Source organism: Amblyomma americanum, chromosome 2, assembly GCF_052857255.1.
Source record: "Amblyomma americanum isolate KBUSLIRL-KWMA chromosome 2, ASM5285725v1, whole genome shotgun sequence".
Classification (NCBI taxonomy): Eukaryota; Metazoa; Arthropoda; class Arachnida; order Ixodida; family Ixodidae; genus Amblyomma; species Amblyomma americanum.
The window spans coordinates 38,569,371-38,634,158 of record NC_135498.1 but is presented as its reverse complement, the minus strand read 5'-3'; the positions used below and the strand labels follow the sequence as shown (position 1 = coordinate 38,634,158).

General features: G+C 46.7%; 1 protein-coding gene and 1 pseudogene across 1 annotated transcript; one reads left to right on the top strand and one right to left on the bottom strand.

The window, feature by feature from the left end:
- Window positions 1-1,788: 1,788 nt before the first annotated feature.
- On the bottom strand, window positions 1,789-1,962 carry LOC144122343 (U2 spliceosomal RNA; annotated as a pseudogene).
- A 5,408-nt stretch (window positions 1,963-7,370) lies between these two features.
- Window positions 7,371-50,779, top strand: LOC144121037 (uncharacterized). Its single transcript, XM_077653944.1, has 6 exons — window positions 7,371-7,603; window positions 31,495-31,625; window positions 39,683-39,814; window positions 43,135-43,230; window positions 45,234-45,326; window positions 47,333-50,779. The coding sequence occupies exons 1-6, from the start codon at window positions 7,537-7,539 to the stop codon at window positions 47,447-47,449; spliced, it is 636 nt and encodes a 211-aa protein (XP_077510070.1). The 5' UTR covers window positions 7,371-7,536; the 3' UTR covers window positions 47,450-50,779.
- Window positions 50,780-64,788: the final 14,009 nt, after the last annotated feature.

Sequence of the window (64,788 nt, the reverse complement as noted above, 5' to 3'; positions counted from 1 at the left end):
CGTTAAAGATCCCCAGGTGGTCGAAATTATTCCGGAGCCCTCCACTACGGCACCTCTTTCTTCCTTTCTTCTTTCACTCCCTCCTTTATCCCTTCCCTTATGGCGCGGTTCGGGTGCCCAGCGATATATGAGACAGATACTGCGCCATTTCCTCCCCCCCCCCCCCCCAAAAAAAATCAATTATATATAGGTTAGACAGGCCTAAGCGCAGCAAACGACTGCTGCAGTAATAATAATAATAATAATTGGTTTTTTGGGGAAAGGAAATGGCGCAGTATCTGTCTCATATATCGTTGGACATCTGAACCAGGCCGCAAGGGAAGGGACAAAGGAGGGAGTGAAAGAAGAAAGGAAGAGATAGGTGCCATAGTGGAGGGCTCCGGAATAATTTCGACCACCTGGGGATCTTTAACGTGCACTGACACCGCACAGCACACGGGCGCCTTAGCGTTTTTCCTCCATAAAAACGCAGCCGCCGCGGTCGGGTTCGAACCCGGGAACTCCGGATCAGTAGTCGAGCGCCCTAACCACTGAGCCACCGCGGCGGGTCGACTGCTGCAGGCGTTGTAGGAATGAGGGCGCGTCCAAGGGGGCGGAGAGAGAGAGAGGAGGGGGGGGGATCTGGACGAGGTAAGTCCGCATATAGAACGGTGGTTACGTAAACTAATTCAACTGTGGCGCACCCCAAATCTCCTTCGCATGCAGAATGAAGATCCAGAAGGACAAGCGAAAGTAAATGAACACAGCGTGCCGTGTCCTGACGCAAATTGAAAGTACATTTTTGAGGAAAGGAAACAACGCAGTAACTGTCTCACCTCTCGGTGGACACCTTAACCACGCCGTGAGGGAAAGAATGAAGGAGGGAGTGAAAGAAGAGGAGAGAAAGATGTGCCGTAGTGGAGGGTTCCGGCATAATTTCCACCATCTGGCAACCTTTAACGTATACTGACATCGCACTGCACACGGGCGCCTTTTGCGTTTCGCCTCCATCGAAACGCGGCCGCAGCGGTCGGGTTGGGACTTGAGTACTCCGGCTCTAGACGAGCGTCCTAACCACTGAGCCACTGTGGCGGGTAGTCGCCATAAGCTATGATTGCTGCCTTAAGCTGTCTGTAGAAATGATCGACAAGTCCGTTGCCCTGGGGTGATAAGCAGCCATTGTGGTGGGCTGTGCGCCAAGTCGGGTGGAAAGTTGAGCGAAAAGTGGGCTCTCAAACTGTCCGCCCCTGTCGGTGATAACTTCAGTTTGGTCAGAACCTGATATCTAGGTGCTCACATAGGCGTCTGCCTCAGTTTAAGGCGTGATGTCTTGCACTGACGCGGCTTCAGGCCATCTGGTACAGTGGTTGACAATTGTTGGACCGTATCGGTATTGTTTCCTGTGGAGGAAGGGGGCCGATGATGTCGGTGTGAACTTTTTGGAAGCGTCCTCTTGGCGGGAGCAACGACTGCAGGAGGCTTAGGGCGTGGCGATAGACTTCTACTCTCAGGAAAGCAAGAGAAGATCGTTCCCATGCACGCATGCACGCAAGCATTCATACTTGGCCAAACATATATCGTTCTAACCGCAAGCTTCTGGGAAGCCTTGATGCCACGAGAAGTGAGAGAAAGCCAGTGCTCTAAAATGCGGCATCTTAGATGTCTGTCTGTCTGTTACTGCCAGGGAAGAAAGGAAGGAAATGCACAGGCCTGCTCACTGGCTCAAGCCGAGCCACAATCGCTACCACGTGCAGATAGAAGGAGAGTTGAAAGATGGGACATAGAGAGACACGATAGTAAAGACGCGCTAAAGACAAGACCGATCCCGGAGGTAGTGCAATACCGGGCCAACCGGTGGTGGGAGTGAAGCATCCTTCAAACTCTCCGCCACATTTCCAAAAATAAGTCCAACTTGGACCCGTAACAGATATTCCACGGGGTCCGGACAATCGCTATGGCATCTTAAATGGGTCTGGAAGCGATGGGGGGCGCGAGTAACAACCTAACCCTCTTTACCTGCATCCTGGACGCTTTGTAGGAAATATGCTATAGCGTTGTATTGCTCCGCAAGCGGGCTTGCTGGAGTTTAGTCGCCATGAAGACGCAGCTTTTTTTTTCCTTTATATTCGGGACATAATCCAAGAAAGAAGGCACTGTAAACATGATCGGGCCATAAAAAGTGCGGCATCGCTACAAATATGTGCAGGCGGGTTGCAAGAGACACGTGTCTTGTTATCATCACGACAGCCACGGTAACCGCAAACCTACAAGACAACCTAAACGTATAGGCAAGCCGTTGCTATAGCTTTTTTTACGGGCTGACGCTCTTCTTCTAATAGTGCATAAACCACAACAGAAAGACCAGCGCCGTTCAAAGCTACCGTTTTGTGCAGCTGTAAAGTAATTGTTGAAAAGGTGTGAAATCCAGGCACAACACTCATCGTGTAATTGCATTAGTCAACCTTAAGTCTATCTTTGGGGCTTCAGGGGTGTTAGTTGCAGCCACGTCAAAACACCGTAAAGAATATCTTTGCAGCGTACTCCCGGCCTTCCTGGATAGCATCCTCATTAGACAACCGGTAAAAGCGGCAGTTTTTTGCGACGACATTATACGACGTCACACTGGAGCCACTTTGCTCCAGGGAAACTCCTTTAATAATAATAATAATAATAATTGGTTTTTTGGGGAAAGGAAATGGCGCAGTATCTGTCTCATATATCGTTGGACACCTGAACCGCGCCGTAAGGGAAGGGATAAGAGAGGGAGTGAAAGAAAGAAACTATTACAAAGAAGACGCTTACAAAGAAGAAGAAGAAACTGTGTTACGCTTCCTCCCACGCAACGGAAGCGGAACTTTCGCCCTGATTCAAACGCCCCGTGTGCCGCAGCGTACAAATGTGAAATATCACGCAACGGAAGCGCCGGTCCCCCTGCAATTGTGCACACTGCAAAGTCCGCGCTGTCAAGAACGCTGAACCACAAGCGCAGAGTGAAAGATGCGATTGTTTCAGCTACGCTTTGTTTGGAAAATGAAGCACACGCCGCGGGCGCGACTGATGTCGCCGCACGTACGGCACGGTACGTCACTCAGTCGAATCGCATCCGGCGTCCCCACTGTTGTCGGCGACGTGGGCACCGGTTGCGCTCGTGCTGAGTGGAAAGAGCGCAAGTAAGCAGCCCTTGATCCACTTCGTGAGGTGAAAGTGGCGCGCGTGAACGCATCCGTCTATTGCTCTGTAGCCGCTCGTTTCTCCGCACGATGTGCCCTCTATTTCCCTGGGTTGTTTGTTTGTTCGCTGCTGCTTCGCTCGATGTTTGTTATTCGCCGCTTTCTTCTTCCTTCCTTCGTTTTCTCCCTATCGTTCGTCCGTGACGGCAAGTTAGCAGCACACACGAGTGGGTCGACTGCGTCGTTTACTTCGTCGTGCTCTGAACAGCCAATCCGCACTTCGGTGATCGAAGTGGTTCTTTTTCTTTCTTTCTTTCTTTCTTTCTTTCTTTCTTTCTTTCTTTCTTTCTTTCTTTCTTTCTTTCTTTCTTTATTTCTTTCTCTCTCCCCCCCTCTCTCTCTTTCTTTCTTTCTTTCTTTATTTTTTTCTCTTTCTTCTTTATTTTGCCTTTATTCTTTCTTTCTTCTCTTCTTTCTTTCTTTCTTTCTTTCTTCGTTTCTTTCTCTCTTTTTTCTTTCTTTCCCTCTTACTTTCCTTCTTTCTTCGTTTCTTTCTCTCTTTCTTTCTTTCGTTTTTCTATTCCTTTACGTTTTTCTCCTTACCGCAGATCATGAGAGTCGTCATTCTTATCTCATCTGTTGCTTCTGCGACAAAACGCAATAGGCCGTGTATGAAGAATTAGCAAGGTGCTATGAAAAGTCACAGAAAAACTGTACCTTGTTCATGAACGCTCGCGCAACTAATAATAATAATAATAATAATAATTGGTTTTTTCGGGAAAGGAAATAGCGCAGTATCTGTCTCATATATCGTTGGACACCTGAACCGCGCCGTAAGGGGAGGGATAAGAGAGGGAGTGAAAGAAGAAAGGAAGAATTAGGTGCCGTAGTGGAGGGCTCCGGAATAATTTCGACCACCTGGGAATCTTTAACGTGCACTGACATCGCACAGCACACGGGCGCCTTAGCGTTTTCCCTCCATAAAAACGCAGCCGCCGGGGTCGGGTTCGAACCCGGGACTTGCGCAACTGCAATGTTGAGTCTCCAGGGTGTACATTCGGAAGCGCTGAATTCTGTGGCGCTGCCACACAACGGTCCCAAGCACAAGTAGCTCGGAACCTCCCGCGTAACCCGTAGACTTTATCTGGCCTTCTTTCCCTCTACAGTGCTGTTCCATTCGTGAAATTTTTTTATGCAATTATCGGAATAACATTTGGCAAAACGGATATTTTTGTGAGTTTTGAGGGAGCTTTAAGAACCAAAAGTTTCTCGCTTTTCCCCAAATTCCTGGCTTTTCCAAACTGCTGCAGTAAAAAAAGGGCCAGAAAAGGGATTTTTTTAGTCTAATTAACCGATATTTGTTTACTGTATGGATCTTCACTGTCCTATCCACCATTTCACTCCCTTCACCCTTTTTCTCACTGCGTGGTTCAAGTGTCCGTTCCGAATGAGGCTGTGACACGCCCCTTTCCGTACTTCGAAAATACACCATCTTCTTTTCCAGAATTCTGCGCGCGAGTTCGAAAAGCGTCGATCCCGTTTCGCGTAGCTAAAATTTTCCCACAACAATGTATAGAGCAGTGCACAACAGAAAAATTCCAAATATTAACAGTGCATAATAGTAAACAAAGATAGTTACATCAAAATTCAGTATTACAGCACAAATATTACATGCATACACAGAGAGCAAACCATAAAGTCATGGCGGTCTATAAGCATGGAACGAAATCACTAAAGATAAGACTCGCACAATCAACTTGACATGAAAACTAAAGATGCTTCGCTCAAAAAAAGTAATTATATTAGGTCAGCATTGATTAATTACTTTTAATGTCTTGTTTAAATTTGTTCTTAGAGAGATCAAACATGGCACTTAAAGATGGGTTATTGAGAACAACTGGAATTTGGTAATCGAGTTTTCGTTTTACGTTATCTGAACATGAGTACGACGTGTAACACCTAGAATTACAACTGGTGGTCTAATACAGTGCGATAGGATAACGTGGCAGCGGCTTGCGCAAAACAGGAACAATTAGAGACCATTGAGAGAGCCTCTGTCACGTAGTATACAGCTGGGTTGATTGCGATAACGAAGCGATATGTTATATGCACAGCGCTTTGAAAGCACAAACACATTTTTTTTTTGGGGGGGGGGGGGGGGGGGGGGGGAGGGGGGGAGGTTGCACCTTTCCTGTCCAAACGAGTAAATCTATGACACTGAGCATCCTCCTGAGGCTGGCTCAACTTTTACTTTCAGTGTCCCATAACATTCAGGCTCTAAGAAAGGGACGCCGACCATCCGTTTCCCCTGTCACTGCGCAGCTGACTACGAAGGAAAAAAACTAATAAGCGGTGAAGAGAGCTAGGACACCTTAGCGAATACTGCCTTCACCGATGATGCCAGGGAAAAATGGAAGCACTTTCTGCTGAGACCAGCGCGCTTATTTGATTGCTTAGTGAACTATTGGCTGTCAAAATTTTTGCGTGCATTGAAGGGTTGTCAAGAGAGCCAGTATTAGAGAGAGAGAGAGAGAGAGGAACAGAAGGACGGAAAGGCAGGGAGGTCAACCAGGCGATGCCCAGTAGGCTACCCTACACGTTAAGAGGGGTACATAGGGGGAAAAAAAGGGGAAGAAAGAGCGGCAAGAAAATGAGTTTCTCACGCGTATCGACCACTATGACAAGGAGACAGAGAGTGCGCACTTAAAGCTCAAAGTTTACAGTCGAGAACTCAAACCCGAGTCCTTAAATAACTTCAGGAGCGTCTTCACCGCTTTCCTTTGCGGTGAGACCGGTATTAGACATTCCGCTAAAATGCGGGCCTCCTTCTGACGGAAGGACGTCGAGAAGTTCGTGCGCTAATTGAACTGTTCAAGTTGAAACGACAGGATTTGCTTAACAAACCGTTTTCTTATGCGTGTGCGCCCATAGGGCACGCCACCACGCATAATCTGCGGGAACGAACTTATTAAGCCCTGCAGCTTCAGAATTAATGTGTTGATACCAGTGCATCTTTGGCCCAGTGTTTCCAGACAGCGGGGTAGGCTCTTGTGCTGCATAGTGGGGCACTTGCGACATGCGCAAATCTTCGAATTATCGGAAGTTGAAGATATCTGTCAGCGGGAACCTTCTGGAGCTTTAAGTCTTCAGAACTGCCGTAAGTTGCCTACTACAAGGCTTAAGAGTGAATTATATAGCCGTTAACCTTTTGAGTTTTTAATTAATTAATTGGTTCTTGGGGAAAGGAAATGGCGCAGTATCTGTCTCATATATCTTTGGACACCTGAACCGCGCCGTATGGGAAGGGATAAGGGAGGGAGTGAAAGAAGAAAGGAAGAAATAGGTGCCGTAGTGGAGGGCTCCGGAATAATTTCGACCACCTGGGGATCTTTAACGTGCGCTGACATCGCACAGCACACGGGCGCCTCAGCGTTTTTCCTCCATAAAAACGCAGCCGCCGCGGTCGGGTTCACGATGTGCATTTTCCGATAATGTTAAGTGCTTTACAACACGTACCACGGGCTGGGAACAGGACATTTACATAGTATTTCCAGCTGAAAAATAACGCTTCAGAGAACTTTACTCGTCGCATTTGTAGCTTCCGTTCTCGCCACGCCAGTATTGTCGAACAAAAAAAAACAGAAGAAAACAGAGCTTGCTGCGTTAATGATACATTTTTCTCCGCTTACCATGCGTAGGGTAGCTAATTAACCGGGCACATCACCCGTTAGCGTCCCCGCCTTTTCTTTCTTCCCCCTCTCCTTAAGACTTTTCCAGCTGATTATCAGCGAGCAAGCTCATTTTCAAACCTTGTTTTCGTGAGAACAGGAGGCCTCCATTGTGACGGCTCCACAATTGACTGGGCTAGAAGCACTGCGGTACTGCTTGCTGATGACGTTAATTACGAGTTACACCGAAAGCTACACGAGAAAAGACGAGAGAGGGAAAGAGAGTGAAACAAAGGGTATCTCAGACACCAAACAATGATTACCGCGACGGGTGACAGGCGGAAACCAGCGCGCTCGCAGTCCCGGTCTCTGCACACCAACACACGCGCACAAACGAACACAGAGGGTACAGTCAGCCAGGTAGACAGGCGCGCACTGCCGCGTCCCAATTGTATTCCAATCGCCTCAGCGGGTCCCATCCGATGGAGGGTGTGCTAACATTCCCTCCCCCACTAGGCTTCGGGGGGAACGTCGGGGCAAGGCCAGAGGCGCGGGTTCCGGACCGCAGCGCTCTGAGGGACGCATCGTTCAGTTTTTCCCTCGTCGGTGTCAGCGCAGTGAGCTGACGAGGCTTTGCAGCATCCAACGAACGTTTTTGTTCAGATAGAGCATCGGTTGTTCGGCAAGAGCTGCTGGTGTTCTGAGACTGAGCACGAGAGATGCCCGACAGTGCGCAGGATGCGATTCTCGTCAGATTGCTCGTCGTCTTCTCAGTGATCGCCACAGGTGAGACGCCGTTCGGCAGTTAGCCACTAGGAAAACAGCATTACGAACACATTCATCGTGTCGTCAGTGTCTTCGAAGAGGAGAGTTAAATAGCAAAAGAAAAATAACAAGCAGCGATGGAAATGAAGTGATAAAGATGGATTCAGATGACTCAATGACGAATAGCATAGCGAACTGAAATAATAATAATAATAATAATAATAATAATAATAATAATAATAATAATAATAATAATAATAATAATAATAATAATAATAATAATAATAATATTAATAATAATAATAATAATAATAATAATAATAATAATAATAATAATAATAATAATAATAATAATAATAATAATTGGTTTTGGGGCGAAAGGAAATGGCGCAGTATCTGTCCCATATATCGTTGGACACCTGAACCGCGCCGTAAGGGAAGGGATAAAGGAGGGAGTGAAAGAAGAAAGGAAGAAGAGGTGCCGTAGTGGAGGGCTCCGGAATAATTTCGACCACCTGGGGATCTTTAACGTGCACTGACATCGCACAGCACACGGGCGCCTTAGCGTTTTTCCTCCATAAAAACGCAGCAGCCGCGGTCGGGTTCGAACCCGGGAACTCCGGATCAGTAGTTGAGCGCCCTAACCACTGAGCCACCGCGGCCGGTCGAACTGAAAGTCAGAGCCCGTTCGCTAGCCGGAATTAGAAGTGAGATTATATGTGTGCGGATTTTTATTATTCGTGCTTAACGCAACATTCTCTACGGAGAGTAAAATTGTAGGCCAGTTAGTGAGAGATAACTACTAGAACCGCAGCAGACACAGGACCGAGGTGTTGTCGCCGCTCTGTGTTGTTGCCTGCCTCTGGCCCGTGTCTACTGCGGTTTTAGTAGTTATGCAACATTCTCCGGCTCTCTTATTGCGAGGTCCGTTTTTTTTCTCAGACACGCATCTCACGCTATCCACCCAAAAAGATTGGTTCCACCTTTTTGGATGCTGGCTTTGATGGACTAACCGTTGAATCAGTGCAACGCCGGTTTCAAAACCGAGGAACCGAAGAGTCAGTTCCGAGCTCGATCTGTGGTGCAGTTTTATATTTTTAGGTGTCTTGCTTAACTACCGATTAAAGGCCGTTATTGAGCGAAAAACAGAGAAACGTATGTCTGCACACAAGCGACGAAGTGTAACCAAGACGTTGGCGCGTGCGGTCATCGCCCTCTGCCGCATCCGGTCAGTGCCCTGTTGACCAGCAGCAGAGCGTCGTACATAAAAGGCTTGTCAGTCGTGCCATTGCACAGCTCATTATGACAATATCGCGAGCGGCAGACAAGTAAACAACCGCAGGAACACAATATGGCAGTGTAAATAAGACTGTAGTGGAGGTGTTAAGCTGGGCCTAAACTCCGGCGAACCGTGAGGCTTGAGTTCGGCTGCTAACGCATTGGGACAAAACGACCCCGGACGACTTTTGAGTTCGAATTCTTGAATTACACCCAAATGTATGGATATGAAGTTGAGCTTTGAATATGATTGTTCTTACTCGGCCAGGGAAGTGCACTGTCTCGGCGACGTATCCGTAGATTGGTAGAGATAGAAGGGAGTGACACTTGGTGCTAGCAGTTTGATGAAAAAAAAGTAAATTTCAAAACTGTTTTTTTAACAAACTGTAATCTGGGAATTAGAAATTTCTACCAGAGCAGCGTTTATAACTGAATGCCCTGAGGGAATGACATGAACAGGACGCGCATTTTTTTCCCATCGAATTCCATATTGTGTCATATCCAGCTGTTGTGTGTCCTTGTCGTCTCTGTCCGTCACCTGCCAGCGCTGCACATTACACAATGACAGTCTCCCATCTCGATTCGAAAGATGACTGCTCGGGCTTGTTGCGTTGTTGCGAAAAGTCAGGGTAAGGTCTGTCGGATAGTTGAACTATATATATATATATATATATATATATATATATATATATATATATCTTCTTTTTCTCTGCTGAATATTGGTAAACTTGAAGGAAATGATTCACCCAAGCCGCACCTATAATAAAACCGTGTACGCTTTCAGCAATCTACTCTTACTGATTGTTTCGTAAAGGAAATATGAAGGTTTTATGCGTTTCTGCGCAAGTGCACCAGCTTAAACATTATTCAGTCTTTGAGTAGTAATGCTTGGTTTTATGCGGTTTAACGTCCCAAAGTGACATACGCTATGAGGGACGTTTTAGAGCAGGGCTCCGGATAATTTCGACCGCCTGGAGTTCTCTAGAAATGAGACCATCGCGGCAGGTATCGAACCTGCGTCCTTCGGGTCAGCAGCCGAGCACCATAACCACTGAGCCACCGCGGTGGCTTCTAAGTAATGCATGAAAGCACTAATTGCCAAAGCATGCTGCGTATTATCGTGGCACCAATTGCAACCTTCTCGGCACTGCTGTTTCATTTACAGCCGAGTGTTTTCACCTATCTCGTTCCAAACAAGCCTCCAATAAATGTGCGCTGCGCCACTCTCTCAACGCCCACGCAAAAGCTCAGACAGACGTCCTCCGATGTTTGCGTTGGCCTTGCGACGGCGCAGCTTCCGCCGCTTGCTTCCGTTGGCCTTTTTCCGCCGGCCTGTTAGGTACGCGTTCCGTAAACTTGACACGACGCCACGGTCCCCCTTTTCTGAAGAGTCACGGGCAAAATTGACACGCAGCAAAAAAAAAAAAAAAAGACGTACGTCCCCAATACACTTTACTGTACCGATTTTTGCTCTGCCATCCAGAGCAGAAGATGGTTTATGGTTTATAGGGGTTTAACGTCCCAAAACTACCCAGGCTACGATAGACGCCGTAGTGAAGGGCTCCGGAAATTTCGACCACCCGGGGTTCTTTAAAGTGCACTGATATCGAACAGTACATGGGCCTCTAGAATTTCGCCTCCATCGAAATTCGACCGCCGCGGCCGGGATCGAACGCGCGTCTTTCGAGCCAGCAGCCGAGCGCCATAACCACTCAGCCACAGGTGCGAAGAGGTGACAGCCATTGTTGTATATATAGCTATATTATGGTGGAAACATATAAAAAAAAAACGAAGAAATCGGGCAGAAGAGAAGGTGATGACTCAGGCGTCAAATCGCAACTGCTTTATTAGCAAAAAGCGGTGTTGTGCATGATGTAAGAAATACACCCTGGTGCCAAGATTCATGTGCCCTACATAGAGGCAGAGTATTTTTTTTCTGTAATAAACCATTTGCGATGCAGCGGAATAGAAGGGGGCACTATTCCCCTAAACATTCTCGTTTCTGAGCTGATTTACCAGAATGTTTAGGAAGCCACACCTCGCTATTTGGCGTAAATGATTGATGGCTGGGCGGTATCATTATTTACTCTGTTTTAAAACGCTCACACTGATGAGTGTAGAGCTCCCCTCAACAGTACCCTCCTTAACCCTCATAGTTATTCTAACTTAACTGTGTCGCTATATATATAACCCCTTCCCCCATTTTGCCTGTGCCACATGGCTTAGCCCTAAAAACACTCGACACATACTAGACACGTTTCCGCTTACGTCGAGATGCAAAGAGGGCACTGCGAACAGCAGCGACCCTCTAGCTCAACTTGTCATCGTCTCGTTAATGCTTAAAGTCCAAACCTTAGCCGTCTAACGGATGGGGAGGACAGACCCGCCTGCCCCCTGCGCAATATTTCAGGCGAGGCAGACGCTTCCGGTTTTCAGTAAACGACAACACACCTTTTGTTCGAGGCTCTACGACAGCGATGCAGAGATCCGGGGGTATAAATACGCTTCAGGAACAAAAGCGCGGGCAGTCGTTACGTCGACATGATTCATCGAGTACAAAAGCGCGCCGCTCGGCGCCGCACGGTCGCAACGTTTTCCCGCATGCTTGCGCGAAGCTCACGCATATCCGCGGCTAAACGCGGGGCACCTTGCAGCAGAACACGCACCACCACCCAGCAGCTCCAGCCACACGTGAGGCTTGTCGATTGTCTGAAGTCTTCGCCAGTGTTTAAAAATAACCGCCGCACGAGAGAGCAGGCGGCCTCTCCGAAAGGGTTGCGCATGCGTACAGCACACACACACAGGTATAGCCTCTCCGAATTGCGAAGAAAAGCAAGAAAAAGAACACCGAGGCCCCTCATTGTGCTGACGAGGAGACGGCGGGACCGCAGGAAGGCCGCGCGTAGCACAACCTCCGCCATTTCACGATGCACTGAGCACTGCGCAGTCGGGAAAGTGTTACGGGAGGCCACGTGAGTCAAAGCGGAAGAAGCGCTGAAGCACCTCCGGCGGAGTTTTCTGGTTTCCTTCCGTTCCTGCCTCCCTTCCGGTGTGGCTTCCTCTGTGCGTGGCATTAAGAGGCGATATATATGCAGCCCGCGATGGAGGAGGACCTCCTCTAAGTATCGAGATTGCACGCCTGCGTATACACCTGCACAGCTAGGGGCCGACCACGACCACTTTACGCGACCTGCATCGGCAGCGGAGATGATGCCGCGGAATAATCTGGGAGGGGGGAACTTCTATATCTATCGGTCACGATCTCTCGCACTGGCCGCATGCAATACAGTGGGTACACACTCTAACAAATGGACTACAGGTGCTCTGTCGACAAGCGTGAGTTTTTACAACTCCGCGCCGTGTGAGCGAACGCCAGGTATAGGGCTGGGTCACCACACGGGGTCATCCCACGAACGACGTGCGCCCTATAACGCCGCTGCATATGCGAGCGCAGTATTCGAAGTGGCTTTGAGTCCAATTTAGAAGCGACCAAAGTTTGGGGAGGTAAGCTTTAAACAAGTCGTGCACCTCTCGTAACTGTGCGGGGCCTTCGCGCGATGAAGTGGGCAATCCAAACGATGCTGTCTGTATGCAAAGTACCGCAACGACTAAGCAAAGAGAAAAAAAATTGAATTCTAGACTGGTTTGCGTTCTGTCGTTGTTCCGCTGATTTCACATTATTTTTAGCCCCTGCTCGTCTTCCCGCTTTCTCATTTGAAGCAGGAAGTCGCGGCGTTGCGTCCATCGCGTTGGAATCTCCGCTCTGTGTTATGCCTTTCTGTTCATGACGTTACCTCTAGAGATGTTCGCCGGTCGTGTTGGTGCGACGCGGAAAAATACGTTATGAGAGCCAGCACGAATTCTGCTGCTTTAAATGCGATCATCCACGTGGCATGCATGCGTATAAGGAAAATTACGTTTGCTGCATTCTATAGCGTGCGGTCAGAAAACTTAATCTAACACGGGATCGCATGAGGCGGTTGTATCCATCAACTTTGCCCTAGCAGAACGCTCAGCCTGATGCGTGCGGAACAGTACAGTGGTTGTGACCTTATAGAGAGAACAAGTGAATAAGTGAGAGCAGCCTACCCGTCTGGGCTCTTTCTTTCACGGGGACCGCTTTTGCTGTCGACCAAACCCATCGGATCCTTCGCTCCAAGTACTCAGCCCGTGTGGACGCATGACTCCCATCCGGGACTTCTCGATCCATGGATGGTTCACCAGGGATCTAGCGAAGCTCACTGGCGGAGCTTCAGCCACACCTCAGAAATATATATATCAAGCTGTCGCTGAAACAGATGGTGTTCCAGAATACATGGTATGCTATACCGACGGTATTAGCTTCGACAAGTGTGTGGCGATGAAGCACTCCTCAAGTGTGTTCGAAAACCAAGGACATTGCGGTGCAATGAAAATAGGTAAGGTTGCATGGTATGTGGGGGTCTACGTCCAAAGCGCCACATGAGGAGTTGTAAGAGTCGCTGTATGGTGTATGGCTCCGTGTTGATTTCGATCCCCCGTGGTTCTTTAAATAAAAGTGTACTGACACCGCACGGTACACTTGAGGTGCGGCATATTTTGGCGGGATCTGCACCCGAACGCCATAGGCGCTAAGCCACCGCGGTGGTTCGCAATAATAAAGCGGTTTTGTTTATCGGTGTTTAACGTCCCAAAGCGACTGAGGCTATGAGGGACGCCGTAATGGAGGGCTCCGGACAATTTCGACCGCCGGTGGTTCTTTAACGTGCACTGACATCGCACAGTACAAGGGCCTCTAACATTTCGTCTCCATCGATATGCGACCGCCGCGGATGCAAAGCAGCGTATCAGCCGCTTCACATCATTGGTACGATACCTTGTAAGTGGCCATGCCGTTCTGCGGCATCTTACAGCAGAACGAAGCTAACTGCAGCTCTTCGAACGCAACGCAAGGACATAGGGAAGACAACCGTCGACGACCCCTGTTTTCACGGATCGCCAAAAAAAAGTGTTTATAGCTAGCAAGGAAAAGCAATGTCGCTGATAGGCGCGTAAATTATACGGCCCAAGCGACTTGTGTAAGACGAGAATGGAGCCGAGGATATTTTCTTTCAACCGAGACCGTTGCAGCCTTTCGCCATTATATGGACGCAAGAATCCCAGCGTTGTCGATATTTCGCGTTGGTTGGCGACGAATGGTTTTATTTCGCCAAGCGGTTGTGTAGGCACGATTCTGAGTTCTGTGATTTCGGCCGGCGCCGTTCGGTCTCGAGAAGGAAACACGCCAGCACGCGCACATCTTCTTCTCTACAAAAAGACGTTATTGCAACAATTGCCACGTGCTCTCTTCGGGTTACGCAGTTTCTTCGTCAGAAGCTATATTTTTATTATCACAAGCAGAGAGGGTCAAGCGTTGTAAGCAGGCATCGGCATGCTAGCTTTTTATTGGCGAAACAGCGGCGCATGATAACTGGAGGAGATAAGATAGCTTCACGTTCAAGGCTGCAAAACAGCGTATATTGTAAAATAACGTGATCGCGCCTTTCAGGTTTCGAATTTAACGCAATAAAATCGCCTAACGAAATGCCCAGTTCGAGAGTTGACATTTCGCGCACCACTTTTATGTCACTGGAAGTGCTTCTTTTATAAATTGAGCTGAAATTCTAGATCGACAGTCGCATGCTATGTGCCAGAAAATGCTGAAACCTAATGCCAGTGAGTAAAAAGGAAAAAACAACAAAAAGCAACGCTAGCCCACGCGAAAAGCGACTATAAACGACGTTACAACCTCTAGTTGCAGGCATGTTACAACCAAATTACGAGAACCCTCAAGCCCCAGCCACTGTAGCTAAAGCTATATAAAACGCTGCCGAATAACACTGTTGACTATGAACGCCCATATCTTTATTTATCCTTCATTCCAGTTGCTCAGGGGTGGCTGGTTCGCGGGTTGTAACTGAGCGTACAACTAAAGCTGCAAATAGTTCAAGACGATGGGGATGAGGGCAAGTATAAATAGTAAAAAAAAAATAAAGCAGTAAGACAGAGGAGGTCTTTGTGGTTGCAACACTTGTTTTACTCGATGTTTAATGCTATATACGTTGTAATAATGTTGACCCTCCCTCTCGCTTGTCACATCGATTCCAGAAGGTACGCAGCTCCCTTTAGTACAGCGTATCCCCCTCTACGTCATCCCAAGTAAAACACGTGCAGATCCGTGCGGCAGACACAACTGCAGTAGCTGCAATAAAAAGACTCGCGCTGTGAATCTCTGTGCGGGAAACGTGGCCCACTCATTTAACGGCGCTTCAAATTAGTCCCGTTATTTTTTCTTTAAGGTATAAAGGTGATTTTTCGAAGCACAGGCTGGTGGGCGCTGGTCGAAGAGCGTCCCGACGGACACACTCACAAGCTGTTGTTGTTGTTGTTGTTGTTGTTGACCTCACAAGCGTACGTCACTCAAAATCCCCGCAGCACTTCGTCTATCTCTTCGCTGCGCTGCTTGAATTGCTGCCGGCAGGTCCCATTACGAAGAGATAGAGTTTGCAGTCACTGCCCTTTGCTTCTGCGTCCATTCAAGAAGTATTCCGTAACACTGAGATATGATAGAACAGGACTAAGACAGGAGGCATCAGCGCGTATGCAGCAGCGTATGCTTTGGGGAAAGCTTTAATACTAGGAAGGGCACTGATGGGAACGTGACCCCAGCTATCTGCTCCTCACAGGAGAAGGTAAAGGAGGAAGGATGTAAATAAGGAGATAGTGAAGCTGTGAGATGATGACGTCATAATACAATGACGCGTATGCAGCAGCGTATGCTGTGGGGAAAGCTTTATTACTAGGAAGGGCACTGATGGGAACGTGATCCCAGCTATCTGATCCTCACAGGAGAAGGTAAAGGAGGAAGGATGTAAATAAGGAGATAGTGAAGCTGTGAGATGATGACGTCATAATACAATGACGCGTATGCAGCAGCGTATGCTGTGGGGAAAGCTTTAATACTAGGAAGGGCACTGATGGGAACGTGATCCCAGCTATCTGATCCTCACAGGAGAAGGTAAAGGAGGAAGGATGTAAATAAGGAGATAGTGAAGCTGTGAGATGATGACGTCATAATACAATGACGCGTATGCAGCAGCGTATGCTGTGGGGAAAGCTTTAATACTAGGAAGGGCAGTGATGGGAACGTGATCCTAGCTATCTGCTCCTCACAGTAGAAGGTAAAGGAGGAAGGATATATATAAGGAGATAGTGAAGCCGTGAGATGATGACGTCATTATACAACGACCCGAGGCAAAGACAAGCGATGCAAGTGGCGGACCCGTAGTCGAAGAGTTAGGATGAAAACGGCTTTGAAACATCAAGTGCACTGTTACGACGACAGGACAGCTGTGACCTGCTTATGCGGAGGTTCATAGTATATGCTGAGAAGCTGAGGCCGGGATTGAGTCAGCTCGCCAAAGAAACAGGGTGGGTTTTTTGGCGGGTGAAGTTGGCATGGCAGTTGGAGGAGCGAAGGCTTACAGCTAGTAGACGCCCAGCTTCCTCAGTAAGACTGCTCGGGAATATGGCGGATGATCCGGAGTTCCCGGGTTCGAACCCGACCGCGGCGGCTGCGTTTCGATGGAGGCGAAACGCTAAGGCGACCGTGTGCTGTGCGATGTCAGTGCACGTTTTAAAGATCCCCAGGTGGTCGAAATTATTCCGGAGCCCTACACCTACGGCGCCTCTTCCTTTCTTCTTTAACTCCCTCCTTTATCCCTTCCCTTACGGCGCGGTTCAGGTGTCCAACGATATACGAGACAGATACTGCGCCATTTCCTTTCCCCAAAACCAATTATTATATTATGTATTGCGGCCGCACAATGTTTTCGTAACAATTTGAAATAAGACAATTTACAATTTTTTTTTATCTGCACTGCATTAAAAAAGCAAATGAGGGAATTATTCCCTACCAGCCTGTTCCACAGGCACGTTTAGTTTGGAAATTAAACTTCGAGGTTCAGAAAAGAAATTTCGCCGCCGACGAAACAATCTCGCCAGTTATCAAGAGTGGCTGCGAGCACTGGCAGGTCGTTGCCAAAGTCTCTGAAAGTATACTGGTTTAAGCGGGCTTTCAGACACTCGCTATAACACTACACGAGCGCGTGCACTCCCTCACTGGATGGTATCGTAAAGCTATCACAGCCAGCAAGGGCATCGAGATGAACAAAGTGCTTCCTCCGCACGGCCTCAGTGTGTACCCACCGACGCAATGAATCAGGGGTGCACATATCGCGTTGTTCGGTGGGGAGGAGGATTTCAACAGGCTGAGGGCGGCGTCGTGTTACGACGCCACGCGCCGACCCGCCGCTTGACCCAAGGAATGCCAAAGGGACGGGACTTATCAAAGGCGCGGGCACCACAAATAGAAAGTTTTATTAAGGGCAACCAACTCACCCCCTTCACACATACACAGACGCACGCACTCTGCCATATGATAAAAGCGCGAGAACACGTTCTGAAATCGATACAAGTTCTGGCTGGAAAGCATCCGGCGAGGTCAAGGTGTGACTCATGATGAGGTCTGCCAGAGAGGGGATGATCGGGGGGGGGGGGGGGGTGAAATTGTGTCCAGCTTGTTTAAATGCATAGCAGAAAACTGATATCAATTAGAATTCTGCGTATTGAAGTTACGTATTGTGTTCCCTGCAGCATATTCGGACTCGCTTTCCTGGATTTCACCGCGTAGCCAACCTCCGGTACCATTCGAGAGATGATACCAGCAACGGCGTACGGCTTGTTCCGGCGTCTCCCACCCAACTGCTGTTCTGTCAGCTCAGTCGCGCAGCGCGCTTGACGTATTTTTGTATTTTTGGTTGCTTTTTGCACACACCCACGGCAACAGCGGTGGGCCGGGCGCCGGGACCGGGCGAAAGGTCCTAATGACCCTGCTCATCACCGATCCCTTACACCGTGCACGCCTCTTCCGTGTAAAAGTGCCTCTGCGAGCTTCCACAGCGCCGTTTTTTTATTCGCTTATATACAGAACGTATGCCGTTTTGAAAAACTTTGCCAGAAGCAGTGGTTGCAGGGCATACGCCGTGGTGCCCGATATAGACCGCACTGAGAGCTCTATTACCGTCAATAAAGCCGGACAGCGCCGTTTCAGTTGTGACAATGTGCGAATAATGCATCGAAGTGCTAGAAGGACATTTTAATGCATCATCCGGCAGTGCAGCGCTACGCAACACAGGCCAGCGTGGCTGCCTGATCATACCTCGGGCAGCTATATTGATTTTTCAGTGCCTCCCCTATAGCCCTTGAAAATTGCGAGTACTTGCGGCTGTTCAGTTGTGGAAAAGCCGTAGTACAAGGAGAAGTACGAAAATTTTGACATGTATAGAAAGTAAGACGTGCAACCACTATTCGATTAGCATCGTACGTCCCTATAGGCTATACCCAATGCAAATTAAAAGCAGTTTTCTTACTCTCTCTCTCTCTCCCCATAAGCAGTTTTCCGATCCTGTGAGCCATTTGTGAAATCGCTATTATTTTTATTTTCTTTGATCACTGCGAGCTCAATCTCGCTGAAGAAAACAGATTCTGAAGGCCTTTTTCAGGGTATGCGAATTTTTAGCCTCGGTCAGGACATAATTGCAAGTTGGGTGAGTCATGAATAAAACCACTGCGTGCTGTTTTGAACAGTGCGGTTCGCTGTGAGCGAAAACGCACGGCCCTAGTGTAAGTCGATTCCCCGCAATCTTATCCTCTTCCGCCGTTCTTGCAGATTGCTGAAGGATTTCGGCTGGCGTACCGTTCTCTTCTACTCAGCAGTAACGGCCCTGTCTTTCTCTAGAGAAATAGTACCGGCATGACCACTTCCCTTACTCGTGCTCATTATCATCTTCATCACCATCATCAACCTCACTATGCCCACTTCAGTACAAAGGCATCTGCCATATTCCTCTAATTAGAAGCGTGAATTGTTGGGCGAGTTGGTACATGTTGACGTGAAAAAAAAAAGCCAGCGACAAAAGACGCAAGACCAGAGAAAGACGCACACAGACTGGCGACAGTCTGTGTGCGTCTTCCTCTAATTAACCCGGTCCTCCGCCAGATGCGGTGGCCTTAAACGCACAAGCTTCCTAATCTCATCCGCCCGCCCAGTTAATTGTCGTCGCTGACACTTCGGGGCCCCCTTACTTCTGTTGGCGGATTTTCAGCGGGAAAAACCGAAACTTCTGACTCAAGCTTTTTTTTTCTGATTTGATTAGTAAATCTGCTTGTTTCATCACCTGCGATCTCTACACGTGTCAAAGACTCGGGCACCCATCGGGACGAGCAGGTTTCAAATTGCCCGGACGAACCAGAATGGGTTCCATCCTCGGCCATTATTCTTGCAACTGAAATAATGAGTAGCAACGTAGCATTTCTCGAAACATTTGGTAGTGGCGTTCGTGGTACAGAACACTCATTTCTGTCTCAAAGTATGCGAAGTCATGCACTTACGCTGTCGCATGTGAGATGTATGACAGCGGTGCTGGTTGCGCCGTCTTCAAAGAAATTACCGAGAAGTTTGCTGTTGGGGATGATGCTGCGATGCGCCTTGAATGTCTTCAGCCAATCGCCATGCAGTGCTGCAGTGCGCTTAGCTGTTTCAAACAGAAAACGGGAGCAGAATTCAGATATAAGCAGATATAACAAAAATAATTCAGAATTCACAAAGAAGAGACTGAAAGCTTCAATCGCGCTGTAATATTGATGGTGATTGTGCGAGGGACGTGGCAGGATTCTCATGCGTCAGTGTCGGTCAGTTTTTCCTGCGCGCTGCAGGTTAGTGACATTATGTAAACGAGTAGTAAAGGAACAAACCGACAGCGGTTCTTTTAGAATTTCAAATGTTCCGCTTCCGAGGACAGCTGCTTGGCCTTCTTTATGTTTACGATGCCAGAGCCAAAGTGATGGTTTTGCTCTGCATTTTATCATAGAGTTGTTTGCTCTGGTCCGAAGTTTTTTTTAAGCGACCTACTAAAAATGCGAGATTATGACGCCCATCTTGCCTCACTGGGCAGATTCGTATTTGATGATAAATGCTAAGCGCCGCGAGAGCGAAGACCTTTCATCGTATTTCCGCTTATAAAATGATGTTGCACTCGACGCTGCAATTAATACCCTGACTTCGACAATAAGCAGTCTGGCGTCTTAATGATTCATCTCAATAGAAATTTATCAACTTCGCGTTGCTACTCTGCCATAAGCTTTGTAAGAAATTTCAGTTTAAATTAGTTTGGAGTAAATGACAGTCTGCAGTACAAAGCTACAAATAGCATTTTTGAGCTTAATATGATGATTAGTACAATCATCAGTTTCTAACTAAGAGTGCACAGACTACTGTGCAGACTACTGTTTACGCATAACGAACATCCTTTCTTCTCAAGAGCTGGACTACCAAACGTGGAGTTGGCTGCCACAGCAACAAAGCGTTTCATACGTAAAAAATAAATACGTAAAATAAGCTTGTAGCACATTAGAAAAACTCAGGTTGTGGAATCTGGCCCCAATTTCCCGGCTTTTTCGAGCAACGTCACACGCACAAAAAGCAAAGTTCCAAAACTGGACCCGTTTCTTATGTCACAGAATGTGCTGTCTTATGTCACAGGATGTGCTGTCACAGAGTGACAGCCCATTCTTGCTTTGTTAATGTTTAACCATATCTTCCTGGTAGCCAAGATAAGAGGGATGCGATTCGCAGGCGTAGCAAGGACACCCAAGCGCGTATAATACATTGGAGCTACCGGCTCCGTTGTTTGGAAGACCTTGCTGGTCTGTTTGAAGTATCTAGGGCACGCACGCACAGGAGACTATAAGCGCCCATCGATCAACACTTGAATTTAAGAAAACTAATAACTCCACCACAGTCACTGACAAAAAAAGCACCGGGAGCTATCAGGTTGTACCAAAGTGTCTGACAGAAGTACCAACGTGTGCATGCGCATGTTTTTCTGCACATTTCGCATAACGAAACAAAATCGAACAGAACGTACTCCCGCACAAGCCAAAAATTCGGAACGCGGGTGCTCGGAGCTGTATCGTGCTCATGCCCGAACCGAAGGCCGATAGCGGTCTCATCTATTTTCACTGGGCACCGATTCTTCGCTGCGAGCATTGGGAGTTGCGTACACGAACCCAACGCGTTATGCGCTGACAGATCGCCTTGCATTCAAGGAAGGTGAGCAGGGCATGCTTTTTCAAAAGCATATGCGTTCCTCTGAGTAATGCCATGTAGGCCCTTGCACTACTTAACAAAAAAATCAATCGAATAAATAAATAAAAAGTAAACAAAAAAAAGAAATGCGCGTCACAGGAGCTGGCGCTTCTAAATATTGGGCAGCAGCGCATCGCTTCAGAAATATCCGAATGTCCTACGCGCGGAGGCAGCAGCCGCTGCTTCAGCCGCGTAGCGTAGAAAGCAATGGTAACTAGCGACGGATGCGAAGCATAACTGTGAGCTCAATGGTGAACTTCGAGCAGCTGTGCAGATTAATTGAACACATCAGTTCAGCACCTGTTTGTTTTCTGCCCCTTTGCTGAGACTCTTAACGACGCTCCGCAGAGCAGCTGGTAAAGTAGGTTCTCTAAGTTATTGTTGACAGGAAGGTAACACGCAAAAATTCAACTGACGATAAATTTAAAAATATGGAGGAAAGGCAATAGGTCAAAGCACAAACCGCCCCGTGAGTACTGTCAAAGTAATTTTCTAAGAACTCGATCTGGAGTGAACCATCTTCCGGATAACACTGCACAGTTGGACGTATTTCAGTTAAACTGTTACTAGCATTGTGGAGCACATACGTACCTCTTCGATTTGAGCAGCCTCTCCCGTTCTATGCGAAGGAACATTTTCACATCAGCTCCCTTCCCAAAGCGCCGACTGTGTACTGACAGAGGATACTGCCGATGTAGTAATACACATGCGGATTACAAGCCTGTGTACACATTGCCCAAGAGACAAGCCCGAAAAAAAAGCAGCGGAGTCTTGAAGCCGGGAAGTGCAGTTTATTTTTTTCAAGTGGGGCAGTTCTCTCAGCGTTTTGATCCCGAGCGATGTCGCGGTAAAACCCTGGGCTATACTGCGCTTGTCCAATCTCTCGAAGATTACTCATGGAAGCAAAAAACAAAAAAGCATCCGTGAAAGCGGAACATCCATCTCCTCTTTCATCGCCACCACATTATCGCGAACATGAAGTGGCTCATAGGGAAATCCCGTTTCATCTGCCTTTCACTCCTTGCGCCATTGCGACAACTACGATATGCACGTCCACTCTTTGCGGTCCACACAAGGCGCTTGAATGCTTCTGCAGTGCCTGTGTAAACTGCGTGCAGGTCGATTTGCTGCCAGTGTATGGCTCTTACTTCCACGCTTTGAAGGCGTTACTTTTTTTAGGTGGGCTGACAATATGTGCACGGAAATCTGTAGACCAGTGTGTTTTCTTTTTAACATCCCTCGCATATTCAGCGATGTGAATTTCACGTGTTTAGAAGAAAATTTTTCAGTGCGTATCTTTAACTAACATTTAAGAAATGCTTTCAAAGTTTAAAATGGCTATTTATTAATAATATAACCCGACCGCAGCGGCTGCGTTTTTATGGAGGAAAAACGCTAAGTCGCCCGTGTGCTGTGCGATGTCAGTGCACGTTAAAGATCCCCAGGTGGTCGAAATTATTCCGGAGCCCTCCACTACGGCACCTATTCTTCCTTTATTCTTTCACTCCCTCCTTTATCCCTTCCCTTACGGCGCGGTTCAGGTGTCCAACGATATATGAGACAGATACTGTGCCATTTCCTTTCCACCAAAAAACATTATTATTATTATTATTATTATTATTATTATTATTATTATTATTATTATTATTATTATTATTATTATTATTATTATTATTATTATTATTATTATTATCAAGGAGAAACGCCAGGATGAGAGAAAATGGTACTTAGTTGCTGCTTGAGGGAGTGCGGCCCCCTATTGATATACAGCTCAGCGGGAAGACGTGTAGGCGATAATTAATGGCGCAATACGCGCGGACAAAACTGGAAAAATGCTGTGTATTATAGAAGCAAAAGAATGTATTTTATGAAATGAGCCTTCAAAGATCCAGTGGATTCTGTACAACTGGCGCTGCTCTAGACAAGAGAGCACGAAACTGAAGTCTGCCGACATCAAAACTTTTGTCTGAACCGTCGGGGTCACCATGGTGCTTACAGAGCTTACAAGACCCTGCAGTTCTAAGATCTATTTAGTTTGGTTAAATTAACATTTATATCTTCGGAGGGAGGAGAGGGGGCGAAAAGCTATGGAAGCGCGTCGACGCCGGCCATACTTTAGTATCTGCAGACGTACGTGCAGGATAAATAGATCAAGACTAAAGGGTACAACAACCATTTACTAAACTTTATTCCTATTCGTTATTCAATAATAAAAAATTAAAAACAGGATACCAGTCGAAATTTGCCTGTGCAAAGATGAAACTAGCTGCACTAAAAAAAAAACGCATTCTGCTGTTAGGTTGAACGGTAAAAAGATCAACAAATGGTCGTGCCATGCATGCTAGCAAAAAAGTGTTGTGAAACAGTTGCGCTGTCACATAACATGTAATGACACTGATGTGTGTGGGTGTCGTTGTGCGATCTTTGCCATAGAAAGATTATGGAGTGAACGTTACTCACAAGGGTGAAGCGAGAGTTTAAGTTTCCGGACATGCAGAGCAGTTCGATACAAACTAAATAGCTCAACGGAAACCCCACGGTCTTTCTGAAGTTCCTTCGCTTTGGAAGTGAATGAAATGGCGCTGATGCGTCTGTGTGCATGTGACATGTATTTTACACGGCCTCTATTCCGTGACAGTGATCATCACACAGTGTTTGCAGAAGCGCATCCCGATTGCCTTCTGACGACACGGCGGCACGGTACAACGCTTGCGCTTCTGTGCCGTTTCATAAACCTCTACCCTTTCTTATCTCTCTCACATCCTCCCCTTGTCACTTCTTTCATACATTTTGCCTTTCATCACGGTGTGGTTGAAATGAATAAAGCCTGCCTGCCGCGTCTTTCCTCTTCTCACAACCTCGTTCTACCCTTGTGCGCGTGTTTGTAGATGATGATGATGATGATGATGATAATGATGTCCTCGGGCTTTATGGCGCATACCCACGGCGGGGGATTGGATCCTGGCGCCGCCGTCACTTGCATTCAAGAACCTTTTGTCTCTTCTAGCTTTCCTCAGCTGGACTTCGAAAAGTTCACAGCCTATGCACTATGTACCAAAAGCATGAATAAACCGTCGCGCACACAGCGCAAGGAGGTTATGACGTCATTGTGCCGGACGCTACTATCGCTGTTAAAGTTCGATGGTTCCCTTCGGTGCCATATTGCCGCGAGTATTACAGCGATAACTCTATGGCTCAGTCGCCTGGACACGCCCGTCGGCTGTCTGGATGGATTGATGTCGTTTTGACATGGGGTGATTCGGGGGGGCCACCATGCCTCTGTATTTCCTTACTTCTATTTCTCTAACCAATACGCCAAACTCAACGGTTCTACCTACAAATTATTTATTTTCAGTGTTGAATCCTGAACTCTTGTATTTAGGTAAATGCCCCTGCGATTAAGCCGCCAATCCTTCAACCTTGATACGCTCTGTTGATACGTTCTAATTATCTTCGCTACATCTAAACCCTAAAATCGCAGGAATATTGTGCCAGCCTTCGTTGATATCTGGATGGATTCTGCCACATTCTTGCAAAATATGCTGGATATCTTTTAGAGATTTACCGCACACTGCACATGTGCCATCCTCTTAGTTAACTTCCTTTTAGCAGCTTCGCGTTTTTAAGGCAACCTCCTCTCGCTTCAAACAGCAGGGCGCTACCTTAAATTAATATAGAATGATTCCTTCCTGATTTGCGTTTTCTATCTTCCGCACAGGTGCATTCTGCTTTCTTTTTATCTTTCACTGGATTATTCTAAATCTCACCCTGTGCATTTCGACTCGACGTTTATAGGTCTTTATATCTTTGTCCTTGTTTCCTGCATACTTTCTGGTTAGTTTTGTGGCCATTTTCGGACACTTTGTGTCAACGCTTTTTCTGTATAAGTATTTAGATATCTTAGCTGGCCCACCTGTGATCGTCCGATTTCCTCCGGCGTACTGCATGCAATATTTTGCTCTCAACTTCCCTTGCTTCGAATGACGCCTAGCTCACATCCCCCTGCATTGCCTCAATTGTGGTTTTGCCGTGGGCACCTAGTGCTAATCTTCCAACAGCTCTCCGGCTTATTTCTACTCCCGACTGAACCTCTGCCATTAGGCATGAAACTGCATACCGAAATGTAACCCTGGCACCATAGTTCCTTCCCAAATAGCTCTCAGTACTTCACTCATGTTGTACCCCCTAATGCGCTAAGCTTCATTAGCGCGTCATCTCATCGCAGAACAGAAGCGCCTCACAGTGGCCGTGGGGTGAAATATTTAAGACAGAAAACTGGCCTACACTCTTGGCCATGGGCTTCGGACGCCCACCGGAAGTAATCGCGGTGTACCCGGCGCGAACCACGAGAGAAGAAGAAACGGGAATGATGGCCATATGGAGAGGAAGTGCTCTTGTGTGGAGCTGTAACATTTATAGTTACTGAGACTGTGCAGCGACCGGGTGCGCTATATTATGGCGATGACACACATGCTTTCGTGGAAGGTGAAAGGACATTGCGCCCTTTAAAATACCAGAGGAGAACTCTCTGTGTGTACTGAACGTGATTCCGAGTCAGTCGAAAGTATATCGGATTGCTTTTCACACTCAGTATGGTCGAAACATATCAATCTGAGATGAAACAAAGCACTCCAGAGACTTGTTTATCTGTAGTGTGCATTGCGTGTAGCCCCAGAGCACACAAATCCTTTAGCTTATAAAACACTTCTCCGACCGCTTATTGATTACGGCTCCGTCGTATGGAAACCCTGTATGCAATGAGACATCCAGAAAATTTAATCTGTCCAGAAGGAATCAATCTGATTTATCTGCCGCCGTTGCGACTGGGATTTCTTTCCCTCGTCTAATCTTCTCGCATTATCTCTAAGCCCACTTTCGACACGCCGGTACACCGAACGCCTCAGGTACGTATTCACGCTGAATAGTCGCACATCATGACATAGAGCGCCCATGTCAGTTTTTCTATATAATTATCAACAAGGCGTCACCACAGACTAAATATTTCTCCTATTTACGCACGCGCGTAGACACATATAAAGACGGTCATTTCCTCGAGGCTGTTAATTGACCATATTATAAAGTGTGTGTGTGTGTGTGTGTGTGTGTGTGTGTGTGTGTGTGTGTGTGTGTGTGTGTGTGTGTGTGTGTGTGTGTGTGTGTGTGTGTGTGTGTGTGTGTGTGTGTGTGTGTGTGTGCGTGTGCGTGTGCGTGTGCGTGTGTGTGTGTGTGTGTGTGTGTGTGTGTGTGTGTGTGTGTGTGTGTGTGTGTGTGTGTGTGTGTTAGCAAAAAAACAGCGTATAATCGAGACGCACGACCAAAAGGCACACACACGCTGTTGCCGGACTAGCAACTGATTTATTTTTGTCTCATCCATGTATTTAAAAGCCTTTACTTTGATCAAGCGTGCATGCATAATCATCATTATCCTGACTACGCCAACTGCTGGGACAAAGACATCTAAAGTATATCTCCATTTAATCTTGTCCTGTCCCAGCTGCGGCCACCCTATCGCCGTAAACTTACCCTCTTGATTTCGACTAGGATGTCATTAACCCGCGTTAGTCCTCTGACCCACTCTGCCCTTTTCCTGTCTACTATCGTTACACCTATGATTTTCCTTTCCACAGCTCGTTGCGTTGTCCTTAACCTGAACCATTTTCGTTAGCCTCCACGTTTCTGCCCAGTAGGTGACTACCGGTAAGATACAGCTGTTATGTACCTTTCTCATGGGGGATATTGGCAAACTGTCATTTATGATCTGAGACAACCTGCCAAATGCGCTCCACCCCATTCTTATTCTTCTAGTTACTTCACTATCGTGTTATCTGCGATCGCTACCTGCCCTAAGTAGAAGTTTTCCCTTAGCACTCCAGCGCCTTGGTACCAATTGTAAACTGCGTTTCCCTCCCGAGGCTATTTAACATTTATTTTTGTTTCCTGCATATTAATCTTTAGACCCACTTTTCTGCTCTGCCTGTCTGACTCATGGATCATGATCTGATGTTCACCTCCTGAGTGACTCAGTAATGCAGTGTCATCAACCAATCGCAGATTATTAAGGTATTCTCCATTAACTCTTATCCTTAACTGTTTCAGGCCTCTAAATACTTCCTGTAAACAAACATAGGAAAGATCGTGCCTAGGATAGGAATTTGTTTGCTGTCCTTATGGAGAACAATGCTAGCTGTGCAGCCGTTATAGACATTTTCTAGTATTTTTACATAACGCACTTTTCTACCCTGAATCCTCATTGCCTGCACGACAGCTGCATTGCAAAAGAAACTAAAGTCAGGTCGTCACTCAATCTCCGATATGATACGCAACTCTTTCTCTGTGATAAGCGAAGATGGTTCGCTCATGAAGGAGCGGACATTCTTTTGATAAGAAACGTTTCAAGTAGCACGCTCTCGTGTCTGGACTTCCCCTTGCCAATAACGCTAGTGCAGTGAAATACAGGCGAACAGTTCCTACAGTCTTTCACGTGTGAAGCCAGGTTGCTCCCTGCGGCTGACCGTAACGTTTTGCCGTGTTCTCTGGGGCGTTAATTCAAGCACTGCCCAGTCTGCCCAATACATGCTTTCCCACTGGACGTGGGAAGTGAATGCACTCCCCTCCACACAACACTGTCAACCTAGTTTGGTTCTTGGTTTTGCAGGATTGTTCTTTTTAACGGCCGGAGATGCAGGCGCGAAAACCAGAATTCTTGCGGCGTGCTGAAAACACCGCGTTCGTGCCAAATTCTTGGCACACTTATCAGCCCATGGGAAATTTTACGGAAGTAAGGAATGACCTCAATATTTCTTGTCGCTTCTATTGGCCTTTCGTAAGTGGTTGAAAGCTATTTCATTTTCTTTGCCAAAATTTCATCAACAGCCAACAGCAAAGAAGACGGGAAACTGGAAGGTTTTAGCCGGTTCACCTTTTCGGGAAGGCTTTGCTGCAGAATGTACGGGCAACCTTTTTCCCGGTACAGTTGGAGGTAGAGTTGGGTGGGTTGGTGCCGGATGGCGTTTCAGGCCAGTGTACGTGGGTGTGTTTATGTAGGGGGGGGGGGGGGGGGCAGTGGATGGAGTGGATGAGCTGGCAGTCCCTACCCAGGAAGATACGGTGAGGAGCTAGCCGATGGGTGGTGCTTCCGAAGATTGCAGGCTTCATTGGCAACAGGCTACAGGCTTCGAGGCTAAAGGCTACACGGTTCGAGGCTGCACCTCCACATGGTGGCTCTAGTACTGCTTGCGCGGTAAAATATTTTAACGCGAACACGAGCGCAGCCCAATACATCAGGTGGGGCCCGTCTCATGGTGTTCTTAAAATTTGCAATGCAAAGCTTGTATGAAGCAACGCAGGCCTTCATTACTGCGATCGCCAAATTTTGCCGCTCTTTTCCTACAGCTGGCTAGAACAGCCGACGTGCTCAGCACAGCAGATAGGAGCACTCGTTATCTTTGCTAAAACGACATAAGAGCAGCTTTGGTGGTGTTAGCTTTCAGTAAGTCTTGCATATGCGGTCATGTCATTGCAATGCTTCAATTTGTACAAAAATAAAGCGCCCAACAGGACAGAACAGAGGAAGAGACGACGAGACAGGCGCTTCTCGTCGTCTCTTCCTCTGTGGTGCCCTGTATGGCACTTTATTTTTGTACAAACCATGCACCAACTTGCCCCGCAACGCGTTTTACTGCAAGGCTTCGAGCTCGGGGAATGGGGTGTAGGGGAATGTCAGGTTTCGCAATCCTGACTATTGGGGCACGAGTATTCTGCTTCTCTTCGTGTTCTTTGCGTGCGCTTAGTAGTGCTGGTACGCTTTTGAAAGAACAATAAAAAAGCCAAGCACAGATTGCGAGATTCGATCCTGGAATGCTCAACCTGCTTTCATCTGCCGATTTCACTTGCTCTCTCACGGACATCAGCGACGGGCATTTCAAGCAGTACTGCGATAAGCGATGGAAAGAGTCGGTGGCTACACGCAACACCAGGAACAGCATAGCAGGCGAAGGTCGCCTCAGCCTGTACTTCGTGCGGATGAGGCAACTGTCGCTGAGTCGTTGGCCGACTGGTCCCGCCATTAGGCGCATTCACATGTACTACACCAAATTTCCTGCGACTGGAGCGGATTCGGCCAGATTCGGCCGCTTTTGACGCCTACGAAGGCGGAAAGAGGCGCGGCAAGGGCGATCGGTCCGGCACCCATTTTTCCGCCTTCGCCGCGGAAGCGACGAAGGACCGTTGACGTCACGTCCGGTCAAAATCGAGAATGGCGGCAAGCGTGGCAGCGGTCCGGGCCGGCGCCTCGTTAGCGAATTCCTGATACCGATAAGAAACTGCCGTGAGATCTCGCTGCTTTCGCGAAAAAGCGAGAAGCAGCCGCAGTTCCGCGTCGGTTCCGCCGTCGTGGGCGGGGTAAATGAAAACATCCCCCCCCTTTTCTTTTCGGCGAAGCGAATCCGCTTCGCTCGCCGGAAATTTGGTGTAGTGCGAAATCGCCTCCTGATAAACCGAGCATGCGACGCTCGCCTGATACTCCTAAAAAAATTTGAAGTGTGTACACAGCACGTGGAGGGATGCCGATATTTTTCCACGTTTACTCTTTAAACAATGTTCTCCGTTTATCGCAGTTGGCTATCAGCTTGGTCGTTTTCTGCGCGCCCTCAGGGGAAAGTTATCTCATGCAGGTTTGCTGGAAACCACTAGACTATGCCTCAATGATCACGATTAAAGATGGCCGATCCTGAAGTTCTCAACGTTAAGGGCATTACCTAGAAAGTTTAGAGTCATGCTTCAGTATAGCGCGACCGACGGCACCGGCTACTTTGATCTCGATAACTATACCGAGTGCTCTGGTTGCTGCCGCCGTCGCTTGGTTGATTTCTTTTCAACAGAAATGTGTCACGGTCCCCAGAAGCTCTGAGCGCAAGCTCAGCGCTTTGTTGGACTTCGTTTCGGTGTATGGCGTTCTCACGGTCACCGAACTCTCCCGTTAACCCCCGATTAGACCTCAGGCCATGCTTATCAATAAAAATTCATCAGTGAACAGAGGGCGTCGCTTCGCCTAAAGAAGTTTGCCGCCGAAGTCTTCGTTCAGATTTTCTGCTTGCTCGTTGTCACCGCCATATGACAATATGCGCATCGCGCCGTCGAGCCACTATTAGCAGCTACATGCGGCCGTATTTTTTTTTTTTTTTTGCTCTACCAAACCATTTCTATCTCCTCAATCAGCGGCTCCAGGTCATTCTTTTCGTAAGATAAGTTTATTCGTTCATTCATTCTTCTGGACAGTAGGAAGGTAAATTCTAACAAGAAGGTGCAGCTACCGTTGCTTGGGGTTCTGCCGTTACTTCAGACCGCACTATATATTTTTTAGAGCCCGAAATCCCCATCTTTCTTCCAAGCCCATTACGTGGACAGTTTACACTGTACTTACTGGGCGTGTGCTAGAGAAATGGTTTTGAGGAACGGAAATGACGCAGTAACTGTCTCACATATCTCGGTGAACACCCGATCCGCGCCGTAAAGGAAGGGATAAAGGAGGGAAATTATTGGTTTTTTGGGGGGAAAGGAAATGGCGCAGTATCTGTCTCATATATCGTTGGACACCTGAACCGCGCCGTAAGGAAAGGGTAAAGGAGGGAGTGAAAGAAGAAAGGAAGAGAGAGGTGACGTAGTGGAGGGCTCCGGAATAATTTCGACCACCTGGGGATCATTAACGTGCACTGACATCGCACAGCACACGGGTGAAAGAAGAAAGAGGTGCCGTATTGGAGGCCTCCGGTACAATTTCGACCACCTGGGGTTCTTTAACGTGCACTGACATCGCACAGCACAGGGGTGCCTTTTGCGGTCGGGTTCGAACCCGGGTACTCTGGTATGTAGACGAGCGCCTCAACCACTGCGCCACTGCGGCGGGTGGACGTGTGCTAGAGCGTGCGAGAGCCCTACAGACACGGAAGCCGCTCTTACGTGAAATATGTTCTGGTCTTCGCCTGCTTTGATGACCTCACGAGAGCGCGAAAGCGCCTTATTCTCCCAGTTTACTGAGACTGCAGGGTTGGGGATTCCGACACAACCCTGCAGTCCCAGTCATACGCTATGCCACGCCGGAGCAGCAGTAGGTAACTCTGTCCGGCTGGGAAGCCTGAGATGAGCTCTCACTAATCAAAGGGGACCAAGCTGCCGCAGGAGTCCTGTACTAGGGACTCCACCCATGAAGACCCCCAAGACGCTATGAGCAGTGTATAAACGTTTAGTCTCTCTCTCTCTCTCTCCGGTTTACGTGCAAACCGCTTAAGAGTGAACAGCAGGCAGCTTGGCTGCATGCGCCTCTGTCCCGCCGCCCGCATGTCCCGGACACTTTCACTCGAAACGAGTGTACACGATATACGTACTCATGCGGTTGCTGGTCACTTTTCAGGGCAGCCCCAGACCGCGGGTCCAGTTCCCGCGGGCTCTCCGTTCGTGGTGTCCGACTCCGAGGTCTGCGCCCGCAGCTTCCCCGGAGAGCAAGGGTACCCACTGGGAAGGACGCCGCAGATCACCGGCAAGGTGAGTAGGACCATGGAATGATGGCCAGGATTTTTACACAGCATCACGAATAAATATCACAGTGCTGGCAAATCTATGGCTAGCTTCAACGGAGGGTTCGAGATCTACACTTCTGTTTTTCCTTTCATTGCAAGTTCCAGCCAAGAAGCGATGATAGATGCTGCCATTTGAGCTCCACTATTTGCCTCGTGTACTTCTTCTACTGACTATCGCCGCATTTAGCAATGCATTTCAATATGCCGGGTGTATCAGCGAACACTTTCAAAAATTTTCAAAAATAGGCTTTTGGAGATAAATATATGGCTCTTGAGGCGTACTTTTACGTGTGTTGGCGGACACCAGGAAACCGGTGAATCATATTAAGTAGTCAGCTGGTTAATTTTTAATTATTAACTTCTAAACTAGAAGACTTAGACGCCTAGTTACAATTACAGATTTTTAGCCGGTCGTTTTTAATAATAATAATAATAATAATAATAATAATTGGTTTTGGAGGGAAAGGAAATGGCGTAGTATCTGTCTCATATATCGTTGGACACCTGAACCGCGCCGTAAGGGAAGGGTAAAGGAGGGAGTGAAAGAAGAAAGGAGGAGAGAGGTGCCGTAGTGGAGGACTCCGGAATAATTTCGACCACCTGGGGATCTTTAACGTGCACTGACATCGCTAAGCCGTGGTAAAAACAGCGCAGCGACGACAGACACAGAGAAGACAGAAGAAGACGGACAAGCGCTGACTAACAACTAAAGTTTATTGGAAAAAACACAGGTATTAATACACTCCTAAAACAACCAGGGAACACGCCCCTCTTAACATCCTTCTAATCGTGCGAATCTAGATACTTAATCTCACATTCGTGAAGAAGCACTGACGGTGTGCTGACGCATGCATCACCATTCGCGTGGATGCGATACGCCTCACACAGTTCCCTTGTCAATTTATCCCTGTGCCTGCAAACAACTTTTGTCTCATGGAAAAGAGGGTTGCACATTTTTTTGTCGGGGGAACCTGGGATATTATTCAGGGGGCAATCTCTAAAATGTAATGCAAGGTTGGACGATGTGGGGCCATTTAACGAGGTATGATGCTGACGAAGACGGGTGTTCACACATTTTCCCGTTTGGCCAATGTATTTCTTGCCACAGGAAAACTCAATGTCATACACTACGCTTTCAGCACATGACGTAAACTTCTTTTGGTGGTTTACGTCATTTGGTGGTTTACGGTGGTTTACACTTACTGTGGCCGTTCTCCGCATTTAACCGTTGTGTGTTTGTCTCAAGCCTGCCTTATGAAAGGCTGCTCATCGGTTTGTGGGTAACCTGCTAGATCTATTTATATATGTATCCTGCCAACCTGCCACCTGGTTGTGGGCAGCCTACCAGGTATATATGCATATATACTGCTCACCGTGCAAACTGCCCACCGTGGCAGGTGGCGGCTCAATTAATGATTGGTCCCGAGATGTTGCTCAGGGAGGCCAACCTCTGTCTCACAACTGTCGCTATCTGCTGCACCACTGCGTCAGGCGTAGTGAATGTAAAGTAGAGAATGACCAATTTCGTACATATTGGCATTAACCCATAATCGCGACCCGAACAACTTCCATGCGTGAACAATGGGTCAGAATAGAAGAAACTGAGTGAAAACCAAAGCGCACCTAATTCGCATTTGGCCTACCTATACGCAAATCGACCATCAATTTTTAAAACAAAAGTTCTATTATAAATATTAGAGAGCAGATGTTGCTAACTAAAAGCCATTAAGGAATTGGACTCCGTAGATAGGTCGTACCCGCCGCGGTGGCTCAGTGGTTAGGGCGCTCGGCTACTGATCCGGAGTTCCCGGGTTCGAACCCGACCACGGCGGCTGCGTTTTTATGGAGGAAAAACGCTAAGGCGCCCGTGTGCTGTACGATGTCAGTGCACGTTAAAGATCCCCAGGTGGTTGAAATTATTCCGGAGCCCTCCACTACGGCACCTCTTTCTTCCTTTGTTCTTTCACTCCCTCCTTTATCCCTTCCCTTACGGCGTGGTTCAGGTGTCCAACGATATATGAGACAGATACTTCGCCATTTCCTTTCCCCAGAAACCAATTATTATTATTATTATTATTATTATTATTATTAAGATAGGTCGTAGGCGACTGATAACGATCTTCGCTTGTCTCTTCTCATCTTAGGTCGATGGGTAGGTTCATGTTGAAAGCTTGATGAGAGCGCCGCTGATGAAATATCCGTTCTGACATCTGTGCAAAACTTTTTTTTCCTTTTTATTTGCCTGTCACAAATGGACTGTAACCGGCCAAACCTTTAACTGGAATTAATATTACATGTACTTCGTTTTCTCCTTTTTTTCTTGTGATTTGCTATTTGTCAGTTTCGATACTAAGGTACTGTTTGAACGATTTGCTCTGGGTTTCAAGACTGTTAGAAGCCTTTATATTGAAGCTAGTATACATTCTTTGAGAGGTACTTATACATTGCGACTATTATGGTAAAAAAGCCAATTGTAAAGAGGGTGCGGAAGAGATCGAAAATCTAGCTAATGTCTGGTATAAAATTAATAATAACATTATAGTTAGTTTTATTCCTTCATTTTGAAATAGCTAATATCGATTCTTGTTCAGTTGTTGGTTGTAGCAAAGATTAGAAGAAGAAGAGATGATAAGTCTTCCAAACAGATAGTTACGTAAAGAGACCACAACTTTTGTGATGGTGACATACGTTAGAATCGGCAAAAAATAAACAAAAAATTAAAAGGTATAAAGTGAGCGACCACGGCTTCGAACCGCCAGAAGCGTCCATCTCCGCTCATTCAGCGTAGGTTGTTTGCATGCTTTGATTCTCTGGTCGTACAAAGCGGAACACATTGAGTCTGGGGGTCAGGTGAGATGCTGAAAGTGCCCATTATGAAGACGCAAGCAAACACTTATGTAAACAGCACAGAGCACCTCGTGCATAGATCGCGACTTCCGATCACCGTTATCTGTGTTAGCGCACTCTTCCCAATCTTCCGCTTGCACAGCGCCTTTTCTATCGTGGTGGGCCCAACATCAGGTCATATGGATGATATTGCCTGCGAAATCTCAGACTTGACTGTAAAGCAGCTACTTGTGCCTTCTTCTGCACACAAGGAACTCATGTTCAGGCAGAAATGTTTATCTTTCTTTGAGAAACCGACTGCTATGCGTGTTATCGCTGGGACGTGAGTGTATTTCGCAAGATACAGCGGGAAAAAAGATTATATAGAATGCCTGAGATGCATGCTCGTGACTCGCTCTCACTGTCCACACGACATATAGCGACAACACCTGGTTCGAAGCAGGCAGGATGTGAGCATGTGGAGTTGAGCTCGTGACATTGCATCGTCTTTTCTCGTCATGCTCCTTCTTGTATTAGGCTGCATGCACGTAGAAGGTGAATGCAGAAATGTTTTGAAATTAGTGGTAAATGAAACCTACTGCAGATGAACACACAGAAAATCAGTCCACGGCGAACACGTGTCGCCGATTGTGTTGACTAGAGCAAAGCTAACGAAAGGAGGGTCGGCTATTGGACACAAGGATCACAGGAACTGCATGGAGGAAATCGAACAAATAGAGGAATGTGTAGATTTGTGCTGGTCCCGAGACCGTACCAACGGATCTCGGTCAAATAAGTGAAGGATTTGCGAAGAAATGCAACACATTTCTGCTCACTTTTCTTTCTCGTTTCACATATTTTGCCACGTTATTTCTTTTATCACTTGCCTAAACTAATCCAGACTTTTGCCTGGACTTTTGTATATAATGCCCATAAACTTTCTATAGAGAAGTCATATAGACTATTCTACAGGCAGTACAAATCCTATAGACGGTCTATAGAAAATCTACAGGCTTATGATTATGCACTTTCAGTAGACTTTTTTTTCTAAAGACTATGAATGGATTATACACTATGAACGTAATGCCTGATTTCTGGGGCATTTGAGGCACTGATAATAAATAAATAAGTAAATATAAAATGCCTACAGCAAGGCAATAGCGTCTATAAGAAGTCTACAGACAGTCTCTAGACCATTTCTATAAAGGCAGAAGCCCAAGCAGCAGCGCAACGATCGAAAAAGGGACGGCGAAAACAAATGCAAAGATGGTGTAGGATGGCGATCAAGGTAAAAGCTAAATACTGTCGTAACGAGGATTCGTCCCATCGCATCGTTTGACTGCTTGTGCAATTTTTCCTAGTGCTTCATGGGTATCCATCAGCTTAGCGTTGTTGGAAAGAGGCACCGCTAGTTAGTTGCTAACTTTTGCGTTAGTTACTATGTTTGTTATGTTTAGCTATGTCTGTTTGCCAAACTTCTCGCTCTGTTGTTGTTTCACGTGGTTGCCTCAGTGTATGAAAGAGGAAGTGTTTTTTCACCGGTAACGTACCTGGGGCAATACACGGAAAAGTATTAAACGACGTAAAACACTCGCAACTCACGCGGGAAGAGTGCTTTGCATCAGTTAGTGTGTCCCGATCAATTACTGCGGCAGCACCCACGCAAAAAAAAAAAACAACAACTTTGCCACTCCTGTTGGGTAACGCGCTCCCTACCTGGGCGGCTTCGTTATGTCGGGTTGGGTCACCTTCTCTCCCGCAGCGACAATGAAAGGGCGAATGTACAGCGAGCGTTGGCTTGGAGTTATGTCTTCGCCTACCCACTGTCACACCTTTCTCCGTAACTGCTCCAACGCAATACGTGTGCGTACAAGCCTGTGACGGACCGCCGCTTGTGTAGGTCGCGGCTCGACAAGAAGGTCACCGAACGTTGGAGGCAAGCTGTTGAGTTCAAAACTGCTTACATCTAAGCTCAGAAGGTGGTGCTTAAGATCAACAGGCAACATACGGGAGAGAGGGGCCACAGAAGAGCAGAGTAGGGTGAGAGAGGAAATAAACCGGCATAATAAAGCCCGATGATTCACTTGCAAGAACATGTTATATACGTACACAGAACGTTTCAGTGGGAACGTGACATGTGGGGTGCTGCAAAAGCAGCACCATGCGACTGCAGCTTCTCAGGCTTCAGACCTAATGCTTGTGCGTACGCTGTACTTACATAGAGCTCCACATTTGGTTTCCAAATAATAAGTAAAACGTAAGTATAACTTCAAAACAAAAATCTACTTTAATAACTGGAACCATGTTACGGATTAAAAAGTTAATGAAAAACGTGGAACAATGTTTAAATCTAGAAAGTTTATGTGGAACGATGTTTCACATGGGTGTAAGTAGAAGACCCTTCCACCTACATTCTAACATAGAACCGCGTTCCTGGTGGGATGACAGATGAATACAGCCCCGAATAAATCTATATACCGGCAGACATGTAGTCATAAAGCTGTACATGTGAGAGTACTGCAGTTAATTAGTTGTTGTTTTTTTTGGGGGGAGGGGAGGAAATGGCGCAGTATCTGTCTCTTATGGGACCCAATAATTACTGCTGGGTCCTCATCTTCATGCGATACAGTGCACAGCTGGCGTTTTAGGCAAGCCTTGTGTACTTTTCACGTAACGTGTGGCCAAGGTGATGGCCAGGCACGCCCCTTCAAATTCGTTTTTTTTTATACTCGAACCTACTGACTTAAGAGTTTAGTGGGGACTATATATCTGGCATATGAGTCATTCACGAGTATGAGTTTGTTCACGTTGCTGTGGGTACATAATCATAGTCGTAAAGGCGTAAAGTAGTTGATAAGGATAAGGAATGGAAAGCGAAATGTATATTAGAAAATGAAATATCACACAAATACAATGTAATGGGCATGCAAGACATGTAAATCTTTCGCAGCCGCATGAGGCGCACTGCGGTAAAATGTTACGTGGCGCCGCACAATTAGTTGCCCTGGAACTGGAGTGAAGAACTTTATCAGTAATTAAACAGGCTTTGTTCCTTGACGGAACTGGGTAATAAATGTCTAGTACCGCTGTTAAAGAAGAAAAATGGTCCAATACGATAGCAAGGCGGGCCAGTTGGTGATAGATATTTGAAAATATACAGCGCGGAAAACGGGGACTTTAGGGTTTCTTAGAAAACACAGGACAAGCGCTGACTCTCAACTAAAGTTTAATCACAGCAAACAGGCAAATATAAGCGGACAGGCAACAATCAAACATTAAAACCACAAGGCACGTGCACTATGTTGGATCAAGATAGGCGACCTCACTGTCACGCAGGAGCAGGGATGGTTTGCCACAATCAAGATTTTTTTCTCATCTTGTATGCTTCTACGATTTCTCTGGTCAATTGATCGGAGTGTTTGTACAATATGTCACTGTAATGTTTTCCTGCCTTGTATTACAGTGACATATTGTACAAACACTGCGATCAATTGACCAGAGAGATCGTAGAAGCATACAAGATGAGAAAAAAATCTAGATTGTGCGTCAGCAAACCATCCCTGCTCCTGCGTGACAGTGAGGTTGCCTATCTTGATCCAACATAGTGCACGTGCCTTGTGGTTTTAATGTTTGGTTGTTGCCTGTCCGCTTATATTTGCCTGTTTGCTGTGATTGAACTTTAGTTGAGAGTCAGCGCTTGTCCTGTGTTTTCTACCCTAAAGTCCCCGTTTTCCGCGCTGTATATTTTCAAAAAATGCTCCCGATCTCTCCACCACCATAGCTAATTAAAGCACGACCACGTGCTTACAGTCGTGTTGTGGATTGTGAGCGAAGCTTCCGAATCCATTAGCGCCTTGGCAGACGCATGTACGGGAGCGCTCGTGAATATTATCGACCTTAACCATCTTAGAGGAAGTGGAGAAACCAAGTTTAGAGTTACTTGTAACTGATTAAAGAAAACAGATTAGAATGTGGAACATCTCACGTGGGAACCGATCGAACCTGGCGGCTTTTATCGGAACAGTGAGACGTGCCACAATAGTCGGCGTTGCCAGCCATCACGACGGGGACAGCCTTCATGCGTCCTTCGCTATAATCGGCGTGCTCGGAAGCCGCTCGTGATTATAGCCCGACATGGACGACCTTGAGAAGTGTTTTGTATTCAGTGCACCTGCGCTGCACTTGGGGACCACACACTTCACTATCATGCTTGCTTGACACAATGGAAGGTAACGCTGCCGAGACGGGCAAGGTTATCGAGCAGGGACGAGCCTGTGCGATAGCTGCAGTTGAGGTTCCTATATCACTGGTCTTGCTGAGAACTTTACAGGTATACCAAGGCAAGTAAATCGAGTACGATATGACATTCGATCCGTGCTTACACGTTGCCTTAAGAAAGTTCATGTCCAACATTATCGGACAAATATTTTGAATATCAAAAAATTGGAAGATACTGTCACGGAAAGATTGAAGGTAATGGCCCATTCTTCTGATATGTAGTAAAATATTTCTTTTGAAGAGTTTCTATCGATCGCATCGAACAGTTAAGACTGCCATAGAAAACCAATGGGGAACGATTTTGACGATAGCAAAAACGTTAATATAGAAAAAAAATGCAAGACTGCCGACAGGAGATCTGGGAAATACTGATTGTTATAGTGAAATCTTACATTATATGAAAAAAATTGCGTTCACAAAAGGTTTCCCGCTCAAAAATGCTTTGGTCGAGAATTGTTGGGTATGCCTTAGGGGTAATTGAATTTCTTTGAAAGTTCACGTTTCGACTTCTTACGGTTTAAATTCTATTGCACTGCAGCGAATGGCGCTTGCGTTTTCTTCAACCGGATTCCGTCTTGCTTTTTCTTATGTTGTTAGCATGCAGGAGAGCTTCGAAAATTTTCGAGATTTCAAAGGAGACAGATATGGTGGGTTGTGGAAGAAAAAAGCAACGGCCCGAATTTATCTTAATACCCTCAGGAGAAACCACGGAGGTAGAGTAAACTTTAAAGAGAAGATAACTACCATGAAAAGATGTGGGTTTTCTATGTTGCCCGATGCGTGTCATAAGGTGGGCGTTTGTGGTGATTTCCTGTGGCTTGCTGTGACTCTCTCGTTAGTGGCTGTAGTTCATGAAAAATCGCAGCTTCCCGGTAATTATATTGGAGCGTCAACACCTGGCCATCTCGTGTTTTTCAGTTGGGCATCAACACCCTAGCGGCTACTTTCGGCAACGCGAACCCATGCATCGTGCAGTGCCAGACTGCATCGGGGAACGTGTGGACAGCAGCCAAGCCTTGGGGAGCGCCATGCATCTTGCACGGAGAACAGGTACGGTAAACGCCAGTTCGTCACCGCATGTAGTCTGTTGAAGGCGTTTTCTGAGGTCTGCTTTTAATAAGCAGCGGTTGAGTAACTTGTTTAGAAGCAGAGAGCAGGAGCCACTAACTGAAGCGGTTGACGTGAAAAGCTATGCACAATTCACCGACTGGTAAATACACACCATCACTAATAAGGCTACAATCGCGTTGGTTATACCAAGTTATCAATACCGAAAATTTTACAGTTGCTAGCAGAGCAGAATGAAACAATGAAAGGCGGGAGATGAGAAGGAGAAATGTATTGAAAAATAGACGGCGAAAGTTTTACCACGTTTCCTTTATTATAGCTTCTTCAACGAAGCACCTTGAAATTACTCAACAGACTCGGCACTGATAAAAGCCGTCAAGTGCGAGCGTCGACAATGCTGTTTATGTGAATTGTAGTGGCGAGGTGCAGGTGGGACGATTAAATGAACAGCGATGCTAGAAATAAATGGGCGGAACGAGTTTCTGTGGTTAATAACAAAGACTGTTAGCGGAATTGCGGTTTCGGCTCAGGTGCTTCAGTATCGATGGCAGATGCCGGGGCTAGCGAAAATCTTTTCCTTCCTTTTTACTATTATTTTAATAAAAAACCACTACCACCACCAAAGGTGCGCATATTTCGTTTAGACAATTTTTCATTTGCTTTCATGTCTTTCACAAAACGCGCGATTTAATTTTCGCTCGCAGTTTTCTTCACCTTAACCCAATAAGCAGGGGACACACAAAAAAGAGTTATTAGTTGAAACGTGCGAGCAGATGTTTTGTGTTTGTGAATGCACAGCATTAATGTTTGGTCGCCTTCGCACCACCCTTACTTTTCAAAGTCGGGTGAGTAGCAGGTGGTGTATTCTGTTGCAAAGTGCATCCGCTTATCACAACCTATTACTGAACTCCCCGACCTTCAAGGCAGGTGCAAGATGAAATAAGTAGGACGATAAATGAAGAAAAACAATTATCTCATCTGGCATGCAGTACTAAAGCCTCATTAAGAAGTGATGCTGTAGACGACTAGACAAAGCAGCCGTAGATTCTGTTTTGTCTGTAACTGTGTGTTGTTTGCCTATTGCGAAACAAAATAGGTCAAGAAATTGTGATGATTCAGGCAATCAAATTGAATGCAAATTCGATTCTTAAGGCAAAATACCTACGCTATTTGGCAAAGCCATTAAATTTACACACAGAGGGTCCTTTCCCTCATCCGCTTTGCTAGTTGAGGCATGCTATACCAGCGTACTTCAGAAGAAAAAAAAAAAGAAAATCTTTTGATTGAGAATGGTGTGAATGCCTCCTGAGGCAGTCACGGTTTACGCATCTCCGAGACGAAGCACGGACGATCTGTAACGCTTGCGTTCTCTCGTTTTTCACCTCATGCGCTGCTAAGCACTCTCGCTGGCTTACACTGGTCACGCTGAAGTTTTTAGAATAAATTACTGAACTCATTCTCTCTTAGAGTAACTGCACCTCACGTTTGCACTGCTAATACGCATGGAATAGTCATACCCATTTGTGCTAGCACTCGGCAGGGCACAATGCCTAATTTCGGGCATGTGTATTGTGCTAGTTCCTAGGAAACTGCCATGGTTGACGAAATTCTAGTGCCACGATTGTATTTAAGCTCGCCACCAATATGGATACCCCTCTGGCGAGGTGAATGGCAAGCAGGTCGTTGAATAAACGAAACCAAATCATCAATCTCTTGCAAAAAACGTCCGCGTGTTTCCTGACTGCTTCCCGTGCAAAATTAATATTGAACAGTGTCAGCTTCCAATTGAAAATATATGGAAGGAATTACGTCATACATTTACGTTTCCTGTTGAAGGTAAGAAATGAAGCAGGCATGACCGCGGCGTGTAGAACGACCAGCTAAGTTAAAAGATGGAAAAATCTCGTGCAGGATCGCGTGCTTTATTTTCCGTTTTTGTATTATGGCGACATAACGTTTAAGCTCGCACAAAGATCAAGGAGTTGTCAGTACTCCTCAGACAGTCAAGAGACGCGATAAACGCACGACATATCTGGCATCGATTCAATGGTTACGTTTTATACGCCGCACTGACTGCTTTACGGAGTCGCGCCTTAATGGGATCATGTCACGAAACGTTGCTTGTCACTTTGTGAAGCCGACTCTATAGCTCCGTAAAGGGTGGCTTGTACACTACTTCGGAGTCACTACTGGATGCTTTATGCAAGCAATGAAATTTCCGACACTGCTAGCTGGTAAACGCGTTTCTGAAGTCGAAAGAGGACGAGTGCGGTTTCAAGTTCGCATCTTTATTTCTTGTCATTGGGGGCATAACGCGGCGATACCATCTTACAGAAAAGCAACGAGTTTGGAAAGTAACAGCAGGATGGTACTATATTTGACTGTTCTTCAAGACAATGCAAATAAATTTACCCAAGCAACATGCATAGAAGGAGTATTGTTTAGGCAAAAAAAGTTGTGCTAGGAGAGAGTTTCTATAGAAGTTTGTATAGGAAAATCGAGAGCTTCATTGCACTCCTCAACGTCTCTGGATTCACGCGCAAAACAACAGAATCTGTCTACTCTCATTGATAACAAAATGCGGAAGGGATGGTGATAGCAATCGCAGAAGTAGTGAACGCTGACATATTCAACCATAAAGTTGATTGCCACATTTTCCTCTTTTATAACCTCGTTTTCTTTTTTTTTAATTAGAGAAATGCGCCACTGCAGCCAATGGAAGCTTTGATTTCACCTCTTTAGCTTGTGCTTCGTCGTTGAAAAGCCGCGGAATCCTCCACGCGCCCAAGCCATCAGAGGCATAATTCGCTCACAGTTTTCGACCACCACGCATGAAAATACTGTCAGTTTATATTTGTGCAGCATGTATCGCTAGAAGACAGTTCAAGGCCCGAGGATTGCGAAAAAAGAATAAATTGAGAAATGGAAAGTTTTGACCGAATTGGTTATTTTATTTACCGTGCACCCCACCTCCACCCCCCCTAAGTAACATCAACAGGGAACTGCCTGCCAAGTAGTAGCTGCAAAGCGTCGATGACGAAAGGCGTTTACTGAAAATATAGAAGAGGCAGCGACAGTTTTTACAGCTTACGTCCTTCCAGGTTTCTGCTGACTTGTTTGTTTGTTTGTTTGTTTGTTTGTTTGTTTGTTTGTTTGTTTGTTTGTTTTTGCAACGCCCTAGTGGCATTAAATATCACGGCCAGGATAGCGCAACGCGGTATTTTTCCTTCTAGCTTTAGTACTCGCTTATCAGTGTGCAGTCCTTTCGTCAGCGGGTGGTAACTTGTCCCGCACTGTTGCAGCGGTACTGCGCGGCCAACGTGTGCGTCCTGAGGAACGACACCTACGTCGAGTACTGTCGTCAGAACTTCCAGACGGGCAACGACATCATTGCACTGGTAAGCGGATGACCTTCATCTTTCTTCTACTCAGGCCTGTAGGAAAACAGTGCTCGAAATGCACGAGTCTGTTATGCACGCAACCGGCATAGTGAAATGCTTGACGTGCACAACGCGTCTCGCGGAAATCTACCCGCCTCTCATACACACATACACAAAAAATAAAAACTCAAGTAGGAGGCTATCAGGGAATTCACCGCACGGAGCTCGCATTCACACGTGTTCTGTCATTACAGAAGTGTTTCGGGAACACAAAGAACCATTTTTCTTCGGGAAACAAGAGCACTGCGTGGACGCAGACAATAACAGAGAAAGCAAACTAGACAGACGTATGCCAGCTTGCTCAACATTGTGCCTTGTTACAAGAAGCCCTTTATTCAGCTGCCTTCTCTTGCTGAATGCTTTTGGTGATACTTCGGCAAAAAGAAACAAGAGGCGATAGGGCACTTAAATATGAAATTTTGTCACACAAGACCACTGCTTTGTGTGATGATAATGATGACGCAAATAATTTATTTGGTCTAATAAGAAGTTTGCCGCGTCCTGGAGGGGCCCTCAGTACAGGGGCTACTTCTATACGCTATCCATTTTCCACTGTCCATTTTGCGTCGATATTGTCCTCGGTCGCTGGCCACTCAGGTATACCCGCTGCTGTCAAGCGTAAGTGGGAATCAACCGGCCATTGGGTGGTTATTACCAGACCTTACCACTGGCTGCCATTGGCTGCGATTTGCAACCAATGGTGAGGTCTGGTCGCCAACCACCCAATGGCCGGGTCGCTTCCCACAGACGCTTGAAAGCAGCCGGTATATCTGAGTGGCCAATGACAGAAGACCAAACGGACGAGAAATGGACACTGGATAATGGACAGCTTATAGAATACGGGCCCAGGGCTCCTGCAGCGGATGCTGTCTGCCTGGCCCGGTCTGCCAGTTTTGGCTGGTCATCCAGGTCCGAGCTGGACCGCACGGCCTCCCATTAGGCGGGGTGGGGCTGCGAATGGCGAGACTGCTGTGTTGAGTTGGAAACTCGTGGTGGCATGATATATAGAAGGTGTATTCATTAGAATGTGGACATATGGTAAGATAGAGCGTGGGGTACGGTGTATACGAAGCTGTAAAGAGTATAGGAATTTAATTTGTAGCGATCGCCAGACGATTGCGTAGTCTAGCGTGAGTCGTTTGTGGCGTGCTGGAATTCTGTGCCTGCGCAGGCGTTGATACTGGAGCAGACTTGCTCGATGGTTTATGCTCCGATGAGGGACTACGGTCGAAGACGATTCCTTCTGCTCGGGTGGTGCTTTTGCGGTCGACAGTGTGTGCACACAGGCAGGAAGTGACTCATGGCCAGGGGTCCTTACTAGTGTAACCCTGGATGAGGTGGTGGCGTAGGATCTGAGGATTATGGTCGCGTACGGGGACACAAGGCCCTAGCGGTAGTTTAGATGCGCAGCTTGCGAGCCTGTGACGACGTATGTGACGTTAGTCGGGGGCTGGAGACAATGGCTAGCGCCATAGCTGCTTCCTCCGCTACCAAGCTGTTGGAGGTTGGGATCTGCGCTATCGCGACCGTATGTAACGCTTGGTCGATTACGTTGACAGTGGTGACTTTGCGGTCGGGGCAGTGAGATGCGTGCTTGTAGCGGACTTGTGGTAATTTGCCGTAATCGTGTGACCCAGTTGCTTGGGTCACGCTTTCCTTCGTTCAGCGCTGTGGTAGACGTGATGTTTATTTCTGGGAATGGGTGCTAAGTTTTAGGTGGTCTTTGCTGACTGGTGAGGGTGCTGCTGTGGATGATGGTGACCTCTCACAAATTAATAAAGAGATGTTTGAAAGCACTGAAATGCTTCTTGACAATGATGCCATTCATACACTGCCGATGTGGTAGGTGAATAATCAATACTCTATTTAATTATGCGCCGAAGAAACTTAATCAACACTGTGGCACCATTGCCGATTACTTATCTATTGTTTTGAGGCCAATTCTCCTTTCCCCCGTGCAGACACCGTACATGTGCACGCTCGAATGCATTGACGTCACCACCGGCATCGTTCTCAAGGTGAAGATGACGGACGGGAGCCCATGCAAAGCAAATGTAAGTTTCGTTAAGTGCACAACAAAGGTCAAGTGGTAATCCGTGCTCAGCAGGGAGGGGTCACCTGCCTTAACAAAGGAGGAAGAAATAAGGAGTATTGCTGTCAAATGGCGAAAGAATTGACAGCGACGAAACAAAAAGCTGCGTCGGTGTCTTTCCAGCTCAGGCAAGGCGCGCTTCATCATTCACTTACATTTTTGGGTTGCAATCATAGAAAGCTTTGCGTTCTCTTAACGCGATAACGTTAAGGAGCTCGTGTTGCAGGAAAGCCGGTGTCAGCGTTGTCGGCGTTGTAACACGAGAACCTCGAAATAAAAAAAAAATTGAAGATACAGGGAATGGAACCCAGGTCTTTAAGATTGCGAGGCGAGGCCGCGCAGAAAACGCTACGAAGGCTTTTTTTTTCTTTATTGCATGGAAATAGTTGCATGGAAGGCACGTTGGTTCCAACAGAATAAAAACTTGACCTAGTGAATGCGTTCCGGTCTTTTACTTCGAGAAGTGTCTTTGAGTAATGATGCGTACTTGAGTAATTATGAGTATGCGATTTGTCCAACGGGGAAGGCGTCGCGCCTAACGGCCGGCGGCGTTCCGTGGACTCCTTGGCAGCACTGCAACACACTGTTGCGTTCCACTCTTAAAGGCGAAACTTAAGCGTCCTCTTTTTTTTTTTTTGCTATCAGCATTCTCTTCTGCTATAGCTCGGTGCCATGTGAGCCTGAGCCACTAAGCTGAGCACTGTGCTTGGCGTAGTGACAACATGAAGATGGCTAAACAGAGCAGACAGACGAACGAAGAATGGGAAGGCCATTGGACGCGAGGTGACAGAGTTCGTTCAGTGGCATTCGCGAACGCCGCCGTGACAGGGGTGTCTCGCTTTTTTATGTTCCTGTTTTCCCGGTGTAAAATTGCCACCGTGAATTATGGCCTACTTACCCTGCTTTCCGTACTTGATCATACTCAAAAAACGTGCTTTCCTTGACCGAGCAGTGTGAACTGTGTTTGGCAAACAGAGCCGCATCGTTGTGCGCAAAGGGCGTAGCAAACTGCTATATACACACAGAAGCTTTGCATGGATGACTGTCTCGCGCCATTTCGTTTGTATTTGATTACGTATCGAATTCGACATGACTGCAAATAAGGAAAGGGCCTCTTCCACACTCAAGTCCGTCTCCGCACCTCACACATGCATGGCGTGGTTCATCTTTTGAGTGTTGGGGTGTAACAATGGCTTAGACAAGCACATCAACTTTCGTGCAGCAAAAAAAAAGAAAAAAAAGGATACAACATGTAAAGGCCACAGGCGCTCGAGTTGCGTTATTTTAATAATAATAATTGTTCTTTTGGGGAAAGGAAATGGCGCAGTATCTGTCTCATATATCGTTGCACACCTGAACCGCGCCGTAAGGGAAAGGATAGAGTATGAAGTGAAAGAACAAAGGAAGAGAGAGGGGCCGTAGTGGAGGGCTCCGGAATAATTTCGACCACCTGGGGATCTTTAACGTGCACTGACATCGCACAGCACACGGGCGCCTTAGCGTTTTGCCACCATAAAAACGCAGCCGCCGCGGTCGGGTTCGAACGCGGGAACTCCGGATCAGTAGCCGAGCGCCTAACCACTGAGCCACCGCGGCGGGTTGCGTTATTTTAACGGTTGCAGAATGAACGCACGCCAAGAAACCCATTTCCTATAGTCTTTTAACAGAGGCCAGTCGAAACTAGGCCGATTTTTCACTTTCGACGTGATTGAAACATTCCTGACATGAAAAGAAGAAAAAAAAACAAAAGCTTAGCTGACCCACTAACCCTCACTGCACCCTCACACGTGTGCACAAAACAGTTCTAAGTTCACCAGGTCATGTTCTTTGTATTTTCGTACATAAATATTATATGTTGAGACACGAAAGCGGTGCCTAATTCTTCGAACTCTACTCAGGCAGGAAATCTGACATCAGTCGGTCTGTGAGGTCTAACGTTTTGTTTTCTTGTTCTCTTCATTTTCCCAGACGGGCCGGGGTTACGAGTCTGGCTTCTGCTACAGCGGCGCCTGCACGGTTCCTATGGTGCCCTACGTACGGCGACTTTTCCCGGGTTACAACAGATTCGGCCTGCTGTTCGGATGACACACCAAGCGGACCATGGACCTCGTGACTGAGTTTTTCCGGAAAAATGCGTGTCTGCTCGCGTTCTTACGCTGTGGACGCTAGTTGCCACTGAAAAAAAATATTAAGAACGCGTCCTCACGCAATTGCGTAACCTGCGTCGTGAGCAGCTGGACCCGCTTCTTCCGCCGTGCCCTCCTGAACCCGTCTGTATGCTGCGGGCGACACGACCCGAGCGGGCAGGTCGTTCATGGGAGCAGCATCAGAGGCACAGTCGAAGCGAGAAAAAAAAATGCTTTAGTTCGCTCCCCCAAAGCGCTGTCGTTAGGACCTTTCCCACTGCCAGTAAAGTGCGCTCCTATTTTAATGTCTCTGCAAAGTATATATTGTGATGCGCATCACAACCTAAAGGAATTGTATACCCAGCACCGTGATGCGGGGCTCAGTCCCAAGGCTTCTTGCTGAAACGCTGGGCCGTAATCTTTGTGTGGTCCTTGTAGTTGTTGCCCTCACACAATAACAACAACCTCTGAGGCGTTGCTCCAGCTCCTACTTGTCTTCGTTGTCTTCTGATTAGGGTCGCGTGCACTGACGCCGGTCTAGTTCATTACAATAAATAAATATACATTTGGCCACGCTAGTTCGAGCCCGAACAGTGACTACTCCAGCATTTTCGCTTATGATGCGAATACTGTGAAATCTGTGATCCAGACCTGAGAAAGGCTGCTTGAATAAAGCTTCCTCGGTGCCTTGGACCACGGCTGGGTTCATTCATGGGACCACAGCGTTTTTTCAAGGAATTTCTATTCAGGTATTTATGAGTTTATTTGTCGGTTTCTATATTTCGTTGTCATGCAGCTTTGGAGTCGCCGAGTTGGATCAGTGAATTTTATGTTCGGCTGCTGATCTCAAGGTCGCGGGTTCGATTCCCGCCGTAGATGCCGTATTGCGATGCAGGCGAAATGCACAAACGTTCATGTGCTGCGCGATGTCACCTCACGTTAAAGCACCTCCGGTGGTCAAAGTTAGTCTAGAACTCTTCACTACGGTGTTTCACATAGCCTGTGCGTCGCTTCGGGGCATTGAACCCCACAATTTAAATTCACAAGGACGGCTAATTGGGCGAGTTCGCCTTCCTTACATTGTTTTCAAACAGAGCTTCAGAACCAGGTCAGAGAACCGTGTGCGTGCACCTTCTGCTTCTGTGTCCTGGTTCTGAAGCACTGTTTGAAAAAAAAAATACGATTTACAATTTTATATCGCCTTGATCCATTTGAACGCCAACTTTTCAAAAGTATCAAAAGAATTTAGTAGATGTATTGCTGACAAAATGTGCGGAGTAGGCTGTGCTAGAATACTGGTACTGTCCAGTGAGCACTGCTGAGATGTCAAATTGTATGTGGATTCGGCACGTAGATTTCTGTGTGAAACAATTATCGAAAGAACAATGCATCAAAGTTTTCAAGTGATTCGTTTCTACCATTTTATCCTTGAATATATTTTATTCACAGCCATAAGAATTTGTTTCTATGATCAAGGTCAAATGCTCGATTACTCAATTGTGAACAAACATTAACGAAACTATGGTATAGTTAAAGCTTAGTGTAGAGCTAGGGATTTTCGAGTCCAACCGCCTAAACCAATCAATCATAACCGATAGTTCAATAACAGCGGCGCAACTGTACAGCCATCCTCGTTCATAACATATGTGGAGGAGCCGGGAGGAATCTCGCACACCGACGCGTGCGAGTCTTACAAGCATATGCTTTTAACAGGAACGGGGCTAGCGCATACAAAATACACTACAGCATAAGGAATCTGCCGTGCACTCGAAGCCGTTGCAATGAATACTTAGCACGAAAAGCACACGCACAAAACTCCTGCTGAATGCTCAACTGACTAAGATAAAAGTATAGCTTCATTACACGCTTCTTGTCACTGACCTGATAATGAACAGGGAAACGACGTGGTAGGCACGCGCGCGCATTAGACACGCTCAGCCTCAGCATGCAAGGCGCGCCGAATACAGCTTAACAAAAATAAGATTGAAGGTGCAACAGCGATCAGGGATACACGCAATGGACCGTAGCCTGATTGGTATGCCATCTTTTGCATGCGCTTTAATCCAAATGACGACCTTGAAAAGAGAGTACATGTTGAGCGTATATCGCCAGCATTTCTAACAAGTTGTATGCAGGCCGATTGAAGAACGGGAGACGTGTGGAGCCTGAAGACGAAGAGTTATTGACACCTGAAAACATGACTGCAGCGACGTTTGTCACACATCTGAGCACTGCATGCACAAGATTTAATGCTTCTTGCGCAAGGGCATAAGTCAAATTTCTTTTTTTCGCTGTGGTACTACATCCGGTTGCGGGGCAGATGCGCACTGCTAGGCTATACGACTACACCATCTTGTTGCACGGATTTTAAGCGTTCGCTTTTCTTTCTTTTTTTTCTAGTGTTCAAGTCTTATGTATTACTTTCGCGTGACATGATAAGCAGTCAGCGCTTGAACAGCGAACGTGCTGTGTAAAAAGAACTGCACTTGCGAAAAAGTTACGCAGAGCGAATACATAACTATTCGTGACGAAGTGCTGTCTTGCAATACATTCTGTAATGGTATTGGGTGAGTGGCAAGATTTTCCAAGGCCTGCTTTTGTTTTGTTTTTCAGTCACTAAGCGCCACAAGATAGTTACATTTTCAATGAAAACTTATTTGGAAATGTATTGGTAAAAGCGGATCTTTAGCTGCCGCAGGACTGGAATAGATGCATTCCAGTTAAATATGATGGCTGTAGAATAATAACATGTTGGTATTCTGGCCCAAGCAAAGCTCTCTTTCCAGCGAATAAATTCTCAATGCGCTCTAGCATATTCGCTTGCACGCGTTACCTTCGAACATGGTAAAAAGGTGACATGAAATAAATAAAGGGGCGGAGGTGAGGGGGGAGGGGGCTCAAAATTTGAGCCGGAACAGCAAAGCAACTTGCAAAAATTCAGCCGAGAACGCAGCACGCCCGCACGCACACAATCACAAGAACACCAGAAGGAATTCACTGGTTTACTAAAGATATTGCTTGTGGTTTACGCAAGAATTGCATCGCCACGTATAATTTGCTCAAAGATGATAATAGTCCCACTTAGCGTACACCAGGGCTCAGATTCTCAAAAAGAGGCACAAAGCTCCTCTTCCCTAATCTACTAACACTGCCCCGATTCTGATCAATTCGACATCGCCCCGACCCGCCGCGGTGGCTCAGTGGTTAGCGCGTTCGGCTACTGATCCGGAGTTCCCGGGTTCGAACCCGACCACATGCGTTTCGATGGAGGCAAAACGCTAAGGCGCCCGTGTGCTGTGCGATGTCAGTGCACGTTAAAGATCCCCAGGTGGTCGAACTTATTCCGGAGCCCTCCACTACGGCCTCCTTTCTTCTTTCACTCCCTCCTTTATCCCTTCCCTTACGGCGCGGTTCAGGTGTCCAAAGATATATGAGACAGATACTGCGCCATTTCCTTTCCCCAAAAACCAATTATTATTATTATTATTATTATTATTATTATTATTATTATTATTATTATTATTATTATTATTATTATTATTATTATTATTATTATTATTATTATTATTATCATAGCCCCGCCAGCTTCTTGGCGCCCTGTATTACTACAAGAGCGACGTTCACTGAGGCGGTGATCCCGCCGGTTTGTGTCCCGGACCTTGACTAATTTCAAGGAAGTTGTACAGCTCTACAGCGTATATGGCTAACGTGCGTGTTAATTATAATTACTGAGTTACAATTCCGCGCTATCTTGTGGGATTGCCTTAATATATTTTAATCGGTACCTTATGTTCGTTTTCTTTTAGGCATCACTCAAAGAAAAACGAGCAGTACAAAAGAATGCCATGTCGCAAGTGCCGATAGACTGCTTTTTTGAGCGAGAACTACGTCATGCCCTCAGCTTATGCGTACATTGCGCTGCCTGTGCGATATCCACATATCCACCGACCGCGTACTGCACGATGAGAAGTATCAGTAGAGCTCGGGAGAAAGAGGCGCCATTCAGCTGAACGGCAAGCGACAGCTCTTTGTCAGCTTTGGTTGTGAAATAGCACGTAGCAACGGGGAAGTGTAGCGTAGCGGAAGTTTTCAAGCGAAGTGAAAGGGCCTTTCCAGCTCTTATCAATGCGGTGAACGCGACACAACGGTGTTATAACAGCCCCCTACTCTCCGGATGCAACGCCGCCTCCAAGTACGCAGCGTTGTCAGGCATTCACAGCGCTAGATTTCCCCATCTCCGCTCAGTTTCTGCGCACATCAGACCGACCGATGTCACAATGCATCGACGTGTCTGATTTGCAGGATCACTGGAATCCCAGAGGAGGGGAAATGTTTCCAACTTGTCCCCATCTTCTCAAAGCTACCGACAAAAGGGAGAAGAGTAGATGGAGAGGGAACTGCAACGGTTTGCCTAAATCGAAGTCAGCACAACGGGCATGCACACACTACAAAGAGTTGAAAGGGCACGACAATTTCGTTTGAATAATTTATTTATCTATCTATCAGAATGCACAAACGCTATATGGAAAAAGCTAAACTCCCTGATAAACAGTAACGTCAAAAATGGATCAGTTCGGGGGAGAAACCATAGCTGCACAAAGTTGTCAGGCAAATCGTTTTTATTCAGCATATTGTGAACATTGCTGGTCATGTGATCATAAGTAACGATGTAAAGAGTGTTTTTTTTTTTTTACAATAGCACCTCAGTTTTCGTTGATTCTGTCAGCGAGGCAGAAGTGACAATGTTGATAAGAAGCTTAAATAACAGCAATGCTTTCAGTATTTATGGAATGCAAGTGAAAGCTCTGAAACATGTTATCTATATCCATGCATCGTGCATGTGTTACATACTCCGTTTATGTCTTGAACTAGCAGAATTTTCACTCCAAATGGAAGTTGCTCTTGCGAATGTACTCTATACGAAAGGCGATAAGAACTATATGGGCAACTGCCGTCCTGTTTCCACATTAACCATCATCTCAAAGGCATTCTAAAAAATCCTCAGTAGATTTTCAATTTGAAGAGAAACTTATCATCATAGTTGATTGCCAGTATGGTTTCCGTAAAGGCTTTAGAAGTTAGAACTGACACGGCAGTTCTTCCACAAAAAGAATGCATTTAGGACCATATCGAAAAAGGAAGCTTGGTACCAGGCATATTTCTATATATTTCAAGGGCATTTGACCGTATTAGTCATGACATGCTCATAAGGAAGTTGGAGAGATAGAGTATTCGAAGTGTTGCTGCATCGCTAATCTACTAATATTAAAAATCTGGCAGCAAATTGTAGATATAAAAGGCTTTTAATAGGACCCGTTACCAGTTCTTCGTGTCATGACGCGAGGCAGTATCTTGCGATCCTTCCTTCTGTATCACCTAAAAGTGGCTAATAATTGGTTTTTGTGGAAAGGAAATGGCGCAGTATCTGTATCATATATCGTTGGACACCTGAACCGCGCCGTAAGGGAAGAGATAAAGGAGAGAGTGAAAGAAGAAAGGAAGAGAGAGGTGCCGTAGCGGAGGGCTCCGGAATAATTTCGACCACCTGGAGATCTTTATCGTGCACTGACATCGCACAGCACAGGGGCGCCTTAGCGTTCTGCCTCCATAAAAACGCAGCCGCCGCGGTCGGGTTCGAACCCGGGAACTCCGGATCAGTAGCCGAGCGCCCTAACCACTGAGCCACCGCGGCGGGTACCGAAAAGTGGCTGGCGTGGCTGGCGTCTTTCTTTTCAGTAAATTCTATCATGAATCCCCACGTAACCCTGCCACTTAACCAGTGCACCGCCACTACTTCCGCCTCAGCCATGACAAGACTGTGCTAATACATTCAGCTCGTTCATCAGCCCACCTTTCCTAATTGCTCGGTCACGAACGCCCGAGGACTGGAATGACCTTCCTGCTGCCTGCTGTCATTCAGCGCAATCACGGCCACTTCAAGCTTTTCACTGAAGAAACGTGTAGTTAGGAATACCAACCCCTCATGTAAAACCTCTTCACATGAGCATTTGAGGTATTGGTTTAATGTCCCAAAATGACCCAGGCTATGAGGGACGCCGTTGTGGAGGGCTTCGGAAATTTTGATCACCTGGGCTTCTTTAACGCGCATGGACATCGCACAGTTTACGGGCCTCTAGCAATTCGCCTCCATCTAAATGCGAGCGCCGCGGCCGGGCTCCCCATTTTATTGATACCATTTTAATGCAAATAATTATACAAAATGCAAGCCTTCGATTTTGATCATTTCTTAAAAACGTGGTTCCTAACAAGAAACCAAAGAGAAGAAAAAAAAAGGCTCGGTTCCAGCATAGAAAGCCGACAGCTAGAAGTAATCAAAAACCAAGGCACCATCCGACTAATCAAACAGATGGTAACGACGATTTCAATTACCTCATACGACTAATTGCATGCCTGCTTGTTTTATTCCTGAAGTCACTCCCGTGGCCAAAAGGCAAGGGGTATAACATGCTTTCATGGGGACAAATCGGGGATAGGAAACAAAATTCGAAACAGATACTAAAAACGGCAGAACTGGGGAAAAAAACACTACATACACCGGAAAGCGTCGATAAGCGGCAAGTACAATACCTGAACTTTGGGCCACACAGGTGCTCAAAATTCTCATAAGTTTTTTCCTCGAAGGTTACCGACTGCCAAGCACATAACCAAGTTAGCCACTATGTGTTCCATATCTTAAAGGGCAGCTGCATATGTTTTACGAATCAACGAGCTTGAAGGGGTAGTACTTGTAGCAGGTAAGGGGTAAATCGGTACTTGTAGGTAAAACATGCGAAGTCCTTATGGGCTAGCATTTGAAATGGTGATTTAATCGTCGATTAAAATCGAGAGGGCCTTCAAGTTTTTCCACAGCACACAGCGCCAAGTAGGGGGGGGGGGGGGGGGGGGGGGCATGTTGACGTCATCGAAAGTACCGATACATTTTCAATGCATAAACGCTTGTTTTGAAGGAAGAAAGCCAATGCAACCAAAGACAAAGCCTGCCGAGAGCTGTTTGGCAACATCAAACGAGGCACAGAAGGGTGTGGTTCACGGCAGCAGCAACTCTAAATCTCACCTTCCGTGACGTCACACCGAGCTTGCCCGCACGTCTACAGTGCACTGAGGAGAAGCCTAAAATTCAGTCGTAGATTACGTCACTATTTTAAATGCTATTGCAAAAATACTTGGCATACTTTACCTGCAGCCAATATAGATTTGAATCATTGAATATCGAGGAATTCTGAAAAAATGGTGCAGATGCCCTTTAATGCCGGCTATAGTAACAACCTGAGAAGCATTACTCAGTCTGGCTAGCCAGCTACATTATCGTCAATAGCAGAAATCAACCATCATTGTAATGCATGTGTAAAGTCAGCGGCTTCGTCAATATTCACAGCCACTCCATATTTTCCGCCAAACCAGCCGATATATATCGCGATGTAATCCACTTCGTAATAAAGTCAACCACGTTAACTTCACTATTCTCTTCTACTGGCAACGCCGACCTGGGAAAAGAAAGCAGTTACTTAATAGCAGATAACCACTAAAGCATCTTGATTACTAAAATGAAGAAAGAACCAACAAGAAAAGAAAGATAAAGAAGGAAGAAAACAGAAAGAATCCAGTAAAAACCACAATGCACTCTAATGCACCCTGGCCATCTTGATTACTAAAATGAAGAAAGAACCAACAAGAAAAGAAGGATAAAGAAGGAAGAAAACAGAAAGAATCCAGTAAAAACCACAATGCACTCTAATGCACCCTGGCCATCTTGATTACTAAAATGAAGAAAGAACCAACAAGAAAAGAAGGATAAAGAAGGAAGAAAACAGAAAGAATCCAGTAAAAACCACAATGCACTCTAATGCACCCTGGCCATCTTGATTACTAAAATGAAGAAAGAACCAACAAGAAAAGAAGGATAAAGAAGGAAGAAAACAGAAAGAATCCAGTAAAAACCACAATGCACTCTAATGCACCCGGGCCAAACCACCGCCAACCATGGGTATATGCTATTAAGCCTGAAGACATCATCACCAACATCATGTGTGAGCCAGCCTGCCCTGTTGGCCGCGGCTGCAGCTGATGGTACATCTCATTCTTCCATTTTTAATTAATTGCTTCTCGCCTTTTTATTCTTTCAGCTGTTAATTTTTTTTTCATTAACCACCGTTCGACACTAAGCCAGTTTCTTTTATTTTACAATTGGCTGCCTCGTCGCGGTGACACTTCAGTGGTGCGAACGAGGCCTCTCTTGTTAGACCCCACCCTACAATCTGTCCCTCCTACAGACGGCAGCAACTGAACGGAAATGGCAGAAAAAATGCACTTTGAGGCAGGAAAACACTTTGTACTTGAAAGCGAGATTCCATACGGCGCGTCAGAGGCTGTTGTAACGCCAGTGTGTCACTTCCGCTACGCTACACTTCCACTTCCTGCGATTTCATTCACAGCCCTTGGAAGCGCATCCCCTGTAAACAGTTCCTTCGAACTGATAGTGCAATGTTTTTGTTTGTTTTTTAATCTCCTCAAGTATATCACGGCGCGATAGGAAGCGGATATGACGACGGCTCGGCACGCTAGCTGATGCCGGCACGAACCTGATACACTAGCGGTACATTAAGTGGCGCTCCTCTTGATCTCAAGTTACTGTCACAATAGATGAAAGTGGCCGGGCTCATCAACTTCGCTGTTTGTCGAAACGTTTTTTTTTTTTTTTTGCCCAAGCGCAAAGTCAATAACACGTGCTGTGACACACAAGTTTCGAAATGGGACGTGGGTCAAATGCGACTTGCAGAGGCTGAAATGGTTTAACTAAGTATATTGCCGCCACGGCCCGAATGTTAATTACCTGGTATTTAGAGGCGATGACGCGTTGTTCCTGTGATGTGTCGCTTTAGTGCCCGGCTTTCGCAAAGAATTCGCGGGTTCATATGCCGGTGGTGGTGACGGTAATTAATGTTTGTTCAGTAATTTGTTACACGCAAAGCTCACAAGTTGCAACGATGTCTACCTTAGCCACGTAAGATGACCACGAGGCCTCGCATATAGTACAGGAGATCGGAGTGTTTACACGCGAAGCGACCGCATCACACATAATAATAATAATAATTGGTTTTTGGGGAAAGGAAATGGCGCAGTATCTGTCTCATATATCGTTGGACACCTGAACCGCGCCGTAAGGGAAAGGACAAGGGAGGGAGTGAAAGAAGAAGGGAAGAAGGAGGTGCCGTAGTAGAGGGCTCCGGAATAATTTCGACCACCTGGGGATCTTTAACGTGCACTGACATCGCACAGCACACGGGCGCCTTGGCGTTTCTCCTCCATAAAAATGCAGCCGCCGCTGTCGGGTTCGAACCCGGGAACTCCGGATCAGTAGTCGAGCGCCCTAACCACTGAGCCACCGCGGCGGGTACATCACACATCCACAGCCAGAAATTCTGGACAAGTGCATGCTTTTCAACGGGAAGTCGTTTATGAACTCAATGTTTTCGGATAACGTAACATTCCACCATGACTATGACTCTGGCCGAAGATCTCCCCTCGAGACGCTCGTAGTTTTCTTCTGTTTGTTGTGAGGACTGCACCCCATTGGTTTCCTATGGCAGTCTTAACCACTCGGCGCGACCGCCGGGGAGACTTTAAAAACAAGCTTTTCCTGGACATTTGGAAAGATTAGATCATCCACATCAATACGCTAATAACAGTGTCTTACGATATTGCACAGTTTACTCGCAGTTATTGTCACCCCCCCCCCCCCCTTCAATTGGTTTTCTAGGCCAATCTCAACTACTCGGTACAAGCGCAGGACAAATTTTAGAAGCAAGATTTTGCTACGCACCGCAAGGTTAGACCATTCTCATCAATACGTTCAGACAGTATCTTACAATATTCCAGAGTTGCCTCGCAATTAAAATTAATGTCAAAGAAAGTTGGACTTGTTGCCCAAGCATTCAATCAAGAAATCTAAAGCTAGACAAGGAAAGAAAAATTAAACGAAAGATAAGGAAAGAAGGTATTCGCTGAAATGCCCGTCTCTGTCCCTGTATGCATCGAGCTGGAAAGGCTGTTTCTTTATTCTGTCGCAAACTGTGCTGATATGGCTTCGCGTCTAAAAAAAAAAACATGCCAGAAACGCGCTTTTCGAAGCCCAGGTTTGCAAAAAAAAAAAAAAAAGCGACTACTCTGGACTAATATTTTAAAGGGGCCCTCAAGGCTAGAATATATCTTTAGCGAGGACGTTCTAGAAAAAGACGATATTTTTGGGCAATTTGTCACATGCTCGTTAAAGACATCACCAATGGGATACACTTAATAAAAAAGGAACCTTGAGGCTGCTAATGCTAGCGAAACGCAATTTATACTCAGCAAAAGAGCTATCCCGAAGTCAGAGGGAAAACGCAAACAACCCAAGAATAAAAAGAAAAAAGAATGAGAGACGCTCTTGCAAGATCTTCGCGCTTAGTATGCGTGGAATGAATGCAGTCACGCCTACACGCCCAGCATCTAACAAGCTTTCTCGCGCGCTTATTCGCGCGAATGAATCCATGATCGTGCTCGCAGGAAACGAATTAAAACACGACCAATGCTGCCGGGCCGTTGGCCTCTAGCGAGAAACACGAACCGCAAGAAACACCAATTCTTTTTTTTTTCTATCTTTCATTCTCCATCTCAGCAATCGCGCAGAGAACCAACTCCTTAGGACGCGCGCAGAGCGGCCGGGGAGAGGCGTGCCTTACGGGCTTAGTCACCGCGAAGCCCGCTACCACGCCAATGGCGCGCGTGTGGTGTGAGGGCCTTTAGTGAGGGCGGAGGCGGTCAAGAGACTAGCGAGGCCGACCGACCCTGCGGATGGAGAAGAAACGGGCGCCCCTACTCCCTTCGGCTTCTTTCCCCAAGGACACCGGAGAGCAGTTAACTGCCTCCGTTCGCGCTGCCAGCCGCGAATTAATCATCACCTTCCGACTGGAACCGTGGCCGTGTATTAATGCGTGGCGTAGGTCTTAGCTACTGCTTCTTCGCCGAGCAGCGCTCACTTTCCCCGCTACCAAGTTCTAACGCTAACAGCTCAGCACGGCGTGGTTGGCTGGCAATGGAACAAAAGTAAAGGATAAGGCCATGACAAGGGAATCAAATTAAGAGTGCTTCAGTATGGTGAGGATAGCTGTATGCCGTGGTTAACTGAAGGTAGCCCGGAGGTGCTTGTATTATTTAGCCTAGACCATAATCAATGCTCCCTCGGGAGCATTTCTAGCGACTGGGAGGTGGCATGGAAGCCTGGTACCCGTTTTTCAATTTGCTTGCGTGCAGGCTTCATTCATACCCAGGCCACTGTTTTCTCTGAGAGGCGATATAGTGTGAGGGAGGTCAGGTCAGAAAATATACTGAGGAGTCATATTAACATCCAAGGAGGCTGAGTGCCTGATCTACTGGAGCTCGCTGGTTGTCTAACTCTGCCGAGTGCACCCAGTCGCTCCAGATTGTGGGCGGGGGAACAGAGGACAAAGGGACTCATGAGCGGTGTTTGGTGAGAAAATGGTCTTGATGGTGTTTGGAGCTTGTTTACTATCGGGTCAATTTAGATTGATGCGGATGCTGAATCGACAAACTTTCTAAAGAGGCGTAATATCCTGGATAGACACCGCCCTTTACAAGAGCAATGTAGTGGACTGGTGCTGGTAAGGGCGGGTTTCAGTAGGAAACAACAATTTATTTTGCAGATTTGCTTTCTGATATAGATCAGTGCGTCTACGTAACAACTTGATATACCGCATCACCCAAAAAGATAAATTTCTTTACGCTTCTTTCATTTTAATTTACAGAAACATGTCAAAAGAGGTTGTCCGTACCACCGGCTATTTCTATTCTCAGGGGAAAAACTGCACAAGAGCTAACAACATAATGCACAACACAGGTACAGCACGTAATAGGTAAATCTTCGCGTTTACTAACAGTGCTCACCTGTTGCTGTTTTCTCAAGTATCATCATCATCAGCCTTACTACACCCACTGCAGGGCAAAGGCCTCTCCCATGTCTCTCCAATTAACCATATCCTTTGCCAGCTGCATCCACCCTTTGCCTGCAAACTTCTTAATCTCATCCGCCCACCTAACCTTCTGCCGCCCCCTGCTACGCTTACTTTCTCTTGGAACCCACTCCGTTACCCTTAAGGACCAGCGGTTATCCTGCCTTCGCATTACATGCCCTGCCCAAGCCCATTTCTTTCTCTTGATTTCGACTAGGATGTCATTAACCCGTGTTTGTTCCCTCACTCACTCTGCCCGCTTCCGATCTCTTAACGTTACACCTATCATTTTTCTTTCCATGGCTCGCTGCGTTGTCCTTAACTTAAGCTGAACTCTTTTCGTTAGCGTCCACGTTTCTGCCCCGTAGGTGAGTACCGGTAAGATTATGCTGTTGTACACTTTCCTCTTGAGGGAAATTGGTAAACTGCCACTCATGATCTGCGAGAATTTGCCATATGCGCTCCACCCCATTCTTATCCTTCTAGTTATCTCCCTCTCATGATCTGGATCAGCTGTCACTACCTGCCCTAAGTAGACGTATTCCGTCACCATTTCTAGGCTCTCGCTGCCAATTGTGAACTGTTGTTCCCTTGCTAGGCTGTTGAACATTACCTTGGTTTTCTGCATGTTAATTTTTAGACCCATCGATCTGCTCAGCCTGTCTAACTCGTTGATCATGATTTGCAGTTCACCTCCTGAGTGACTCAGCAAGGCAATGTCATCAGCAAATCGCAGATTATTTAGGTATTCTCCATTTATTCTTATTCCCAACTGTTCCCAATTCAGGCCTCGAAATACCTCCTGCAAACATGCGGTGAACAGTATTGGCGAGATCGTGTCTCCTTGCCTGACGCCCTTTCTTATTGGAATTTTATTGCTGACTTTATGGAGGACTATAGTAGCTGTGCAGTTGCTATATATATATCTTCCAGTATTTTGACATAAGGCTCTTCTACCCCCTGATTACGCAATGCCTGTATGACTGCTGAGGTTTCCACTGAGTCGAATGCTTTCTCGTAATCAATGAAAGCTATATATAGAGGTTGGTTATATTCTGCGCATTTCTCTATCACCTGATTGATAGCGTGAATATGATCTATTGTGGAATATCCTTTACGAAAGCCTGCCTGATCATTTGGTTGATTAAAGTCTAACGTTGCCCTGACTCTATTAGCGATTACCTTAGTAAGTACTTTGTAGGCAACGGATAGTAAGCTGATCGGCCTGTAATTTTTCAAGTCCTTGGCGTCTCCCTTCTTATGAATTAAGATAATGTTTGCATTCTTCCAAGCTTCTGGTACAGTCGAGGTCATAAGGCATTGCGTATACAGGGTGGCTAGTTTTTCTAGCACGATGTCCCCTCCATCCTTCAACAGATCTGCTGTTACCTGATCCTCCCCAGCTGCTTTTCCCCTTTTCATTGCTTCTAAGGCTTTCTTTACTTCATCTTTCGTTACTGGCGGGATGACGCATTGCTGTGCACAGCTGTCTTTCTCATTAGCGCTCTGATCACATTGGCTACTGTACAGGTCTGTATAGAACTCTTCGGCTACGTTAACTATCTTATCCATATTGCTAATGACATTGCCCTGCTTGTCTCTTAATGCATACATCTGGTTTTTACCTATGCCTCAAGTATACTTCCTCACAGATTCTGAACCATGGTGCTCTCGCGAACGTCAATCGACGTTAGTCGGGAGACGTATCAAAGTGCAGCGTTCCATGGGAAATCCCCTTATCAGCAGTATATTTGTTGATGCAGAATTATTACCGCTGCTTTTCTGAAGGGGATTTCCGTACACCAGCTGGGCGAACAGCACTACTGTTTCGAGTTGTCGGTTAATTAGGCTTCGCCTTGCCATCCGCCCGTCACGCTGGCTCCCTCGACGAAGCAACACGACTAGGCGAGCTTCTCGAGAGAAAAAATAAGCCGCGCCACGGGAGAAGACTGAGGAGAAGGCGTGTGTCCTGTCTGCTCCACTACTCCGTCCCGTCCAGTAGCGCCATTTCCCTTTCACGAGATGCTTCACCAACTGGTCCCCGAATGTACTTCGACGACTAAAGGGTGCAGTACGAACTAACTGGCCGCCATATACTCGGCAATTAGCACGGTTGAACTTTAAGTCCAGGGTGAATAATCGTACAACTGCAAACATCTTCGAGAGCTGCAAACTTATTATTCCGTTCATGTGGAACGTCATTGTAATTGCTTCCTCCTTAAGGACCAGGATTGTTTACACGTCGAGTGATGAGTCTGCTCTAAAGTCTCGTACATTTCGTATCAATACGCGCGCCGGTACAGAGCGTTAGTGTGCGGCGTAGTCCGACTGAGGTACACTTCGTACAAATTATGGTGCATTATTATTTCTCTATTTAATTAAACCTTTTTATCTTGCTAGTCAGAAGGGTAAATAAAGGATATACATGCGAATGCAACTCCGCACGTAATCCTGGTGTCAATTTTATCTCCCTCCGCGTAATATATCTTCGGGGTGTCGAGTTTTCTCCGACGAAAAGCCGTATCATACCTACGCAGAGAAGCGTAGCAAACAACGAAGATTGGAGCACATTAACTGCAAGCGCGAATTATCCAAAAACGAACGAGAAAAAGGCGCGTTCGCCGTGAACAACAGGCGAGAATCGGAGCCGTCCAGTGTGCTCTGTAGTTGCTTTGGTTTATGTGAATGGCGTGGGGCTTAAGGCGTGCGTAGCATGTCATAGTGTTGTTGTTACGCTCCGAATGGTCATACAACGCCGTCTCGCTCTTCACCGGGGAAATGAAATGACAGCGTTTGTTCCAAGTAATCCCACGCCCTTGGCCCCGTAAGTGGGGCCCAGCCCAGCCTGACCACGTGACCCCAGGCGCCCCATTATCGAGACCGCTTGCCCCTCGTACCTTTGGCCGACACCCTCGTGAATATTCTTCATGGCCACTGCGTGAAATCTGCTCTTCTCTCAAGGTGTGCTACTAGAGGCATGCCTATACGTTGGGCTCCTTAGGGAAAGTCCTCAATGGAGGGGATACATCGATGTGCACACGGCAATAAACATGACAGCACCGCCCCGATGAAGCCATGCAAGGGGACGACCAATATTTTGGGGTGGAGTTCTTCATATGCAGTTTCAGAAGTGAGCACGGTAGTCTCATGTGCAGCCTTCAGAGTTTGCGGCCAGCAGGAAATGGGTGTCATGGTGTCATCGTGACACAGCTAAAAACAATGACAGTGTCACCACCTCCACCACGGAGGGTGTAGCACTTTACTGGACATGGGCTTCAAGGTGCGGATGCACTGAATCAGCGTGAAGGACAACAAAGAAAAAAATACTTACGCAATAACATTCCCTCAGTGGCGGTTGCGGACAGATATGTCGGCCAGTCATGAAATGCCCTTAAGTGCAAGCACTTTCGTGAATGCGGGCTCAGAGAAAACCCTTCAAGCTTGCAGTTGGTCGCAGGATTTCCTCTAACACGTAATACACTTTGCTTCCGGCCTTATGCAGGAAATGAAAGCTGCAAAGGAAAGATATCCATGGTTTTGGGAATCGGTTCGCAAGCGCGCCGCGCCGTCACCGGAAGAAGTGAGCTCCGCTTCTCTGTAGCTTGTATCTTCAAGAATGAGCTTTCACTCTAAGATACGACAATGCGCTGAAAGCAGCCGTTCGCGCAGGGCCTGCACGTGGTAGAAAGTTGTCATATCAGCGTCGCTCGAATATCTGAGGTGACCATTTCTTGACTCTAATGAAGGAATTACTTAAAGCAGCAGCTATCAATAAAGATCCAAGCGGCGCCTATTCTTCTGGAGGCACGTGCCAAAGGATGGCGTTTGTTGGCTCTTGTGTTGAGAGTACAGGTGTCTGCCTACTGTTGGCCTGCAAATGTTGGCTTTAGTAAAGATACCAGAGTCCAAAGAGAAAACTGCTGTTACAGCTGAGGATAATAAACTCATATTAGTTTACCCGCCGCGGTGGCTCAGTGGTTAGGCGCTCGACTACTGATCCGGAGTTCCCGGGTTCGAACCCGACCGCGGCGGCTGCGTTTTAATGGAGGAAAAACGCTAAGGCGCCCGTGTGCTGTGCGAATGTCAATGCACGTTAAAGATCCCCAGGTGGTCGAAATTATACCGGAGACCTCCACTACGGCACGTCTTCTTCCTTTCTTCTTTCACTGCCTCCTTTATCCCTTCCCTTACGGCGCGGTTCAGGTGTCCAACGATATATGAGACAGACACTGCGCCATTTCCTTTCCCCAAAAAACCAATTATTATTATTTCAGAGCGAAAGCTCTATGACGAAGGCCCTCCACTGGCATCAGCATGACCCCGTCACACGTTTCGCTCGCAAGCAGAATTTCCTTTATTTGTCGGAGAATTTTTCGCCCAGGTTGCATTAAAAGATCACGAAAATGGCTCCTTGCACAAGACAGCACGCACACGCGAGGCTTACTTTAAGAAACAATGGGACTTTTTGTATTAAGTTGAATTGTGCACCTACTACATCGTGTCACCTCTTATACGGTTGTGTCCGTGGTAATTCAAAGAGACGGTCGGATCCATTCGTACTCACGGTAATGTGTTCGTTTTACTTATTGCCAGATTTAGTAGGCTAGTTCCATTTTTGATGCCCAAAGGCAGATCTACCTAGAAGGTGAGACTAGCGAGAAGGTGAGGAATATTAGCGTAAGGCTTCGACTCCTCCATGCCGTCACCTTTAATTTTTACGTGTCTACCAGGGTACCTGTCTATTATTAAGTGCCTACCACAGCCGTTTGTAACAAAGGTACAAACAATATTAAGTGTTGCCAAACATACCCCTAGCACGGAGAGCTATATCGACTTCACTCTGCCACATATCAATCGAAACATCGCTCGCTCTTTTCCAGGGGCAAGTAGGAATCTCGGAATCGGTGTAAAGTTTCTACGACCAAACACAAAAGGAGAAGTGTTTCTGTAAATCCACACGCAAGCACCTCTCACGCGTCCTCGAGTAAAAGTGACGCTCGGCATTCCGCTCAATACACAGAGGCCATCCCAAACATGCCGCCATGGCCCTTTCTGCCGAATGGATATGCCATACAGTGTTCACCGTCTATCGCCACTCCAGATCTTTTCGCCCGGTGTGGGAAGAAGGCAGGCCCGCGGGGGTGCCCGTAGAATATATACGACCTTTCGAAAGCGCAAGCCTGGCAGCAGAGGAGGAGGCGATCGAGGCGAACAGCAAACCCAAGCAGCCAAGCGGCTGGTGTCTTCGACTTCGTGAAACGCTGCGCCCAGC

Coding starts and splice junctions, on each gene's coding strand:
- LOC144121037 (XM_077653944.1), top strand. CDS start 7,537: ATGCCCGACAGTGCGCAGGATGCGATTCTCGTCAGATTGCTCGTCGTC. Junction 7,604..31,494: donor CTTCTCAGTGATCGCCACAG/GTGAGACGCCGT, acceptor GTCACTTTTCAG/GGCAGCCCCAGACCGCGGGT. Junction 39,815..43,134: donor GCATCTTGCACGGAGAACAG/GTACGGTAAACG, acceptor GCACTGTTGCAG/CGGTACTGCGCGGCCAACGT.